The sequence below is a fragment of the Nomascus leucogenys genome, chromosome 1a (genome assembly GCF_006542625.1).
Source record: "Nomascus leucogenys isolate Asia chromosome 1a, Asia_NLE_v1, whole genome shotgun sequence".
NCBI lineage: Eukaryota > Metazoa > Chordata > Mammalia > Primates > Hylobatidae > Nomascus > Nomascus leucogenys.
This window is the reverse complement of record NC_044381.1, coordinates 72,645,547-72,717,635: the sequence shown is the minus strand read 5'-3', so window position 1 is coordinate 72,717,635 and position 72,089 is coordinate 72,645,547. Positions and strand designations below refer to the sequence as shown.

Genomic DNA, 72,089 nt, shown 5'->3' with positions numbered 1-72,089 from the left:
TCAGAATTGGACTCACTGCTTCACTTGTGAAACCGCTACTTGGCACTGTCACAGTGACAAACCAATGGCCTAAAATGCAATTAGCTATTATGCATCCTTTTTAAGCAACAGCCTGGTTGCCCCTGGCACTACATGGGAGCTGCAGTTAATGTGGCATGCCTAGCTAACAGGCAGGTCCCAGTTTGAATGAGATAAAGAACTCACTTCAAACAAGGCATTTCTTTGCAGACTCCAAAAACTATTTTTTAAAAAAACACACTTTCTGCCAAATTAAAGAGAATTTTTACGACATAATACAAATGCAGTGTTGAAGAGGTTCTGGGATCCCTCTGGAATTGTGTAATATTTTAGTAATATTTATCATTTATCTCCTATAGTTAGGAAGATAGAGAGGGTCAGAAAAACACAGCATATAAATTAGTTTATGTGGCCTTTGATAAAAAAACTGTTTGCATTACATCATTTTAGTGGCTCTTGAATTGTGATTGAGGACATTATTGTCTCTCCAAGACTGACCACATCTCCTTAGGGAGTAAAGCCATTATATGGAAAACCTTGTACCCCTTGCATTTTCCTTCTAAATTTAAATCCTACCAAGAGGAAAAACCTCAGTTTTACCATCTATCTACAAATGCATGACCAATACCATGATAATGACAGTGACCAAGTCCTCATTGCTCAACAAGATTGCTCTAGTAATTCAAAGCAGCCAGAGTCTCAAACCCAAATGAAAGAAGGGTCCAGTGGTCCCACTCCTACCTCACCCAGCTGGTGTCCAATCATCCACAGTAAAAGCTTAGTAATTTCCCAAATGTGCAGCAACAGAACACAAAATTTCCTCCCAAAATAAATGCCTCTGAGATAGTGGGTCCTGATCATTGGAAGCTTTGGTTGTCAGTGTGGGATGTGCGTGTTTGCGGCCTGTTGTGGATTGAGTGCATGAACAGCCCTAATTAATGGCCTCCTTAAATTCAGGCTTTTCATCCTGCAACTGTGCAGGCCCCACCCACTCTGACTCTGGGCTGGGCCATGTGACTTCCTTTGGCCAATGGGACAGTAGCAAATCTGACACATAAAAAGTTCTTCAAATTGTGTGAGTCTTCCTGTTTCCTCCGTTGTTTCTCTGTGACTGTCATGAGAACCCAGGCAAGCTAGCCTGCCAGAGGGATGTGTGGGCATGAGACATGGGCATGTGACAGGTCCATGGAGGAGATCAAAGCAATCCTAGCTGTGGCCCTCAATGAGGCAGCCTTTGATACGGACATAAGGCAGGGAAATACTAGGTAGAAAAGGGTGGGGTCCCTGGCAAACCTGGATTCCTGGCCCTAAATGAGAACTTCACATCCCTGTTTTCCCATCAGAATGTTGCTTTTCCAAAACCACTCTTGCCCGCCCCGCCCCCACCCTGTACTCTTTAAAAACCCCAAGTTCCACTAGCAGGAGACCAGAGCAGGGCAGCAGAGAAGGAGAGAAGAAAAGCAGCAGCTGGATTTTGGATAAAAGCAGCTTCACTTCAGAGGAATGGCTTGACAGCAGGATTTTGGAGAAGAGTTCAGCCAAGGACGGCAGAACTCCAGGGGAAGATTATCTTCCCACTCCAACCCCCTTCCAGCTCCCCTTCCCACTGAGAGCCACTTCCACTGCTCAATAAAATCCTCTGCATACACCACCCTTCAATTCATTCATGTGACCTGATTCTTCCTGGAAGCTGGACAAGAACTCAGGTACCAAGAGGGCAGGGTGTAAAAGGCTGGCCCCCTGACCCTCCACTCAGTTGGTTGACACTTAACCATTTGTGGATAGCAAATGCTGAAACAGCACTGATTGTAACACATGCCCTCTGAAGCTCCAGGGGTCACAGACACCCTCTTCCAGACAGCAGAGCTAAAAGAGCATTGTAACAGACTTGGATGCTGCCATAGGATCCACAGAGAGCCTGCTTCCACCAGAGAGGAGCGACCAGCCAGTTCCAGTGTTCGTTCGTCCCAGCTCCTGTACCTACTCACCTGTGTGTTCCGCCCCCCTCCCCTCGCCATGAGGGGTTCAGAGCTGCAAGCTGAGTAAACGAACCACCCCTTCACAAGTCCTGCAAAGGAGTCAAGGGAAATATCCTGTCTCACCTTCATCTGACCCACGAGCTGAACAGATGCATGAATGAGCCCAGCTGGGAGAGGCCAAGACTGGCCAGACGAGCAGAGCTGGCTGGTGAACCCACAGACCCATGGGAAATCATACATGGCTATTGTTTTGGTTTTGTTATTGTTGTTTTGAGACAGAGTCTCGCTCTGTCGCCCAGGCTGGAGTGCAGTGGCACGATCTCGGCTCACTGCAAACTCTGCCTCCTGGGTTCATGCCATTCTCCTGCCTCAGCCTCCCCAGTAGCTGGGACTACAGACGCCTGCCAACACGTGTGGCTGATTTTTTGTATTTTTAGTAGAAACGGGGTTTCACCACGTTAGCCAGGATGGTCTCGATCTCCTGACCTCGTGATCCGCCCACCTCAGCCTCCCAAAGTGCTGGGATTACAGGTGTGAGCCACCGCGCCCGGCCCTTACATGGCTACTGTTTTAAACCACAATGTTGGATTGGTTTGTTACACAGTATTATGTTGGTAACTGATATAGAGTCAGAGCTATTTTTTTAGGGCAGCAGAGGAGAGCTTTTGTGCTACCAACAGTAATCAAGCATCACAATTCTTCCTCAAGCAGCCTCTTTTTAAAATAAATGTTGAACAAAAATGTAAATAATCAGTTTGAAAGAACACTGAATTTTAATGTTGAGTCTGTCTTAAGTACTCACAGTTTTGGGAGGCATCACAGACAAGAGGTGAAGTAAGAGCTCAGGAACTGAGTGCTTGTGAACAGGTCTGGATGGATGGGACTCAAGAGCTTAAGATATGGAGGCTTCATAAAGATGAGTACCCAGCTGTTTACAGGCCCTGGGTCTCAGGAGGATGTCGGCAAACTTAAAGGGACAGGATTTATTTTGTCGCCATCTTCCTTGAAAGAAACTTTAAAGAATCTCAGAAGGATTCTAAAGGTCATCTGTCTGTGTACTCTTGATATTGATCACTGAGTTGTCAACCTGCCCGGTTTGTTATAAACTGAACAAATGACAGTTTTGGAGTGGTGTTAAACGACTGAGGATCACTGAAGACATTTAGACAGGTCTGAGAATTAGAAAAGGCCTCAGTGAGTTCAGGCTTCCTGCCTAGAAACTCCTCCCTTGGCTCTGCCAACAAGGAACACTAAACAGTATAGAGTTTTAGATGTCTCTGAAGCTCCTCAATTTACAAGTTAAGTCCAGATCCTGAAGAAAACATAAACTAGATTTAATTAAACAAGATTTTACAAAATCTCAAATCAAAACATCAAATAAAAATGTATTAAGGATCTGGTTTTGTGCCCTCTGCTGGACATGGTTTTACAAAATAAAAAAAGGAGAACACGGTCCCCTACCTTTAAGATTTTTATAATTTGATAAAATTAGATAAACATACCTGAAATACTAGCAGACTAATAAGATCTATACAATTGTGGTAATCATTCATATGTTCATAAATATTCAGATTCTCTTCCATCCACATATAAGAAAAAATTGTACTTCACACACCCGGAAGTAAGGTGTGGTCATGGGACTTGTTTTGAACAAGAAAATAAGAAGTGATGGGTGTCATTTTTCAGGGAAAATATCTAACCGCTTAGTTAATCCGAACCCCAACCTCCTTTCCTCGTGGCAGTGATCATGGAAGCACATGTCAAGACAGAGCCTCTGTCAGCTGGGACCCTGCTGAATGACTACAATAAACGGAAGCCACCTTTTTACCTACATGGCAGATGTGGTATAAGTGAGAAATACATCTTGTTTTGTAAAACCACAGAAATTCGAGGTTGTTTCCCCAGTGTAACCTAACCCTATTGCGACTGAGATAACCATCAACTTCTCAAATATTGTCACCTTAACTATGAGCATAAAAAGGTCATAGGGGAGAAATCATTGTGTGCTACAGTAGTCTGAAGGCATAGTTAGGTCATAAAAGATAATACAAGAGATATAAAGGAGTAGGAAGAGAATTAGAGGCAGAAAAAACCCACAAAGGCATACAAACAAGAATGTATTTCTGCCTTTATTATAGGGTTTAACATAATATAATCACTAGTGTATTTGGTGGGCTCCTTTCTTCCCAAAGACCTGGGCTTGCCACCTTGGTCCCCGCAGGGCTGGCTATCATGGGTGCTCAGGGTGTATTTGTTGAATGAACTAGCAGAGTATATTGAAGACAATGGGGTGACCAAGCTGAGTTTGGCAAAAGGCACCACTTTAAATATCAGGGACAATACATGTACAGCAGGAGTGTCAATTTCAAGAAAGTGATAAGTTCAAACCAGGCCCAAATTTCTTCAATGCTTGTGTAATATACAATTTCGTTTTTGCTCAAAATTTTATTCTTAGTGAAGTTTTTGAGGTGTCATGAGAAAGCATGGGGAAGGAAGTAGAGAATGATCTCTATGTGGTAGTGGATGCAAATAATTAGCTCTATCTAAAATTTTTATAACTATGATTTATTCATGTATAACTTAGGTGTTAAAAAATAAAAATAAAAAATAGACCAGGCATGGTGGTTCATGCCTGTAATCCCAGCACTTTGGGGAGCCAAGGTGGGAGCATCACTTGAGCCCAGGCATTCAAAACCAGCCTGAGCAACATAGTGAGATCCCATCTCTACAAAAAAAAAAAAAAAATAGCCAGGTGTTGTGGCATACCTGTTGTCCCAGCTATTGGGGAGGCTGAGGCAGGAGTATTGCTTGAACCCAGAAGGTCAAGGCTGCAGTGAGGTATGTTGATGCCACTGCACTTCAGCCTGGGTGATAGAGCAAGATGCTGTCTCAAAAATAAAAATTAAAAATATGTGTATATATATATACTTTTTTCTCTAAAGTTTTCCAAAGTTGTATTTCAGAAATCCCTCTTCTATCTTTTTTTCTTTTCATAAATACATTTGGATTTCACTGCTGGTTTCTGGTTTGCTTCATTGCGTGACCCCTACCACACTTCACACCATTTTTAAAAATACATATACGGACTGAAGTCAAGAGCACTCTAACACTTACTCACACTTAGCACACCCAAGGCAGGGGCCAGGGCCCTAAGGAATGCCAGCCCTTGGGCCAACCGCTGAGTGCTTTCAGGCAAGAGCAGGCCCAGGGGAGTTGAGACACATACTTCATTCAACACTCTAACCCCAGGGGTGTCATCCTGCTCCAGGCCACCAGCCCTTCCAACAGAACTGTCTAAACTGTCTTTGACTAGGCCTGGGACAGCGTGCGTCCTAGGTAACTAATAAAGCTATTAAGCAATAGTGATAGAGACCATGCTTGTTAGAAGATAATTGCACACTCAGGATGATATTAGCAGCAAGGCCCACCCAGAGGGCCTTCAATCTCCCAGGAAGGAGATTAATTCATGATAAATACACTCACTGGGGCCTTCCTTGCTTTCGAAATTTAAAAAATAGTAATATTCTTTATTCTGGAGAAAGATGATAAGAGAGGGAGAGGGAAGAGGGCTTTTGAACAATAATATCAGATGTGATGTATTCAGATTAAGGGGTTCTGCTAGACTGTTCCACTGCCAGTCAGTGCCTCATTAATCCAACTATTTTTATAATAAAAGCAGAAGATACTCAAGACAAGTTTCTCCTGTTGTGGAAAAAAAAAATACATATATCTATTCCAAAAGCAAATCTTAGGGAGGCTCAATGAGGGAATTAGGAAGGCAGGGTATTCACCTAGTCTAATTACATGTGGTCAGTTTGAATGTTTTTCTTTTTATTTGTACTTTCTTAAGACTCTTTGGTACAAACATGACATAGATTTTTCTCTCTGGTTTCAACAAGCGTATTGACTCATCTCTGCCAATGCACATCAAAGCATATGCTGTCAGCCTCCTAGCAGGTATGCAGGGTGTGTGTGTGTGTGTGTGTGTGTGTGTGTGTGTGTGTGTGTGTGTGTTATACCCATCCAGGGCTGGATCAGTACTTCTGATACAGCTGTCCTCACTTCCAGGGAGGCATCTCAGACATGACATGATAATAGAAATGTGACCAATATACAAGCTCCCAGATACTTTCTCCCACAGGAAGCCTAAGATTCTCCACAATGGTATAGCTGCACAATGGCTGCAAATGTAACACATTTTACCATACGTGCACATACAAAAGCAAGGAGTTCTAAGCACATAAAGCAAAGAATTCATCTGGGAACACCCCTAGGAAAGAATTTCCCCCATTTCCCTTTTCCCCTTCATCTTGATACCACATTGGAGCCCATGTGATTTGAGGGTTTACTTTTGCAGGTGTACATCCTTAACAATTACCTCCAAATGTGTCTCAGATCTTCCACTCCTCTCTACCTCCATAGACATGACCCTAGTTCAAACTATTATAATTTCTCACTTGGGCCATTGCAATAGACTTGCAACCCACCCCTTCTAATCCATCCTCCACATTGCATTCAGAATAATCAAGTTTTCTTTTTGAGGTAAAATTCACATAACATAAAATTAAGCATTTCAAAGTTTACAATACATTGGTATTTGGTATATTCACAATGTTGTGTACACCTATGCCAACTTCCAAAACCTTTGAACCACCCCAAAAGAAAATCCATTAGGCAATCACTCCCATCCCGCCTCCAACCCATAGCAACCACCAATCTGATTTACTTATTCTGGATATTTCACAAAAATGAAACATGAGATATGTGATCTTTGGGCCTGGCTTCTTTCATTTAGTGTGCTGTTTTTGAGGTTCATCCACACTGTAACATTACCTCATTCGTTTGAATAATGAGTAACATTCCATTGGATGGGTATACCACTATTTGTTTATCTTTTCATCTGTTGATGGATGTTTATTTCCACTTTTGGCTATAGGCATAATGCTGCCATGAACATTCATATACAAAGTCAGAGTCATCTTCATACACACACACACACACACGCACACACACACACACCTGATCATGACCTCATTTCCTTAAGAGAGGACCAATAAAAACTCAAGAAGGCCAAAAAGACCTGAGCCTAAAACAATCTGACAATTCTGGTGGCAAGCAGAAGTCAATCAAAGCGGCTAGGTGGTATCATGAAAATAGTTTGAATTGAAAGTTCTTGTGAAGCTTGTAGAAGTCTGGCCAGCCTTGAGCTATTGACCCCTCGCCTTTCAAAGGGAAGGGAGGAGAGAGACTTAACTGGGAGCCTCCAGCCACGGCCATCATGGGCTGCCGCTTCCCAGATGTTGGGGATTTCCCCACCTCACTCTTCAGGGCTCTCACCGACCAAATGAAATTTAACCAATGAATAGAACAGGGTCAAAACATTGGTCTTTCATCAGACTCTGATTTCTGCTCTCAGGCCTGTCCACATTACTTATAAACTGCAATGGAGAGAACCCTTCATTTCGATGGATTTTTGCAGGCAAATTTACCGTCTAACTGTATGCCAAAGTGATTAACACTTTTATGCTAATATCAAGCCAGACCAGTTGCAGGCATTTTGTTCATTAGAAGGCATCATTTTTCAACTCTTATCAGTATGTAAATTAGATTTTGACTCTCGGGTTGCCTGCTCCAAAGGCACAACCCCCCAAAATTCAATTAATGTAATTTTCATTCTAGAGTGACACTTCAGATGGTGAGGGCTTGATAGAGACCAAGCTGAGGACAGGGCTGGGCTCTCAGGAAAGCTGCCACTTCATTCTACTCCTGGCAGAACCAAGGAATGCTAGGTCTTCCTAAGGGAGCAACCACCAAAAATCAAACCACAGGGATATGAACCAGAAGATGCCACTATTTTCTTGCTGAAAGTTCTTTAGAAATCACTAATACCAACCACCTTCCTTGACAAATCAGGAAACAGAGGCTTCCATTGCAGACAGGGGAAAGTTCCAATGTGGATGTTCACCATGGGCTATCTGAGCATTCCTAGAATGCCAGCTGCTGACCCAGGTCCAACTGAACATCAGAGAAACATGTTTTTCATCTATTTGCTGGAGCTCAGAACATAATACCCCAAAGTATACCACCTTGGCATGTGGAGTACTTTGAACTAATGGAGTTTGGAAGAACCTCAGAAACTGGATCTTTCTGACCTCCCATCCTCCCATCTCCTGCCCTTCTTTGTCTCTGAAAGCAAATTATAGAAACCAAAATTGTTCTCCTCCAGGGCAGGTCATAGAAACTAAAACTCCTCCCTCAAAAAGCAAACCATAAAACCTAGAAAGATCACTCTCTCCCTTCTCCCTTGAAGACCCCCATTCAGAGGGGTCCTGTCCCATACGCAGGAGGAAGGAATGCTACACAGAGAGTCTGAGAAGGATCTGAACAGATAGGCCTTAATGGATTTCCCTCTTAGTCTGTTCCCATTAGATCATCCCCTTTTTGTCCAATCACATTTCTACACAGCTGTCCATTCTTCATTGAAACTAAGCATAAAAATAGACAGTTTTCCCTGAGCCTTTGGGTCTTCATTTCTGAAGCCTCCTGTGTCACATAGATCCTAATTAAATAAATTTGTTATGCTTTTCTCCTGTTAATCTGCATTTGGTTGGAGTGTTGGCCATGACCCTTATGACAGGTGGGAAAAGGTTATCATGACTTTTCACCCCTATTCTTTTTCTATACTTTCCTACTTTTTTTCTGTACTTTTCCTTTCCCTGGTCCACCATCCTCCTGGTACCATCACCTTCCTGGTAACATCACTTCCCAGTACCATCACTTCCCGACACCATCACCTCCCTGGTGCCATCACCCCAGCTACTCAGCAGATTACATGTGGTATCCCATTTCTATCTGCCTTCTCAAACATTGCCTTAGATCTTAAATTTTTCCTTTTGTTCCTTCTCCCTTTTCTATCTCTTCTTGGTTATTTACTTTGATGACCTGTTGAATGCAGTGGATTCTCCCAGAAAAAAATGAATGCAAACACACAATTTCGTGTATGATTTTACAGAGTTCACAGACTTCCTGAAGCCTGATTCACCTATCCCAACTTAAGAACTCTTGCTTTCTGCCTTTCCCTCACTAAGCAAACATGGAAGAAAGTGGCATAGCATGTACATTTTGCACTGAAAGGGGTTAACAAACCCAGTGCCCTAGAAAGCAGAGCCTGAGACTAAGACTTAAAAGAGAACACTTTATTGGGAAGTGTGATTCTAGGGAGATGGACGGAGGGAGGATAAAACAAGGAGGGATGCATTGTGGAGTTTGCCAACATGAGAGGTGGGGTATTAACTGCTCTGAATGGTACAACCTGAAAGCCTAGTGGATACCCAAGGAATCCCACGCTGAGGCATCAAGAAAGAAGCTCTGGGGTGGGTGTTCAGAGATGTAGGGAGTGAGGGCCTGAGGTGAGTCATGGCTGGGCTTCTTGCACCTGCATGAAGCTGGTCTGACCTCTCCCTGATCTCTACTAATCCCCAGGACAGGGGACAAAATAAGGTACAGGTAAGGCTATAAGGATCTACAGCGCTGCCTGAGATGTATCTGATATAGGAATCTTGGAGATTGATTTATTGTCCTCATTAATCTAATAAACTCACTCACACTTACCTGTCAGTGACTGATAAGAATTCTGATTGCCCAGAGGTTTCCTAGGCAGAGTTACATCTTGTAAACAAACTATTCAAAAAATAAATATACTAAATTGGTTAAATAGACTAAGATGTGATTTTCAAAGTGTGGCCCCCAAGGGAAAATATCAGCAGCATTCAAGAACTTGTTAGAAATGCAAATTCTGAACAGGTGAGGTGGCTCACACCTATAATTCCAGCACATTAGGAGGCCGAGGCAGGCGGATCACCTAAGGCCAGGAATTTGAGACCAGCCTGGTCAACAGGGAGAAGCCCCATCTCTACTAAGAAAAATACAAAAATTAGCCATGTATGGTGGTGCACACCTGTAATCCCCTCTACTCAGTAGGCTGAGGAAGGAGAATCACTTGAACCTGGGAGGGGGAGGTTGTAGTGAGCCGAGATCACGCCATTGCATTCCAGCCTGGGTGACAGAGTGAGATTCCATCTCAAAAAAAAAGAAAAAAAAACGCAAATCCTTAGGAAGTGTCTCAGGTCTACTCAATCAGAAACTTCCAGCAATCTGCTTTAAAAAGCTTCCAAGTGATTCTAATGCAGATCGTAATTTGAGAAGCACTGCACTAAGGTATATCCATATATATTTTACAGAATACTTATGCAACTATTAAAATTGTTCTCACAGATGAATAATGATAGGGAAAGGTGTGCCTAGTACTATGACACTGACTTATAATAAGATATATATATATATATATATATATATATATATATATATATAGTGTGTGTATATACACACACATATATACTGGCACACAGCTTCTAAAACCCTTGGAATCTTCAGTGTAATAATAGTATCTTTTGTATGCTAAAGAGATGACTGGCACCTGGCAGCCCCTAGATAGCTTCAAGTTGGGAGCTGGTCATGGGAAAGACCAAGACAGGATTGGAGGGTTGGGACTTTCATCTCCACCCCACCAACCTCAAGGAAAGGGAGAGGGGTTGAAAGTTAAGTTGATCACCAATGTCAAATGATGTAATCAATCATGTCTATATAAGGAAGCCCCCATAAAAACCCAAAAAGACTAGGTTGGTGACTTCTAGATAACTGAACACATGGAAGTTCCTTGAGGGTAGCCTGCCATAGAGGGCATGGAAGCTCTGAATTCTATCCCGCATGCTTTGCCCTATGCATCTCTTCCATCTGGCTGTTCATCTGTATCCTTCAAAATATCCTTTGTAATAAATGGGTAAATGTTAAGTGTTTTCCTGATTTCTGTGAGCTGCTCTAATTAATTGAAACCAAGGAGGCAGTTGTGGAAACCCTGATATATGACCAGTAGGTCAAAAGAGTAGATGACAAGCTGTCAGAGGTGTCTGAAGCAGAGCAACTCCATCTTGAATAGGAGCTGTGTAAAATGAGGCTGAGACCTACTGAGCTGCATTCTCAGATGGTTAAGGCATTCTAAGTCACAGGATAAGATAGGAGGTCAGCACAAGATACAGGTCATAAAGACCTTGCTGATAAAACAGCTTGCAGCAAAGAAGCTGGCCAAAACCCACCAAAACCAAGATGGCGATGAGAGTGACCTCTGGTCATTCTCATTGCTACACTCCCACCAGTGCTGTGACAGTTTACAAATGCCATGGCAACATCAGGAAGTTAACCTGTATGTTCTAAAAGGGGGATGCATGAATAATCCATCCCTTTTTTAGCATATAATCAAGGAAAACCATAAAAATGGGCAACCAGCAACCCTCAGGACTGCTCTATGGAGTAGCCATTCTTTTATTCCTGTTTTCTTAATAAACTTGCTTTTGCTTTGCATTGTGAACTCTCACTGAATTCTTTCTTGCGTGAGATTCAAGAACCCTCTCTTGGGGTCTGGATTGGGACCCCTTTCCTATAACATCTTTCTGGAGACAATGAAGGGACTATAGTGTGGAAACCCCTGACCCAAAGGCTAGCTTTGGGTAAGTGGTGGGGTCTGATAACATCTTTCTGGTGAACTACAGAAGGGACAATACTGAAGAAAACTCCCAACCTGAAGGAAATAGACTGCAGCACTGATTGGCCAACTTTGGGTAAGTGGGCTGCATATACCCAGGTAAAGAATGGGATTGAGTTAGAGGCCCAACTTAGGTGAGTCAGAGTCTCTCCTAAGACAAAGTGTGTTAGAGGCCCCTCTTAATAAAAGGCAAGGATGCTTGACTGACTTTGGGTTAGAGGCCCTACTTAGGAGGGCTAGACTCTCTTCTAAGATTTAGGGGTTCGAGGCCCTTCTTTGTTAAGTCCATTTCAGCTAAGAGCAGGTTTGGCATTATGGGATGTTAACTGCTGTTCTCTTTGGATTAATCTGCCTTTCACTCTTTGCTGACAGCTGTGGGTGACAAGATTGGGCATGTACAGGATCGTGAGACATGGGATATCTTTTCCAGCAGTCCTAACAGCTCTCAAGTTTCCCCTTTTCCTCTTAGGAAAGGGAGTTGATCCAGTGTCAGCTGCAATGGGTGTGACTTTCTCTGGCCTCCCTGAGTGCCTCACCTTCCCCACCCTGCCTCAGGCAATGCTTTTCTCCCTTCCCTTTCCTTTCTCTCTTTGTGCAAGCCAGTTGAATGAATGGTAAAAATCACTGTTTATCTCCTGTAAAGTTTTGATTAATGGAAAAAAGGATTTGCAAGGCTAATCTTAAGCTGTAGTGAATCCAGTGTGCTTTACGTGTCTTTCTGTATTGTTACGTCATAATGAGGGGTACCTTAGGTTAGAACATGAGCTTAGAATACCTGTAAACCCATTTTTCAAGACAGCCCAGCAAACTGGTCAGTTACAAGCTTTGCTGCAGATCACTGACAAAAACTGGATGAGGTTTCCCTTTTGTATGTTTTGGGGAGCTTGACCTTGTAACCATGTGGCTATGCTTTCTCTTTTCACAATGGTGGCCCAGGTTCAGGGTTTGATTCCCAGCTTAGGGGATGAGTCCTTTATCTTCTGTCTGTGTGTTTATATGTGTTGTGTGTGTGATGTTTATATCTAAAAGAGCTTTGATTGGTTTAATAAGAGCTTAAATCAAATATTTTGTCAGAAAACTAAAAAATATAATTCCTTTTATTTAGTTCATGTGACTTTAATAATCTTTGGGACGTAAAGACAGTTTTAAAGATCTTTGGTAAAATAAAAATATTTTCAAAAATGTAAACATTTGATCTAAATTATGCAGGTCATATATTAGGTTTACCAAATGCTTTAAGGTCATAAACTGCTTCTTTGACTTTTAAAAATTGTTCAATTCACCCACCTTGGAGACATTAGATTCTAGATAATGCTTGGGGACATGCAAAATTAGCCATGCTTCCTAGATATGCAAAGAATTTATAAAGAAAAGAGATTTTATATAAGAAAGGATGTTGTACGGTAAATTCTTGTCCTAAAGTAAAATGACTGGTTGCTTAAAAAGAGGGATGTTTAGGGCAAGTCAGAAAGTCTGAGCATGTTGTAGATGGTCTGTGTAAGTGATGAAAGGTTTGTGAAAGGGAATTTATGCAAGAAATGTTGTATAATTTAAAGGTGAGTAGGCCTTCTAAATGCTTCATAAAATGCCATATCACTCTTAACTGTACAATTTGCCTGCTTTACAGCTAGGTAAGTCCTGGGACACATGGAGTTAGATGCTGGAAAGAGTCAAACCTTATCTGCATTTCTGCCTGGGTCCTAGGCTCCACATCTATAAATAATTAAAATCCTGAACTTACCAAGATTTTCACCAAAAGTAAAAGTCGCTAAGAGTTAACATTGTAACATGTAATTGAGACTACTGAACAAACAGTTTAACATGTAAGGTGTGTAAAGAAAGTGAAATGCATTTTTGGTAAAAGATTATTGGAAGTCATGGGAATGTGAATATTTTGCCTAGATTAAAAGGTGAAAAGATTGCTTTAAGTTAGACAGGATAAAGCTGAAGGTTTAAGAAAGTTGTAGAAAGGTTGTAAAATTGTGTTTTTGTTTTTCATTTTTTGCTTTTTTTTGAGACAGAGTCTTGCTCTGTCACCCAGGCTGGAGTGCAGTGGTGCAATCTCAACTCACTGCAACCTCTGCCTCCCAGGTTCAAGCGATTCTCCTGCCTCAGCCTCCTGAGTAGCTGGAATTACACGCTTCTGCCACCATGCCCAGCTAATTTTTGTATTTTTAGTAGAGAGGGGGTTTCACCATGTTGGCCAGGCTGGTCTCGAACTATGGACCTCAAGTGATCCGCCCATCTGGGCCTCCCAAAGTGCTGTGATTACAGGCATGAGCCACGATGCCTGGCCTAAAAAATTAATCTCATTAAAAAATTCTGTGTATGAACATATTGGCTAAAGTTAAAGAGGTATTAAGTTTTTCTGTAAACATTGTAATAAAAGCACAACAGGATTTTCTTAGAGCAAAAATCTTATAATCTACTATTTAACAAAAATTGTAAAAGGTTATAAAATGTTTATGAAACCCTTACCTTATGGTCAAACTAGTTGAGATTAAATACATTTGTCTATAAGGTTTTATTAAGAATTGGGTTTAGTATTAATAGTACACTAAATTTGGCTTATTTGGTACAAAATCATATGGGAAGCATTGTCAAATATGAAATGGTGTTTGGCTTTCTTTGGGATATATTTGTGTAAATGTGTTATTGGTATGCATTTCAAAATTATTTTTAAAATCCTATAATTCTGACATGGCTTAGTATATGTTAATAATTATAATTGTTACATAAAATCATTGTATGCTACAGAGGAAACTAAATTTGTCAATTGTGTTTTTGACTGTGGCTGTCCTAAGATGTTTGGTCATCCACAAACAATTGTTGTCTTGTTTTGGTCCTCTTTAGAAGATGGTTTATAATCAGCTATAGAACTCTAACAGATGTGCCTAAATGCAAGTTTCCAGTAACTTTGGAGATTGTGACATCAGAATAGAGGAAAAAAACTTTCAGGACTCTCATGGAGAGGTGAAATGTTCATGAATATCAAACAGAACAGGAGTTAACTGAGTTGACTGACCAATAGAAAACTGAAATAATCTTTTTAACTTTTTGCTTAAAATGTTGCTGATCCTTTGTTTCATTTTCCAGAGTCAAGAAAACTGTTCTTTTAAGCTATTTACAGCATTTAACAGTTGAGTAAAGTATACTCCTTTTAATAAAAGTTGGTGCATATTTCTCTCTACCTGATTTCTCCAGAATTTGGAAACTATTTATAAGTATTCTTAATTTATGGCAATATAGTTATTTGCCTAAGTACAATAAGAATCTGTTCTGGCCGGGCGCTGTGGCTCACGCTTGTAATCCCAGCACTTTGGGAGGCCGAGGCGGGCGGATCACAAGGTCAGGAGATCAAGACCACGGTGAAACCCCGTCTCTACTAAAAATACAAAAAATTAGCCGGGCGTGGTGGTGGGCGCCTGTAGTCCCAGCTACTCGGAGAGGCTGAGGCAGGAGAATGGCGTGAACCCGGGAGGCGGAGCTTGCAGTGAGCCGAGATTGTGCCACGGCACTCCAGCCTGGGTGACAGAGTGAGACTCCATCTCAAAAAAAAAAAAAAAAAAAAAAAAAGAATCTGTTCTTTTGCAACAGGACACAATGGGAGAAACTGGTTATTTTACCAAGGCTTTGGCTGTAATGGCATGCTTTCCTTTAAGGAATCAAATTTAACTTGTAGAGCCAATAAAAGCCTTTTGGGAAACTGGCCTCATACCTTGCCTACATCAGTCCCTCTACAAGGTTTCTGACCTGTGGTAAGTAAGGAATATCACTTTATGACAGGCCTAGAGCCCCCAAGTTATCTTGAAACCTCAAGAGGAGAGGAATTTACTCAACTCATAGGTATTTGAGGGTACAAACCTCTGGCAGGGCTCAGCTCTAAAAAAGTCTTATCTGAGATTCCTTCTATAGGACAGAGTTCCATCAAAGCCAATTGAAAAGCCTATGTAAAAAATAATTATCCTTGCTGCACTGTATACAAAAATTAGGCCAAGTATAATAAAGCAAAGCAGTCCCACCATGATTTGTCTTTAATAAAAATGGGAAACTGGAGAGAGTAACTGTTTCAAGAACTATGGTACACTTGTTAAGTCTCATCAGTTGTTTTTATGTTTGTTTCTGCAATTTAGGCTAACCCTGCTTATTCTTGTGAACCAACAAGTGATCTCTGGCTTCTACTCAGAAAAACAAGAGGGATGGGTAATGTAAAAACCTGAATCAGTATTCTAAATCTGAGCACATATTGCAATCAGCTAGCAACCCCATATCAGCTTGCTTCCAACGTTGCCCAGTTCATGGAAAGCCTAATTTAGTTGGGATAATTTTACTTATTTTACTTTACTGTTGTGGAATATATTGCTATTGTACTCTTTGTGTAAGAATGCAGGATAAGCTTACTGAATGTTTTCTTAAACTGAATACTTATTAATCTTCCAGATATCACCTTTTGTCAGAACTCAAGAGTTACGAATGACCCTTGCCATACCAACACTTTCTGACTGAGCTCCTCTCTACCCTGAATGCAAGAGAAACTCATACTTAGGCAGGAATATCATCACACCTATTCAGCTTGAAGAAGTTACAGAAGATGGATATTCTTCCCTCTGCAACCCTTAGGATTAAGGGTTCTCTTATAAAAGGGAGTGGGGGAAATGTCAGAGGTATTTGAACTAGAGCAACTCCATCTTGAATAGGTGCTTGGTAAAATGAGGCTGAGACCTACTCGGCTGCATTCTCAGATGGTTGAGACATTCTAAGTCACAGGGTGAGATAGGATGTCAGCACAAGATACAAGTCATAAAGACCTTGCTGATAAAACAAGTTGCAGTAAAGAAGCCAGCCAAAACCCACCCAAACCAAGATGACAAGACTGACCTCTGGTTGTCCTAATGACTACACTCCCACCAGCTCCATGACAGTTTACAAATGCCATAGCAACATCAGGAAGTTACCCTATATGTTCTAAAAAGTGGAGGCATGAATAATCCATGGTTTGTTTTTTTTTAGCATATAATCAAGAAATAACCCTAAAAATGGGCAAACAGCAGTCCTCAGGGCTTGTCTATGGAGTAGCCATTCTTTTATTCTTCTACTTTCTTAATAAACTTGCTTTCACTTTACTCTGTGGACTTGCCCTGAATTCTTTCTTGCACAAGATCCAAGAACCCTCTTGGAGTCTGAATCAGTACTCCTTTCCTGCAACACAGCTATTACTTATGAGTGGCATTTGAAGTGCAGGGCAGTCCTGTGGGATGGATCCCTCAACCTGCCACTCCGGATAGATAGATAGTGCCAGGTTTGAACTGAATTAGATGACACCCAGCTGGTGTCTGCTGAATTGGTTGGTGTTTGTGGAAAAATCTCACACATGTTGTATCAAAAGTATTGTGTTGAGTGGTGTGTGAGAGTAGGACAAATATTTTGGTTTTTCCTATCTCTTACAAGTACCTAGTGAGGTTTCTATAAATATTGGCTAAATTAGTCATAGTTAATGCCTACATAGTCCTTATTACATACCAGGCTCTATTTAAGAGCTTTATGTATATTAGCTCATTTAATCCACAGACCAACCCTGTGAGGTGGGAACTAATATTATTCCAATTTTATGGATGAGGAAATTACATGAAGAAGACATGCCCAAGATCATACAGCTATTAAGTAATGGAGGCAAAATTCACATCCAAAATTCTGAATTAGAGTCCATGACATTAGCCATGGTAGGTGGGTGGGTGAGTGGATGGATGGATGGATGGATGGATGGATGGATGGATGGATGGATTTTGGTTCTCCTTGGCAACTTACTTCATAATTTTTCTATAAAACCACATTACAACTGAGTGTTTTGGCCACAGGTATCTCATAAATATATAGAACTCCACAATCACTCAGTCTCTCTTCTAATGCAGAAATAGCTCTTTGGAAGGCAAAGTTTCCTCCCATGTGAAATGAATTTAATTTTCCAGGTATCTGTAAGCAACTGATTTTTTTCTTATTCTGTAAGAATCCCTTGATTTTAAAAGAGTAGCATTTTATTGCCAGAGAGGAATGGCTTTTTTATGATGTAACCATGTAATTAGCCAAGCATGAGGGGCAGTTTCAACCGTCATTTTAAAAATAGTATCACCTTAATAGTAGTATATTAACAAGAGCAGGCTCAGTCTGGGGCAGCCTATTCTGTTTCTTGCTATTCTTTAACTTTCCCTTCTTTCCCACTTCCTTCCTTTCTTCCTCCCTTTCTTCCTTCTGGAGGTAATACCCTCTGAAGGAACATCAAATTAGAGTTCAGATAATTGGCTATTTTTTATGAGGAACAAATTACATTCAGTACAAATGCCTTTTACTTTGACAAAGTTCTTTGTACTTTAAAGTACTGCTTTCCTGTATATTATCCCACTTGATTCTAGCAAAAAAAAAAAAAAATCCCCTTAAATAAAACAAAATACATCATTATTTTGCAGATTAGAAGACTAGAGTTGCCATTCTATACCTTTCACCAAATTATAATACCAATTTATTTAGAGATAGGATTATTTATTTGATTCATTCAACAAATCTTTATTCAGAATGTACTGTGTGCTGAACACTGTTCTAGGTGCTTGGGATATACCAGTAGACAAACAAATATTTCTGAGGCTAAGGAGCTTAATTCCAGAAGGAGAGATGCAAAATAAACATAATATAGTATATAGTATGAAGTATATAGTTAGAAGATGATAGAGGACATGGAAAAGCCCAGAAAAAGTGGGACAGGATGTGCAGTGATGAACATGTTGCAGAGACAAATGGGTGGTCAGGAAAGACCTCATTGAGATGGTGGCTTTTGATAAAGACTGTAAGAGAAGGAGGAAGCAATGTGAGCCAAGCTGTTACCTGAGGAAGACAGTTCCAGGCAGAAGTGCAGCTTGGATTGGAACCCTACCTTCCAGACACCTGGTACAAAGCCTTTGGTAGCTGACCCAATGAACCTGATATGGGGAGGGGCAATGGAACAAATGGGCTTTTTACATAAAGTCTACTAGGAAAACATAACCCAGGCCTCCTAGCTGTAATAAAGCAAACACACTCTATGGAAATGCTTATAATTCACTAGTAAATATTTAACAATCAGCATTCCAGAGAGACCTGTAATGTGTGTCAATTTGGGTGATGCAAATACTTTCACTATGGCCAATTTCAAGTTATCAAAATGACATTACTGAACTTGGAGTTGGAGCTGGCTTCAACAAGCTGATCCTTACCCTCTTCTAGGGAAAAAATTTCCAAAAACCACCCCCAGAATTCCAGGATTTCTCATCATCCATCCCTTATTTATTATTTCTTTATTCTGAGATAGGGCTTTCTTTCTCCCACCTTCATACTGTTGCTGGAAAGAGGTACCAATCCAGACCCCAAGAGAGGGTTCTTGAATCTCATGCAAGAGAGAATTCAGGTTGAATCCGTACAGTAAAGTGAAAGTAAGTTTATTAGGAAAGTAAAGGAATAAAAGAATGGCTACCCCATAGGCAGAGCAGCCCTGAGGGCTGCTGATTGGCTATTTGTATGGCTTTCCCTTGATTATATGTCAAACAGGGAGTGGATTATTCATGAGTTTTCTGGGAAAAGGTTGGGCAAATCCGAGAACTGAGGATTACTCCCATTTTAGACCATATAGGGTAAATTCCTGACATTGCCATGGCATTTGTAAACTGTCATGGCACTGGTGGGAGTGTCTTTTAGCATGCTAAGGCATTATAATTAGCATATAATGATCAATGAGGATGACCAGAGGTCACTTTCATCACCATCTTGGTTTTGGTGGATTTTGGCCAACTTCTTTACCCCACTGTTTTATCAGCAAGGTCTTTGTGACCTGTACCTTGTGCCAACATCCTATCTCATCCTGTGACAAAATGCCCAACCTCCTGGGAATACAGCCCAGTAGGTCTCAGACTCATTTTATACCCCTATTCAGGATGGAATCACTCTGGTTCAAATGTCTCTGACAATACCCCAGCACCAAAAGTCAAATCAGGAATTTATCTTTTTCTTTATGTTCTACAGGAAAATTTATGGAGAAAGGCCTGAATAGAGAAAGAAAAATCCAGACAGACAGAGATGCAAATGGAGGAGCCAAAGACAAATGTTGAGATGAGGGGAAAGGAAAACCTAACCCCTAACACGCACAGTCCAGCTGGGTGAAATATTCAAACTTATCTGAATTAGAATTCTATGAACTCCAGCACCAGGGGAAAAAAGGGAGAAAAAAGAGAAAATGCCCTGAAAGCAATGTGCTTTTTACTTGAGGAAATGATGTGAATCTATCCAAAATACAAATTTGAGTGCAGCTGTCCATCCTAAGTTTTACAAAAAAATAAATAAATAAAAATAAATAAATAAGTCTTACAAAAGATTTGGGATGGAGTTAGGAAAGTAGGATAGTTAGGCCTGAGTTTAAAACTAGGTGTGCAGAGCTGTCTTAATCATAGCTTTTAATAGTAACAATGATAACTACATGAAGCCACCTGCTTGCCTTGGTTTATTTAGCAAAATTAACCAGGACAAAGAATGAAATTAAAGGTCCAATTAAAACAGGCCAGAGGATTTTGAGTGTCCACATCTCACCAACGAAAGAAGTTCTAAGTGTGATGAACAAAGGTGCCAGGTAGAGAAACTCAGAAATGGCATGCTCTGCCATTCCACCCATGGCAAGGGGACTCTGCAATAAGCCCACATCCTTTGGCTAGACTGTCTCAATCCATTTAGTGGAATGATTCCTTTGAGTTTCATTCAAATTTGTAATCCACTGGGCAACACTGAATTAGATCTATGTTGGAAGGCTGTTGTGGAATAAAGACATTAAAGCTATTCTTAAGTCTTTGTCTCTGAAATTCCTTTCCAATTTGCTTCAAATAATACCAACTCTGCCTAGCCTTCTGGATGCAACACTCAAGGTGTTCTTTCTCTGTGCACTTAGTAGAGGGGAGAGACCAGGGAGATCCCACAAATATTTTAGAGGCTTTTTTCCAAAGAGGCTCCGATCTTCTTTATCTCCTGTATGAAATATTTTCTACCTATCTCACCGAGTTCCTATGAAAACTGAGCTTTAAGTAAAACTGAAAGCACCATGAGCCTTTGAATCAGAGGTTTTGATAACTATTATTATTATTTGCTATCACAAGAGACATCCACTGTTTTGTCTTCTGAGAAATGTACCTTTCGCTAAGTTCCAAACATGATTTTAAAGACAGCAGCTGTCATTTTATAGAACATGCCTCCCTGACCGCAGCGATTGTTCTAGAGATATCATGTGACTCAAGCAGGAACAATCATGGCAGCCTACCCTGTGGGCTGCGATGAAAAGAATATAAACTTTGGAGGAAATATACACTGAAAGGTCTTTAGAAATAAAAGAATTCTCAGCTGCACAGGATGTTCTGTCTGGAACCAGCCAGATTTGCATTCTAGTTCAAATATATAGAATATTTCTTGTACACAACTCCTAATCTTCCCTGCCTCACCTCTTATCCATCCTCAGTAACCAGTTCTGTCTAGGTTTTGACCAGCTCAAGCAGGCATGACCTGATAGCACCTCTCCTCTACAAGCTTTTCATATCCCACCCTGGGACTAGCCAGGAAGGATGGATTCAGATAAGAGCAACCCAGAAGCGCAGGGGAATTAACACTTTGCAGAGCAACACTTGACCATGGGGCAAATAAACCAACAGATAAATGTTCCCTTTTTTCTTTCCCCAGAAGGGCAGTTCTGAGAGGTATTTCAGATGGTCCTGTGAGATAGACCACGCAGGTTCTATCTGGCTCAGAGTGGCCAATTATAGCTCTGTGACCTTGAGCAAGTTACTTTCAAAGGGTATACTATCACTTTCCTTGAAGGTCTACTTTAAGCCACCTTCCTGACACCATGGTTACCTATTGTAAATATCAGCTGTGACCCTTTATAACCCACTTTACTGACAATCAAAAAATACATCCTTCTCTCCAATTTTTCTTTATAATCTATCAGAATCCTTAACAGTCCCATCCCTATTTTAATTACAGTTACCTCAGACTTTAATAAAGATCATGATCATTCATACTTTGTCTTTCTCTTTTCCACATAATTTCTTCTTTTTTCTTCCCTGATAGCGCTTACCTTCTAACCTCTGTGTCACCATGATAAGTGAAATCTCTCCAAATTCTTCACACTCTTCTAAGAAGCCAAGATGGTGTTTTGTGAAAGAGCAGAAAAAGCTCTGGACAAAGAATCAGGATTCCTGGGTTCCGGGTCCGACTTGCCAGTGATGGCCTCAGGGGCCTACGGCAAGAGCCGTCTCCTCTCAGTTCAGTGTCTTCAAACATAAAGAGATGGCCAGCAATGTCATTTCCAAAGCTCCTTCTTGTCCCAACTTATAGGGTCTATGCCAAATGTTATAGAATTGTGAGGTGGCCTTGGGTCAATCATTTGACTTTGATGCCGCCATTTGCCTCCTCGATTGTCCCAGCTCCCTCATTCCTAAACCACAAGAGGCCACAACAAGACAGTGACTGAAGAGTGTCTACCTGACTGCCATGAACACATGCAAAATGGTGTGGAGCAAGGCTGTTCAATAACCATGAAATGTATATATCCAAATGTATTCACAGTAAGAACACTCTTTCCTTGAGGAAAAGGGGGGATAGAAAAACATGTTTTAAAGTTTATACATTACAGCCAGATTATGAGTGATTTTTTCCTTGTGATTGCTGAATTATCTAAGTTTGCTAAAATAAGCATGTATTGTTCATTGTAATAATGTTTAAATAAGATTATGAACTGAAACTTCTCTGCCCATAGGCCAGGCAGGCAGCCTCAAATGCTGTGGCCTGAGCCTCCTGCATCCTGAAACATCTGCCTGAGCAGCAGCTCCCACGAGGTCTTTCCTTCTCGGCCTTATTTCCCACCATTCATCTCACCCACTCTGTGCTGAACAACAAACAAGGAAGTGTCTCCAGGGGGCCCCTGTTAAAGGATTATGTGTTTTTTGGAGGAAAGCAGGAGACCCATGAGCCTTGTCTGGCCCTCCCCATTGGTACACAGAAGCAGATTTGCTTCTCACATCAGTTCGTTCTCACCTTGGACAGCAGTAATAGGTGACCCCTCAATGGCCTGAGGGTGCTGGGAACAACCTGGGGGTCATGAGCCAGAGAACATAGGCCCTCGAACCAGCTTCTGGGTAAAGAGATAAGGAGGGAAGAGAAAAAGAGCTGTCAAGGATGGTGAGAAACAGATGTGATCCAAAAAAATCATTATTAATAGCAACCTGTTTAATCTCAGGTGTCCCAGGTTTGACAATGTTGGGAGGGAAAAGTTGTCTCCAAGTGAACTTAGAAAGGGAGAAAAGAGTGGATTCTGGGGTCAAACAGAACTGGTTCCAATCCCACTTACTAGCTATTGCTCCTTTAAAAAAGCTACTCAATCTCCTTCAACCTGTATTGTTTACTCCTTAACAGTAAAACGGGTAAGGAAAAAAAAAAAACAAAACCCTCTCTTGTCAGGCTATTTTGAAGACTAAAAGAGACAATATCTATGAAGGGCCTAAAATAATACCTAAAGTAGATCCTCCTATATAACTCCTACTATTAATAATTTGTATTTATTATAATAAGGTTGCCCTTGGATATTGCTCTTGATAATGTAATGGTTTGTGACTACCTAATGGAATTCACGGGTAGTCACAAACCATTCACATGATCATTTGTACGTTTATTTAACAAAAATCTATCAAGCGCTCAAATACCATGCTCTGGGGAAACACATCTATGCCCTTAATGAGCAGCCAGTTTGGTACATGAGGGAGACATCTAACAGACAGGGTGGTCATAGTGTAATGGGTGGGTGGAAGGTAGGAAGAGGAGTTTCAGGAGTGCTAGAAAGAGAGATCGCTGCCTGGGAGAATTGGGGAAAGCTTCACAAAGAAGGCAAGGTTTTATCTTTTTGAGGAGGTTTGTTTTGGTAGAGAAGAACAGGGAGGGCATTTTAGTGAGCTCAGCTTGTGCAGAAACAGAACTGTGGAAGGGATAGGGTGTATTTGGGCAATGGGATGACTTTCAGTGTTAGCAAAGTACATTTGGGTCAGGAAATGTGAGAACTGAAATTGGAGGCCGGAACCAGATTGTGATGATCTTACACACCATAACAAGGAATTTGGCAAGGTGGAGCCAGCACAAATCTTTAAGCAGGTGAGTGACTCGATCACATTTACGTTTTCACTCGGATAGGAGACTGAACTGAAGTGAGAGAAGCCTCAAGCGAGAAGACCAGAAAGGAAGCTGTTGTAATGATCCAGAGAGGAGATAATGAGACCCTAGTAAGGCAAGGACAATGCTAAGAAGTGGGGGTGGCTTCAGAAGCTATTTCAGTGATAGAATTGAAAGGATTTGGAGACCGGCAGGGGCAACGAGAGAGATGGATGAGTTCCAGGTTCTGGCAAGGTATCCAGCTCTAAAGACAGGATGGCTGAGTTCACTGAGAGACAGGAAGGGAGCCCACTTTGAAAGGATGCTGAATTGCTGAATCCAACTTGAGTTTGAGGTGGCTGAGGGGCATGTGGGTGAGATACTTGGCATAATGTTGGAAATATGGGATCAGGAGCTCAAGAGAAAAGTCGGATGCAAACTTTAGAATAATTAGCACATGGGTTGTCATTGATGCCGTGGCAATGGTTAGGATCACAAAGGAAAAGAATTGTACATTGGAACGGGGCCAGTGACTGGTGGGAGCATACATCCAGGTTTGCCTGGGATAGTCCTAGTTTACACCTGTTGTCCCAGCATCATTATTAATAGCAACCTGTTTAATCTCAGGTGTCGCAGGTTTGGCCATAAATTATATAGTCCTCTTACCAATGACCTAACTCTGGGGACCATCAACGAGTGAAAGAGACAGGGCTGGGAAATCAAAAGGTTGGAGGAAACCAGGAAGGAGAGCATCTTTAACCATGCAGGGAATAGTCTAATTAAATGTATAAATTCTACACTATCAAACAAAAACCCCAACAAAACTTTTATTGAAATTTGATCATTTAAACTAAAGTCATCCTTTTAAAAAAAAAAATAAGCATAAGAGATAAGCCATGAAAATTCCCAGATAGAAGCAAAAGGAGCAAGAACTAACTTCACCGTGTTTTAAATTGATTATAAGCCTGCAGCAATAAAAGAGTTTGGTACTGATGGAGGAATTGACAGAAACATCAATGAAATAGAATAAAGGGTATAAACATAGAACCGAACACATATGGGAGTTTAATACATGGTAGACATGACATTTCTGATGGATGAAGCTAAGATATATTAATTATTAAATTATGTTGGGACAGCTGGCCAACCATCTGGAAAAAAAATAGGCTAGATTTCTACACATTACTACCATTCCAGATGGATAAAGCATTAAACATTTTAAAAAGAAACCATAAATGTACTAGAAGAAAGCATGGATTTTTTTTAATCACCCTGAGGCTGATGCTGGGGTTAAGAAGACCTTAATAACCATGATGCAAACCCCTAAATACATAAAGAAAAATTTGATGAATTTACCTCAGTAAAAATTGGTATTTTCTCCTGGGCAAATAGAACATGAATAAAGCAAAAAAAAAAAAAAATCAAATGGCAACATAGGAAAATATTTGTAACATATGTGGTAGACCAATCTTGAGCTCTTATGAATCAGTAAGTAAAAGGCCAACAACTCAAGTTTTTTGAGGGAATAAAAGATATGTAAGGAAAAAAATTACCATTAAACATAAGAAAAGATGCTTAATCTTATTCATAATTTTAATCACTTCCAATTCAGATTGGAAAAAATACACCACTTAACAGTTTTCTTGACATACAATTCATATACCATAAAATTCCCCCATTTAAAGTATAGAATACAGTGGGTTTTCATATATTCACAGAGTTACGTAACCATCGTAGTATTCCCTCTGAGCCTCAGTAAGCCTGGGGTGATTATGGAGCTGCTCTCATGGAAGTGTTGTGAGAAATGATTGGAAATATGCATGTAGAAGACTTGGCACAGTGCCTGACCTATAGGAAGCCCTCAGCCAATAGGAATAGTTATGGTTATTACCTAGGGTCACATAGTAAATCGGGGGTGAAGCTGATGGTGGCACAAGACTCATCTTACCCGCAGGGTTTTCTCCCCTTCCTCTGTCCTCTGGCTGCTTCTGTGCAGTGATGTGAGGAGGTGTAGGTGGGGAAAAGGCAATGACATCAATTGTTTGAAAAACCCTGAGATGGCTAATAATTGAGTCAGCCACAACCACTTCCATCAGCTAATCCAGTGATTCTCAAAGTTAAGACTGAACACACTTTCACACACTTTTAGGAAGTTTTCCTATATGTATATTTCATAAATATCTCAAAAACTTCATAAATAGCTCATAAAATTAAAATGAAAAGTTGGGCAGAGAAAACAAGATTCAAGAAGATGCTGCTTTCTGAAATAAGATACTAAACAAGAGACAACAATTTTCAAGATAGGTGGCTGATAAAAAGTTAATCAATTCAGAAATCCTTCATGTACATTGAGACTATAAAAGGGATATAAAATTGAAAATCTCAAAGTATTTCAGAAAATAGCCTTTGATATGCTGAGGTTCATGTCCTATTAAGGTTTGAGGTGGACACCACTTGCCCCTTACATCAGAGAACTCAATTTGCATACCCTGCAGCTGGGGATCAAAGTGGACTGGTTTCTGGCACAACTCACCTACTTACCCAACACCGAAAATCAGCCATCCCATTCAAGAATCTGTTGGGAAAACCTTCCTACAGAAGAAACCTACTTCAGCCCTCTGTACCAGTCAGCCTAAGTTCTTCATTCATAAATAAAAGGAATCTCAAAGAAGCTAGATTTTTGAAGGAAATCAGAAATATGAAAGGGAAAGACCAAATAAAACAACTGAACCCTCCCAGGAACCAGAAAATTCAATAAATAGAAGAAATTTAAAAATTCTAAATGAGCGTCCTCAGAAAGATTCAAGAGGATTTTGCTTTCACAAAATATGAATGCTCCTATGAACAGAAAGCATCAGGAAAAAGGAAGAATACATGGATACTTAAAATATAATTGACAAAATGAAATTATTCAACAGAGAGGTGGAATATTAATATAGACATGGCCAAGGCTGAATTGGTGGTCTGCCAAACAAAGCCAAGGAAATCTCAAAGAACTTCAAACTAAGTGACAAAGAGAAAGTTTTGTAATTGAAATGTGGGTCAGTTGCTCACTGCATACAGAGTCCAATTAAAAAGAGCGAGGTCTGATATGAAGCAAGTATATTTATTCTGAAGCTAGCTTGGGGAAGAGGCACAGATGTCCTGCCTTAGTGCTCCACTTTTGGAACAGAAAGTAGACACTTTTATAAGGTAGGGGAGAAAATGAGCAAGGGCAGGGGCCCCTTATCTACTGGGCAGTTGAGTTGGTGCTTTCCAAGTTGTAAAGTGGCCAAATGGGCATGCTTTCAACATACCTTCCTGAGGCAAGCCCCTGGAGGTGAGAGTCCTGTGGGAGCATGCATTGGTCTGCAAATCAAAACTGTCAACTCTCAAGGAGAGGTCTATCTTGGTGCACACAGATGAACTTGCCCTGTAGGGAATGTCTGGTGAGGGGGAGGTGAAGGTTGTATTTGCATTTCTAAAGGGCTAAGAGGTGAGAACCGGGGGGAAAAAAGAAGAAATAAAAGAAGAGAGAGTGGGAAAAATTAATTAAACCACCTCTTAGAAAAATGGGAGTACTTGGTTACAGTTCGAAAAGAAAGTTGAAAAAGACAAAGAAGACCAATCCAGGGGGTCCAACATCTGCTTAGTAGAGGTTCAAAAGAGAGACAAGAGAGACAAGAGACAAGCTGGTTCAAAAGAGAGAGAAGAGAAATTTGCATGAGGAAATAATAATAGGATAAACAAACATAAGAATTTTCTGAGCTAAAGACTCAAGTCTTTAGATTGGGATAGGTCTACAGGCTCCCAAGCAGGTGAACTGTGGGAAAAGTGACATTTATACATCTTCTGAGATTTCAGAATTCCAAAGATGAATATTCTAACACCTCTCAGAGAGGGAAGAACAAGTCACCCATGAAGAAGTAGTGGCATCAGACTTCTCATCTGCATTACAAGCTATCAGAAGACAATCGAGCAAATTCTTTAACATTCTAATGACATGAGTCATTCTGTACCTACACATGCCAGTTATTGATTTATGGCCTCTTGGCTCCAAATTCTCCCTTTTTGCTTGCTCTGTGAAAATGGATCTGGATCCTTTAAGTATTTTCCCTTGCCTGGTATCACTGAAACACAGCCAGTAGAGAGCCTGAAGAGACATCCCTGGGGAAAAGAGATTTATTTGCTTGCTGGTTCTGGAATGCTCCCTTGGTGGGCTCCTATAGCACAGGCAGCTTCTTCAGCACCAAGCTGAAACTGCCTTTGCAAAAATTATAACTGAGGAAATTATGACAGTGAGAGAGATCTGACCTAACTGACTCCTTCTTGTTTCTAACCTCCAGTCTACCCTTGTTCATTCCTGGGCATAGGCTGAACTAACTTTAAGAGAAACTTATTTTATAGTTTGAAACAAAGACGTTAACAGTCCTTTCCCAAAACAAACTCCCTTTCTGCCTGGGGACTAGACTGTCTTTGCAGGACTAACAAATTAGTCACAAGATTAGAAATTATGGCTTAGGAGTTATGCAGCTAGAGGCTGCAAGATTCCGCTCCTGGGGATATCATCACTATTATAAAACCTAAGATGACTGCTTGAGATATTTTACAGACCCTAATTGATCTGCTGGCACCACCCTAGATAGATAAACTGGTTCATCTGGTCTTATGGCTCACAACTCAAAAACTGACTCAGCATAAGAGGACAGCTTCAACTCCCTATGATTTCATCTCTGACACAACAAATCAGCATTCCTGATTCACTGGGTCCCCTATCCCCCCAAATTATCCTTTAAAATCCACGATACCTGGTCTCCCATATAGCATGCTCTGTGTGAATTAAACTTTTTCTCTATTGCAATTCTCCTGTCTTGATAAATTGGCTCTGTTTAGGCAGTGAGCAAAATGAACTGGTTGGGCAGTTACAAAGCTTCTCCAGTAGCCAAGTCCTGTAGTACAAGGCTGGCAGCAGCAGGCTGGAAGTCTGTTCCCCTGGAATCACCCCCTGAGCAGTTTTGTAGTGCAGTGCATCTGGTAAGACCAGTCTTCCATAGCACCTTAGAAGATCAATTTCCAGCTGGCGTGGTACCACAATGACTCCCCTGCTATGCAGTGAGCTATGGCTATGTCCTTTCCAACAAGACCTGGATCTCAGCTCTGGGAAAAGGAGGAGAGGAGGAGGGGAGCTCTTTCTGGGTGCTCTGTCTCAGCCCAGGGGTAGAATGGCTCCTTGTATCTGTCATTCCTATATTTTTTAGAGTTCTCTTTCCTTTTTACTTAGCAATTCCTCATTACTCCAATTCTCTGTTAAAGTTTATAATTCTTTATATTACTTTTCCTGTTCAAATTACTCTGTAATTTCTGTCTCCTGATTGGACCAGACTGATCACTAGACTTTAGGGGTCCAGATAAATATGAATCATGTATGACAGCCAAATAAAGGCATTTTCAGAAATCTAACAATGCAAAAAATTATTCTATAATTTCCAGTAATTATTTGACCATAGAAAATATGTATGTCATGAACTAGGAAATTGTGGAGGTTGCTTATACTGGTCTTGCGTCATTTGGGCTACTTAAAAAAGATGACAAAGACCCCGTCAGTCTCCAGAAAGGAAAAAGTAACTCTTCTTGCATTAGTGGAAATTGCAACCCATTAGAACTAATAATTGCTAACCCACTAGATCCCCGCTGGAAAACAGGGGAATATGTAACCCTAGGAATTGATGGGACCAGTCTTGATCCCAGAGTCCATATCTCGATATGAGGAGATGTCCAAAAATGCTCTCCCCAACCAGTGTTTCAAACTTTTTATAATGAACTAAATGGGCCGGTACCAGAAATTCCAGGAAAAACTAGAAACTTGTTTTTGCAATTAGCTGAGCACGTAGCTCAGTCTCTTAATGTCAATTCATGTTATGTTTGTGGAGGAACTATAATGGCAGATCAGTGGCCATGGGAAGCCTGAGAATTACTGCCTACAGATCCAGTTCCCGGTGAATTCCCGGCCCAAAAGAATCATCCTGATAACTTCTGGGTCCTAAAATCCTCAATTACTGGGCAGTATTGCATAGCGAGAGAAGGAAAAGAATTTACCCACCCTGTAGGATGGCTCAGTTGTCGTGGACAACTACAAAAACAGCCATTTGGTGGAGTTCAAACTACACTGAAAAGAATCCATTTAGTAAATTTCCAAAGTTGCTGACCGTGTGGACCCACCTGGAGTCCCATCGGGATTGGAAGGCTCCCTGGATTATACTGGATATGTGGGCATAGAGCCTATGCTAAGCTGCCTGACCAATGGACAGGTAGTTGTGTTACTGGCACTATTAAACCACCTTTCTTCCTACTGCCCATAAAAACAGGCGAACAAACCTGACAAAAACAAGCAATGGGGAAAGGATTCCCTATTTAATAAATGGTGCTGGGAAAACTGGCTAGCCATATGTAGAAAGCTGAAACTGGATCCCTTCCTTACACCTTATACAAAAATTAATTCAAGATGGATTAAAGACTTAAATGTTAGACCTAAAACCATAAAACCCCTAGAAGAAAACCTAGGCAATACCATTCAGGACATAGGCATGGGCAAGGACTTCATGACTAAAACACCAAAAGCAATGGCAACAAAAGCCAAAATTAACAAATGGGATCTAATTAAACTAAAGAGCTTCTACACAGCAAAAGAAACTACCATCACAGTGAACAGGCAACCTACAGAATGGGAGAAAATTTTTACAATCTACCCATCTGACAAAGGGCTAATATCCAGAATCTACAAAGAACTTAAACAAATTTACAAGAAAAAAATCAAACAACCCCATCAAAAAGTGGGCGAAGGATATGAACAGATACTTCTCAAAAGAAGACATTTATGCAGCCAACAGACACATGAAAAAATGCTCATCATCACTGGCCATCAGAGAAATGCAAATCAAAACCACAATGAGATACCATCTCACACCAGTTAGAATGGCCATCATTAAAAAGTCAGGAAACAACAGGTGCTGGAGAGGATGTGGAGAAATAGGAACACTTTTACACTGTTGGTGGGACTGTAAACTAGTTCAACCATTGTGGAAGTCAGTGTGGCGATTCCTCAAGGATCTAGAACTGGAAATACCATTTGACCCAGCCATCCCATTACTGGGTATATACCCAATGGACTATAAATCATGCTGCTATAAAGACTCATGCACACGTATGTTTATTGTGGCACTATTCACCAACCCAAATGTCCATCAATGATAGACTGGATTAAGAAAATATGGCACATATACACCATGGAATACTATGCAGTCATAAAAAGGATGAGTTTATGTCCTTTGTAGGGACATGGGTGAAGCTGAAACCATCATTCTGAGCAAACTGTCACAAGGACAGAAAAGCAAACACCACATGTTCTCACTCATAGGTGGGAATTGAACAATGAGAACACATGGACATAGGAAGGGGAACATCACACACTGGGTCCTGTTGTGGGGTAGGGGGAGGGGGGAGGGATAGCATTAGGAGATATACCTAATGTAAATGACAAGTTATTGGGTGCAGCACACCAACATGGCACATGTATACATAGGTAACAAACCTGCACATTGTGCACACGTACCCTAGAACTTAAAGTATAATAATTTAAAAAAAAAACTGGTGGGGAGCGAAGGAAGAGATTCATATCATAGAAAAATGGTATGGAAAGTGCTTTTCTTCATGAAAAGAATTCATACAATATCATCTTTGTGGGAATTAAAAACAGTATCCTGCTAGAAGAACCAGTTTTTAAAATGTGTCCCTTCCTTGGACTGACAGACCCATACCAGAGCAAATAACTTCGCCAAGGATGCTGGCTAGGGGTTTCAGCCCCACTTACATCCCCTTGGCCAAACATCTTTGTGCAGGGAACAGCACACACCATTGTGCACAGAGGCCCTACTTGATCCCATGCGAATCTGTGACACATTCATTGTTCTTGCCATCACCAAACACAAGGAAACTAGGAGAGTCCATCCCAGTGAAACCCTCACCTCTGCCCAGATTGCAATTATTTTACCAGAACATCTTAAGACTTAGGCGTTAAGGAAATCCAGGCTTACACTGGAACTGGTGTGAACATGAAAATTTCCTGACCTGCTTTTAAAGCACCTAACATAGATGATGTTTGCTTAACAGCTCTTCACCGTCCTCAGCCCTCACATGTATCCCCCTTTTCTCGGGCATTTGTTTTTCAGGGCATTTGTTTTTCAAAGCAACTCACACAACTCTGTGTTTGGAAGAGCTGTTCCATTCAAGCACCTTGGGATATTGCTGGCGTAGTGTGCCACATACTCCACCCTCCATAGCACAGAATTCTAGCTCAGGACCTAGATGGCAAGCTTTGCCTTGGCCATGTGGTCTATACATGCCCTCAGGAGTATCTTTTTTAATGTGTGAAATGTGTTGTTTGTGGGTGGCTGCACATCCCCTTTTGCCAGCTGCTTTCCTCTTTGAGACTGGTATCTCAGCGGTTCAGACGGGCTTGTCCCATAAATCACAGAGAGGAGGAGGGTTAGAAGACAGAAAGAAACAAGACATGTGGCATATGGAATTTGTCCAGAACCACATAGATGCCTGCTAGTTACAGTGTTGGAGCTCGCTCACTCTCTCTCATATCTACGAGACTAATTTACCCTTCTGTTATTGTTATTATTTGTTCTGGGAAGTTTTTGTTTTACTAGAACATCTGGCACTATAGTTTCACACCCGAGGGTTTCCTGGAAACACTCTCGGGGAGGAGTTCGAACCTTTGCTACTGGAACTCGCCTGGGCCTGAAATGTGGTGAGCTATAATCTCAGCCCACGTCACGTTCTCTCCCTTGTTTCCTTTGCAAAACATCATTACAATCAGTCCCACTGTTTTTCAATGAGAGATGCTGGCACCAAGCCTAGAGACGGCTACACAGGCCTTGTCCTGCCAAGAGTGGAGATAACGTGGGCCTGATACAAAGCCCTCTGACCACACCTCTGGGTAGCTCCTGCTCCTACCCTGAAGCACAGCCTGGCCTCCCGGATGAGGTCAGAGCGCCAAGCCCAGGAGCAGGCTGGGTGTGCACCAGGTCCCACCCTGGGAGCCCTGGTTCTCGTCACATTGTTAACCACGAGACCTACCCGCCTGTCCTAATTTCTACAGGAGAGCCTCAGGGCCCCTTTCAGTTTTGAAAGGCCCTGATGAAATGAAGAATGTGACTCGTGAGTCTCTGGAAGGGCCCCGTCTCCCTTCCCTCTTCCCATGGAGTCTCTCCCTCTCCTTTCTGTCCTTGCCTCAGCTGCGTTGTCTGCAGCAGCTGTTCGCAGAAATTCTCTTCCCCAGCATCCTCAGAGGCTGGTTCCTTGACCTAAGACTGCAGTGTCAATGTCACCTTTCCTAAAAAGTCTTCCTTCTCTGATCCCCCAGGTGAAAAGGGCCACTGAGCGGCTCCAACACTTCAGTCTTTTAATTATCTGCATGGAACTAACCACTATCTTAGAGTTTGCTCCTAGGCTTGCCTCTTGGATTTTTACCTGACCTTACCTGCTAGAGGGGGAGCCTGTCTTGTTCACCTAGAATAAATGCCTTGCACTGTGAAAGGAAAATAAATCTTGGGATCCCAAAATCACTAAGCCAAAGGGAAAAGTCAAGCTGGGAACTGCTTAGGGAAAACCTACCTCACGTTCTATTCCTAAAAAAGCTACTAAATTTAAAAATAAAATAAAATAAAATAAAACAAAATAAAATAATTTTTTAAAAAAGCTACATTCCTTCCTCACAAGGAATTTCTTTGTGGACAAAGGACAGACGGAACTCAAAGTCATTCCTCTTCTCACCAAGATAAATGCAAATCTGACTGCCTCCTTTGGAGAGGCTAATCAGAACCTCAAAAGAATGCAACCATTTGTCTCTTACCTACATATGACCTGGACGCCCCCTCCCCGCTTTGAGTTGTCTCACCTTTCTGGACAGAACCAATGTACTTCTTACATATATTGACTGATGTCTTATATCTCCCTAAAATGTGTAAAACCAAGCTGTGCCCCCAACCACCTTGAGCACATGTCATTAGGACCTCCTGAGGCTGTGTCATGGGCATGCGTCCTTTGGCAAAATAAACTTCCTAAATTGACTGAGACCTCTCTCTGATATTTGGGGTTCACACCACATAGAAGGTACTGAATTAACATTTGTCAAAAACATACTGTCCCGACTCCTTACTAGTGTGATCTTGGGAAAGTTAACATTTGTGTCTCAGCTTATCTTAAAAATAGAACTAATTATAGTGCCTAATTCCTGGGATTGTTGAGATAATTGGACAAAGTAATTATTGTGCCGTCCTTAGCAGAGTGCCTGCACAAAGTGAGCGCTCAGCAAGTATTAGCTATTATCATTAGCAACATGTTAACCCATTTGCACTTGGTCATTTCCCAGTCCTCACTAGTTTCCAGCTTAGCTGGTCCTGAAGGAGTGGAGGGGAGCCCAGAGGGAAGGTCAGGCCTTTGAAGGCACCACAGGGAAGTGCGGAAGAAAGAAATGCACCACAAAGGAATGCCTCCTATTTCTCAAATAAGGACTACTCCTTTCCAAAGGGTTCTTTCTTTCCCCCTTTTCCTTCTCCCCCATCCCTACCAATACCACACAACTGAACCTGGCCCTACACTTGTTACAAGCAGCAGGAGCCAAAGGTCAGTGACACTCTATAGACACGTGGCTCAGCCCTCCAGCTGGGCTGAGGACAAGTGACTGTTCTTCCTAGCTGTGTCACCTAAAAGTAGGGCAGACAAAGATGTCTGATAAGTCACGATTCAACCTCAGCCATGACAGGAAGAGGAGGAAGGTCAGTTGGCTTCGGTTGTAACCATGGTCCAATATGGGCTCAAACCCATGACATGGCTAAAGTGTCCTGCACCAGGCACACGAGGCCATTTTGCCTGAGGATTTGGCATTTACTAGGAGATGGTTTACGTAGCTACCCAGAGGAAATAAAGAGACTGATTTTCACAAGGAAAAGAGACCTTGTGCTCTTCTAGAGCAGAGACTATCTCTTGATCATACCTTCCCTCTGCCCACAGTCCCCAACAGAGTGGGCACTGCCAGCTACTCGTCTTCCCAAACCAGCCAGTTGCTTTTAGCCCCCCACCCCCCATCAGGGTCACGTGGATGTTCTTAAACGCTGATCCACAGTCACCACCTGGTGTGTCAATGACCAGGTGGGGGTCATCTCATGGCCACTGACACTGAGTTCTCCCTCTTTATTACCACCCAGGCAGGTGCTGGGCTTAGTAATGATGCAGTCTCTCTGGGTCAGTCTGGTATCTCCATCAAGTTGTGAATCTTACTTTGTCCACATTGTGATGCCTCCTGCCCTGGAAAAGACAAATCCCTGCTGGGCAAACCTCTATCTACCTAACAACAGAGAGAGGAGAAGACTGCAGACCTCAAGAAGTTCTTGGCAGCGTGGCCCTGCAGAAGACACAGAGGTTTGTCAGGTCTCAGTTTAGGTTCCTCCATAAACCAACCCTGAGACCAGGATTTAGGGGCAAGTGTTTCTGTGGAGGTGACCAGAATGCACAATGACTGAGCTGGAAGTTGAGATAGGGAAGGGAAAAAAGCCAATTAAGGGGTATAAATGAGAAACTTACAATTGCAGACAGCCAGGACTCAGTCCTACTGGGACCCTCTTAGGGACTGTGCAGCACACACCTCAGAATTGATCACTGTGTCCCTTACTGGCTGAGCGAGGCTCCTGGAGTATTGATTCCCCAGCACTTCAAGTCTGTTCCCAGGAAACACAGCCAGAGAATATTCTCATCCAGGGGGCTGAGGAAGCCATTGTGCCTGTACAGGAGCTGTCTGTGAATGATGTCCACGATAGACTAAGGGGACTTGGGCTGGGCCCCAACAACTCCTGCTACATGTAATGACAGATATGAGCTTGTTAGAACAGTGCCCCATGGGTAGAGGTGTTTTAGAATATCTCAGATTTTTGTTAACTTCCTAGAAACTCTCTCAAAAAATCCTTAAGTAGACACAGTTGCATAAATGAGCCTTTTTATGATTTCTTTGAAAGAATGATTCATGTGCATGAAACAAAGCCTTCCCCACTTGTGGCTTGGGTTTTGCCCTTCCTGGAATCTTAATCCAGGGCCTCCAAAGCTTTGAGTAGGAAGTTCGGACACTGGGAGGAGGTCAGATCTCACCATTTTTCCATGGAGACCAAGCAGGAAAAGAGACAGAGTAGTCTGTTTTGCAGTGCTTTGAAGTTCAGATGAAAAGCCCAGCAGGGAGGCACACACACCCTTCCCCAAAGTATGGGTGTGCAGTGGGGAACTCAGGAACTGGTGGAATAAACTGGATTCTACTGAGAAAATATAATCTCTCCCCCCAGGTGCCCTTCCACCACCCATCTAGACGTGGCTACTTTCAAAAGCCCTGGGCCAAACAGGCTTATTTTGAACAACAGAACCATATCAGGGAAAATTTCCTGGAATTCAGACATGGAAAAACTCACCCAACTACCATGTGATACCTTGATCCATGGAGCTCCCACTCCCCGCAGGCACTGTTAACCCCTATAGGGCCTTTGGATAATATCCTCATTCAACTAAATGTCACATTGGTCTTTGCCAACAAAGAGGAATTTTCCACATGCTTTGCTGCCTCTCTTACATTCTTGAAAATGGCAGGTGATTCTGCATAGAAGGTTCCAAGAAGGAAGAAACGTCTCCTTATTCCCGGGCTACAGCCCACATTGAAGGTCCACCATTGACCAAAAAGATGGGAGTAGGTCAAGAAGTTTTCTGCAACTACAGCTTTAGAATAAAAATTGCTGATAAACAGTTCACCCAGGTGATGGTGAGAGGGTCACAAGGTAGACAAGAAGGAAGTCAGAGTCCTGTGTTCCTGTTGACTCTTACTGATTTTGTGGCCTTGGATGAATCATTTGACCTATCAAGACCTGTAAATTGATGGGTCACTTAGGAATAGTAAATACAGTCAGCTCTTAGAACACTGCCCTCTACCTAGAACAGAACCTCAGCAACTACAACTGTGCCATAGCCCCTAGAAGAGTCCCTTGCATACAATATAGGCACTCAATATTTGGTGACTGAATGAATGAGTGAATGTGGTAAACGTGTCTACTGCTCTGACTCCTGCACCCAGGGCAGATATTACTAATCAACTGTGACTGTTTTTCATGTAAAAAGTAGATGCAGTGTCAGAATTCTGCTTAGCATAACTCTCCAGACAGGCACAACCAATTAGAGATCACATGTGAAATGTTATCTATTTGCCATTCCTGAATGAGCTCTAGTATTTTTCCACATTAAACTTTCCTAGTAAGAGAAATACTAAAAGATAGATGGATTGTCACTCAGAGAAAATAAACACAATTGAATATTTTGATCTTGTTTTTCTGCGTAAGAATCGGTATTTTTTCATCCTGACTAGTGCAGGAAATGCATTTGTTCAGTGAAGACTCCGTAATATCAGGCTACTTGGAGTTCTTGTGGCCGAACCCACATTCCTAGAGCCCTGTGGGAGCCATTCAATTTCTCATCCCAATCATGTAGAAGAAAACTGGCTCCAAGGCATATCCCCATCCTGGCAATTAGACACCTCTGGTCAGTGTTAACTCTAGGAGGGTCTAATGTCTGGGACCTGGTTTGTCATCCGAGGGCCATACTCCCTACCAAGTTCACATTGGTGAAATATCAAGGACAACAATAAAAGGAAAAAGAAGCTACAGAGAGGCAACAGAGAGTGAGATAGGAAGAGGGGATTTTCAACACAGAAATCTTCAATGTTTTTAGCCCTCACTGGCTGAGCTGCCTAGAAATAGTTGGTAGCATTAATCTATTGTCTTTTGTGGAAGGCTGTGTAACAGCTTGATGGGTTCATCTTGCTCTCTGATAAGACAGAGTGAATTTATCAAGACAGGGGAATTGCTACAGAGAAAGAGTTTAATTCATACAGAGCTGGCTGAACAGAAGATTGCAGTTTTATTCAGCCTCCCTGAAAATTTAGAGGCTAGGATTTTTTTAAAGATAGTTTGGCAGGCAGGGGCCTAGGGAATGGGGAATACTGATTGGTCAGGTCAGGGATGGAATTACAGGGAGTCAAATCTGTCCTCTTGCACTGAGTTTGTTCCCAGGTGGGGACCATGAGATGAGATGAGCCAGTTTACTGGTCTGGGTGGCACCAGCTGATCCATCAGAATACAGAGTCTGAAAAATATCTCGAACACCAATCTTTATGATAGTGATGTCATCTATAGGAGCAACTGGAGTGATTAGTGATCTTGTGGCCTGCAGCTACATGACTCCTGAACCATAATCTTTAATCTTGTCACTAATTTTTGGTTTTACAAAGGCAACCTGGTCCCTAAGTGATATGGTTAGGCTTTGAGTCCCCATCCAAATGTCATCTTGAATTGTAATCCCCAGGTGTGGAGGGAGAGACCTGGTGGGGGGTAAATGGATCATGGGGGTGGTTTCCTCTATGCTGTTCTCATGACAGGGAGTTCTCACAAGATATCGTGGTTTTATAAATTGCAGTTTCCCCTGGGCTTTTCACTCTCTCACCTGCCGCCGTGTAAAACGTGCCTGCTTTCCCCTTTTGCCATGATTGTAAGTTTCCTAAGGCCTCTCCAGCCATGCAGAACTGTGAGTCAATTAAACTGCTTTCCTTTATAAATTACCCAGTCTCAGGTAGTATCTTTATAGCATTGTGAAAACGAACTAATACACCAAGCAAGGAGAGAGTTTGTTTGCAGAGAGGCTGTTATCATCTTTGTTTCAAAGTTAAACTATAAACTGAATTCCCTCCAAAGTTAGCTTGGTCTACCCCAGGAATAAACAAAGGCAGCTTGGAGTTTAAAGGCAAGATGGAGTCAGTTAGGTCAGATCTCTTTCACTGTCTTAATTTTCTCACTGTTACAATCTTTGCAAAGGAGGTTTCATCTGAATGACTATCTTGGGCACAAATATTAAAGCCCACCAAATGGCTTTTGGAACATCATCAAAAGAAAAGTATGAAGTTGCCAATCTTCACATTTGAACAGAGCTGTGAATATCTTGGGGATAGCTGATGACTCATGCTCCTCTGCACGGTGCTCACCTAAGCAAGCTATAACCACCTGATGGGTCCTTCCTGCCTGCTGCACAAACAAAATCAAACTTACCAAGACCATGGCATTGCAGTAAAGAGTTCAGTTGATATGAGGAAACAGATATTACTCAAATCAATCTCCCCAAATGCTCATAGGTTAGGGTTTTTTCCAAAGATAATTTGGTGTGCAAGGGGCTAGGGTAGGGGGCATGCTGATTGGCTGGGTCAGAGAGGAAATCATAGGAACTGAAGCTGTCCTATTGTGGCTGAGTCAGTTCCTGGGTGGGGGCCACAGGACTGGTTGGCAGGTCCAGGTGGGGCCATCCCATTGTTACAAATGCAAAAACCTGAAAAGACATCTCAAAAGGCCAGTCCTAGGTTCTACAATAGTGATGTTATCTGCAAGAGTAATTGGGGAAGTTGCAAATCTTACAAGCTGCAGAATAATTGCTGGTAATTCTAGCCCTTCTCATCCCCCTAACTTGATGGCCCTTTCGTTAGTTTTACAAGAACAGTTTAGTTTTGGGGAAGGGCTATTATCATTTAAACTATAAATTTCTCCCAAAGTCAGCTTGGCCCACACCCAGGAATGAGCAAAGACAACCAACCTGTAAGGCTAGAAACAAGATGGAATGAGCCATGTCAGATTTCTCTCACTGTCATAATTTTGCAAAGGCAGTTTCAAAGCCATGGCCAGGGCTCTTCTCTCCCATTGTTTGTTGCAGTCAGCACCACGGCCTTGCCTGGTCACTTGCCTGACATCTACACTGATTGACATAAGCTAAATTAACTGTCTGCTTTTCTGTATGAGGAGAACAAATGAAGTGGATCACTGTGCCCCCACATATGCAAAACACTGAGGAACAGATATTTTCTCTGGCCAAAACATCAGTTTTCAGTATGTTAATCTACTGTTCATTGTCTTCCAGGCTTGAATCTGAGGAAATAAATCTAGAAATCTCTGGGCATGAAAAGAAATGGAATAGGTTTGAATCCTTAGCAAGTGGCTTTAGTTGGGGGTAAAGGACGATACTTTATTTGCCCCAATAATTGCCAGAGCATGTTACTCATACTGGTCTCAATTAAAATCCCAAGGGCGGTGAGTTAGTAAATTAGTGGATTTAACAAGAGCCTCAGGAACTAAGAGGAGTTGTTGTGGAAGGAAGGGCAGGGGGCCTTCAGTTAATAGCTCCCCCAGTGCTGAAAGGCCACACCCTCAAGAACCGCCCTGCTGGGGAGAGACCCAGGGCAATTCACCATGCCCTATCAGTTTAACATAGAACCACACTGTCTTGACTAACGTAGTTTCCTCTGAAAGGAAACATATGAGATAAAACGCTAACTTGTCCAGCTTGTTTAAGTACAGATAGTCTTAACAAAAGAAAGCTCTTGGTTAGCACCATTTTGAGCACATTTTGCTCCTATCTATGGCAGACGGAGCTTACTGCCCACCAAAGATTTTGTTCCCCTCTGTAATGCAGGTCTTTTCCTGGGAAGCGGCTGCCCAGCCAGAGTCTACTCAATGATTGAAAAGTCACAGAACTTGTCATAAAGGCATGGGGTCTTCAATTAATGCTCACTCAGAGCATTTATTGCTCCTGTTGCCAAAGGGAGCCCATAGAGAAATGTGAATGGAACAGATGTGGTTAAAACATAGATATGAGGCCAGGCGTGGTGGCACCCAGTGCTGTGGGAGGCTGAGATGGGAGGCTGAGGTGGGAGGATTGCTTGAAGCCAGGAGTTTGAAACCAGCCTCAGCAACATAGGGAGACCCAGTTTCTACAAAACATAAAATAAAACAATGAGCCAAGCTAGGTGGTACACACCTGTTGCCCTGGCTGCTCAGGAAGCTAAGGCAAAAGGATTGCTTGAGCCCAGGAATTCAAGACTGCAGTGAGCCATGATTGCACCATTGCACTCCAGCCTGGGCAACAAAGCAAGACTCTGTCTCTAAAAATTAATAAATAATGAATTAAATACTTTTTAAAAGTAGGTATGCCTTCTTTCCTTCCTTGCCGCTCCCCTATTTGCTGGCTGGTATTGTTGACAGGGAAATATTGAAAGTCATATGTTGAAGACAGCACTGTCAACATGGATCTCTGAATGATTACCTGAAGTAGAGCTGCCTCACTTCCAGCCAAACAAGAACCTCCTGGATTTGACAGTTATGTGAGAAAGACAGTGTTTGTATGAAATCACTGGGGTTCGTTTGTTACAGAAGGTAGGTTGCTCTAACCAACCCACTGTCCTTATCCAGATTATTCTCACAGCAAACAACAGCACACGTCCACCTCCACATTCCATCCTACAGTCTCTAAACAGCCTCAGCATTCAAAATCATTTCCATAATCACCTCAATCAATATTTGTTTTTGCTCTCAGAAACTCATTCCATCTTTAACCTGCCACCCCAAAGGGGATGGGCCAGCCCACCAGAGGACTGGGGGCTTCCTTAATTTGGGTTTACGTAGCTTCTGTGTACGAGGCTGCCAACTTACCAAACACCTTTGCTTTCCTCTTTATCATGCGTCCTGTAATCCTTAGACCTTAGTTATGTGATTCTAACCTTGTCAAATATGCATAAACTCAGTTCTTCCAGGCTGCAAGTCATAATGTCTGATGCTTTCTGAATGACCTGAATGTGCTGTCTCCAATACTAGTGCACATATGGTAAAAATACATACATATAGCTCCAAAACAGGCTTACTGTGGGATCTTAACCACCTCTTCACCTCCTCTCTAAATCCCTGTGCTGATTTTCAACCCTAGCTTCAAGCTCATAATTTTGTGTGTTACATGCTGAGCTCTCAGAAGTCAGAAGCCCCAGCAGAGGTGCCATGCTGTGAAAATTCATGTGAGGAAACCCCTTTCTTTCTAAGCAGTTGTGTCTAGTAGCTGCCTACAAGCTCTGCTAAGCAGTGATGGTTTAATTATCCCACAAAGGCAGCGGTATGCTGGGGCACATTTGTACATCTTGAGAGAGAGCTGGCTGTGCCCATCTCCTCCCAACTCTGTGTTCAGTAATATCACATTGGTAGCTTGAAATTAGCCATGGTGGGAGTATTTACACCATGAAAATTGGCACATGCTACAAATCAGGAATATATATATCCCCCAGAGAACTGACTGTGAAGCATCTGCCAGCACACTGCTGTGTGTGAGGGAAAGGCTGCAGAGCCACCCAGCCAACAGGAAGTCGTGGAAGAGTCTGTCTGCACTCAGTAATAGTCGAAGAGCCTGTGCTCTGGATTTATGAGAACGAAGAGCAAGTGACAAGGACTTTCTGTGACAACTAATGAACATAAGCATGCTGAACTGCTGCAGAAAAACAGGCTGCAAGAGGTGATGTGTTATTTCAGATGCCAGGAAATGGATCCTACCTCGGTGATCAGATTCTAATAACTTGCTTTGCCACTGGCCCAGGCGCTTTACAGGTCTTCTAAGGTAGGAGGAGGAAAGGATGGGGACTGAGCTCATTGTCCATCTGTTAAGCTCAGTGGTAGGCTTCACGCATGGGCCAATGCATTTGACCTCCCACATGGCCCTTAGTTGTAGGTATTAGTGTGCTAATTATTCAAAGGAGAGTAATAAGGCCCCAGGAGTCAAGCCAGTAACTTGCCTAATGTCACCTGATGGTAAGGAGTTAAAAATCAGGTGGCCAACAAGCTACCTGATATATCTGCAGAAAGATATTATTAGATTTTATCTGTGGAAAGAAACAACCACCTTTACCTTGTGGGAAATTAGTGACAAATCTGTGGGTCATCAGTAACAATCTTATTGAGATATAATTCACATACCACAAATTCATCCTTTTAAAGTACACAATTCAGTGGCATCAGGATTCAGGACATGTTACTGCAAAATACGATGCCTCAGAAATTGGGAAGAAAACAGAAACAAGAAGGCCATTTTCAGACCTTCTCCTTCCTTTCTGTGTAACAGCTGGCCATAACAGAATTCTTTGACCTGCTTTTCCTGAAAGTAGGTCATAAGACCCTCATGTAGCAGGTGTCCTGCCCTATGCCCAGAGGAAAGAACAAACAGGCCTTGCTATGTTCCCCTCAGTTTATTACCATTAGGCCACACCTTCTTTTTGACCAATTATACTTCTACATGACTATCCATTCTTCATCAAACCTAAGCACAAAAATAGACACTTTTCCCTGAGTCTTGGGTTCTTCATTTCTGAAGTCTTTCCTGTCCTATAAAACTTTGGTTGAATAAATGCTGATATGGTTTGGCTGTATTCCCACCCAAATCTCATCTTGAATTGTAGCTTCCATAATCTCCACATGTCATGGGAGGGACTGAATGGAAAGGAACTGAATCATGGGGCAAGTTTTTCCCATGCTGTTCTTGTGATAGTGAATAAGTCTCATGAGATCTGATGGTTTTATAAAGGGCAGTTCCCCCGCACAAGCTCTCTTGCCTGCTGACGTGTAAGACATGACTGTGCTCCTCCTTCACCCTTCTGCCATGATTGTGAGGCCTCCACAGCCATATGGAACTGTGAGTCCATTAGACCTCTTTTTCTTTATAAATTACCCAGTCTTGGGTATATCTTTATTAGCAGCATGAGAACTTACTAATACGAATGTGTTACCCTTTTCTCTTGTTAATCTGTCTTTTGTTATAGGAGTGTCGGTCATGAACCTTGCAATAGATGAGGAAAGTATATTACTTTTCTCTCCTACAGTGGGTTTTAGTATAGCTACAGAGTGGTGCACCATTATCACTATCTAATTCTAGAACATTTTTATTAGCCCAGAAAAGAAACCCATACCCATTAGCAGTCACTCTCTACTCCCTCTGCCCCGCAGACCTGGCAACCACTAATCTACTTTCTATCTCTATGAATTGGTGTATTCTGGACATCTCATATAAACGGAATCATACAATATGTGGCCTTTTGTGTCTAGCTTCTTTTACTTATAATATTGACAAATCTGTTTTAAAGTTCATGGAGCTCTACAGATGAATTTACAAAGTTAAAAGGCAAACACATGCAGTTTTATTTAAATACCAATAAGCAACAGAGCAAGGCAATGAATGTGAAGTACTAGCATATGTGTTTTTTAATTCAATTTTACAATGTTTGTTGAGTGCCTGTTTATACAACAGACACAAAACAGACAAAATCCCTGTCTCATAGAACTTATATTAAGATGGAGAGAAAAGACAAAAAACAAACATAATAAAATAATAATAGCACATTAGAAGGTTTTAATGACTGTGGCGGAGAAAGATGAAGCAAGTGTGGGGTGTTGTGGATGCTAGAGGAGACCTTCTGAATGCATTGCTCTTCTCCTTCCCTGCCCCCCGCCTCTCTCTCATAAAATGTCCATGATTCTGATGCCTGACAGCAGGGGTACTCCTGAGTCCCTGTGCCATTGTCTACCTCTGAAGTTTAGTGGGCATCTTTGCTACCATGAACACTAGACCAGCAGGCAACAGCTCTCAGTCATTATATGATAGGTTCATCTTCCTCTCCCAGGCCAGAGTCCCATCCTCTCTGAAATTCTGAGCTGAAAAGCAGAGAGGTAAGAGGTACCTCATCCTTCTCTCCCAGATCTCATCTTTCCCCTTCAGAGCAGCAGTGAAATTGCTACCCTGCCACTAGCCCCCTACCCACAGCACAGGGTATAAGTGCCCTGCTCCATCCTTCACCCTCCACACACCTCCTCATTCTGTCTCCCTGCAGCTGTCCCCACATTGACATACATTAAACAATGACCTGCAGGGTTTCTTGACAAACATCTCAAGGCACAATATTTGCCTTGGTCTGAAGCTTCCTGGAGCCTGGTGAGTTTCCCTTAGCCTCCACATCCTGCCATTTCACAAATTATTGTCAACTTCAGCTCCTCTACCACTGCTGCTGCTGTTAAAAACACCAAACTTTGTTTAAATCCAGCACTTATCCTTATAACTAGAAAACATTCCAATATTTCCTCATAGGTAACTTCACCAACTCTAACACCATCAAGAATTATTACACCATAAAAATCCACATCTATGTGTGTAGACAGTGCCAACAGGAAGCCCAATTTTCTTCCACCAAAGTTGTGTACATAATTATGTTTTTATGGCTTTTTCTTACTATAAAAGTACGACATATAATTAGAGAGAAAAACAGAAAATACAAATGAGAAAAAGTAAAATCACCCCATGTAATGGGTAGTCACTAAGACAGCCCCCAGTGACACTTCTTTCCTAGCATTTATGTCCTTCTGTAAGCTCCTCCCCTTGCCTGGGGCTGGACCTAGTGACTCACTTCTAATGAACACAATACACAAAATGCAATGGGTGTCATTTCTAAGATTAGGTGTGCAGAAAAGAGTTAACATAGCAGGCCTGAGACTGTTCTCCTTAGATAGTCCTGCTTATAAGACTGGCCTTTGCATTTCATGAGAAAGGGTTCCCCCCATGCCCTGATAAGAAGGACTCACTTTCTGCCTAAGCTGTTTGTGCCAACAATAGTTATGTCGAACATCAGCCTTCCTTCTGGAAATCTAGAATATGGGTATGTGCTAGACATCAGGTGTCAATGTGACTAACCCACAGTAAAAACCCTGGGAATTGGGTCTTCCATGAGGTTGTCTAGTGACAAACATCTCATACGTGTTTCAGGTCACTGCTAGGGGAGTGAAGTTTGTCCTGTATGACTGCACTGTCAGAGGACTTGGAAGCCGGTGCCTGCTTCCCTCTGGTCTTTACCTCATGCACCTTTTTCCTTTGCTGATTTTGCTTCATCTTTTCTCGGTAATAAATCACAGCCATGAGTATGACTATGTGCTGAGTCCTGTGAGTCCTCCTACTGAGTCATCAAAGCTAGGGGGTGAGTTTTGTGGACCCCCAACACATTAGACTACTAAAAAGCCTATGGCCTTTCCCTCTCTCTCTCCCCACCACTTTCTCTCTCACATACACACACAGAACTTGCTGCCACATTGGAAGTAGCCTTATTGAGAGGCTTACATGGCAAGGAACTAACATCTCTTGCCCATAGCCAACAGCCAGTACCTGAGCCACCTGAGTAAGTGTAGAAGCACAGGCTTTCCCAGTTGAGCCTTGAACTAAGACCCAGATCAAGGGTCTTGACCACCTTGACTGCAGCCTTGTGAGAGGCCCCAAGACAACTAGCCACACTCACATTGCTGCCCCACAGAAACTGTGAAATAATAAATGTTTGTTGTGTTAAGCTGCTAAATTCTAGGATAATTTCTTACACAGGAATAGATAACTAATAAACCCTTCACCTAGAGGTCATTATTGCTTATATTTTAGGGCACATCTCAAGGGTTTTCTACACCCATATATAGGTAGAATAAGTGTTCTAGTTGACACTGAATTTCTTTTTTGTTGTTATTAACACTATTGGTAAAAAGCAAAAGCATAGGGGAACGATATAGTATTTTCCTTTGTTATCACAAGAAGTTTTGCATTCCAGAATGATAGCTGATATTTCTTTTTGAGTCAGGTTGTCCTTTTGTTTGGGGGAGTAAGAGGTGTGGCAAGAAAAAGATCTCTTTCATGGCCTTTTCTGAACTCCCATTCTGAAATGGGGAGGTTTCACACACTAGGTTAAATCACTTAGCACAATTAATGTGAATGTAACTATCCTTCATGTGGGTGGAATTAATTTCTACAAATTATGTTTCCTTTTAGGGAAGCTGTTTTTCCCTCTTTGGGGGTCTCAGGGAGATTGGTGGCAAGGACTCCTGGGAAAAGAAAAGCTGAAGGACACTCTGGCAAGAGGTAATAAGCTAGTCCTTGCAAAATGGCCATGGGCTGGATGAAAAGGAAAGAAACAGCCAGTACAGGACACAGTGGGTGAAACTGACACAAGCTTAAGTTTTCTAGGAGCAAATGTATCTCATAATCAATTTTAAGTTTTTCTTTTTTGTTTGGAACTTCCACATACTATACCCAAGCACTCAGCAAAGTTGCATTATACATCACAGCTCAGTCTAACCTGCATTTGGAGAATTAATCCATTGTCCGTGTTTCTGCAAAGCCTCATGAAGAGAGATATTAAGGGAACAAGAGGTGCCCTGCAAAGAAATGAAGCTCCAGGCTAAGGTAATGAGATACAGGGAAGGGGAATCTTCTAGAAGAATATCGTGCAATCAAACTAGATGGGGAATAGAACCACAGGATATGAATACTAAAAAACAAGTGTAGCCTCTTGTTGCTAGAATAAGCTGGAAAATCAAAGTTGCACACACTTTTTTTTTGTAACAAATTACAATCAGGCTGAATGTACTATTTATGGCCTGCTAAATTGACTTAACAATATATTGTATCATTAAAAATTCTGCTACAGCTCAGTTTGTACTGGCTGCTAATTATTCTGTTGTATGGAAAAACTATAATTTATTTTACCAATATTCTATTATTGGACATGTAAGTCATTTCTAATTTTCATTGTTATTATAAACGATGCTACAGTGAACATCCTTATAGCTAAACCTCTGTTCAAAACTGTAATTATATCTTTAGAATACATTGCTAGAAATGGCATTGTTACATCAAAAAATATGCACTTCTAGTGTTTAAAGAATTTTTCCAAATTTTCTTTCAGAAAAATTACACCAATTCAAACTCCTGCCAACAGGAGACAAGAAGTGCTTTGCCCCACCACTTGGCCAAAACTAGATATTGTCTTTTTATCATTCTTACAACATATGCTTGTTCTTATACTTGCTTAAACACACTATAAGAGATTTATAATTGAAAATTACTTTTTTATTTGGTTTGTATGTGTTGTCAAGTCCAAAACTCATACCACTCACTGCACAATAGCTAGTAACTCCAGAGACAAGGTGTTGGGGCAAGCAAAACGACTATTTCAATGGCCAACAAACCAAGAAGATGGTAGACTAGTGCTGTAAAGAACCATCTTTGAAGGCATGAATCTCGGCCAGGCACAGTGGCTCATGCCTGTAAACCCAGCACTTTGGGAGACCAAGGCGGGCGGATCATGAGGTCAGGAGTTTGAGAGCAGCCTGGTCAACATGGTGAAACCCCATCTCTACTAAAAATACAAAAATTAGCTGGGCGTGGTGGCACATGCCTGCAATCCCAGCTACTCAGGAGGCTGAGGCAGGAGAATCACTTAAACCTGGGAGGTGGAGGTTGTAGTGAGCCGAGGTCTTGCCACTGCACTCCAGCCTGGGCAACAGAGCAAGACTCCATCTTGAAAAAATAAAAATAAAGGCACGAATCTCAAGCTTGTTTTTATATTGCGGAAAGGGAAACAAGGAGGAGGTTAGGGGTTGAGGTCAGGCAGTGACAAGTGACCACAGACATCTGGGCATCAGCAGGAGTCCAAAAGGTTGCAAATCATCTTGTCCTTGGTCAGGTCACAAGGCTCCTGTACATTTTTAACATAACACGGTTATTAGTGTGTATACCCTCCTTATCTCCTCAGGCGTTAGTTTTGGGAAGGGACTGTTATCACCTTTGCTTTAAATTAAACTAGAAACTAAATTTCTACCATAGTTACCTTGGCCTGCATGCAGAAATGAGAAAAGGCAGTTAGCTTGTGAGGTTAGAAGCAAGATGGAGTCAATTATGTTAGATTTCTCTTCACTGTTACATGTGCAGCTCAAACATAAACAATAAAGGTCATTCTAGGCAGCTCTCCAAAGTCATGCAGCAGGCAAACAAGAAAGCCACAGAACTGGCAGCATCTTGCCACATACGGCTCCCTTCAGTAGCCCTTTCTGAGGTTAGTACCAACATAGGTAATACTGACTATAAAAGCTCCCTTCTTTTGCATTTAACATTTATAACTTGTTCATACCCAGGTTTTAAAAAAAATAAAAAAGTTTTTGTTTTGCCTAAAAATGGATACAATGTAAGTTTTAGAGAATTGAAAAAGGAAAAGAAAATGCTTTTCTAGCCAAGAAGTGCCTTCTGCTATTGGCAGGTAGATAAATTTGTTTTTAAAACAAGGCTTTTGTAACAAAAGAACCAGAAGGAAAATCTTCCATTTTTATCTCATTGTCCTTCTGAGATTTGTCCTCTGCTCTTTCGCCATGTTTGATCACTGTAAACACTTCCCTAATAAGCAGCTTTGGGGAGAAAGCAAGAGATCCTAGATAAGGAACAGTGTCAGAATGGCTGGATTTCATCATTTCCTCAATTACTAATGATCCTCATTCTTTGTACAGGAAATGTAGACTGTGCTCAAGTATAAAAGGTCATTAATATGAGAATATTTAAAAAAAAAAGGTCAGTTCTGTAAAAAATGCATTGAATGGGTAAGTGCCTTGTTGGAGTAGAGAAGGGAAGAGGAGGGGTGACAAAGAATGAGGAATAGTCAGGCTCCTCCTCAGGGAGCTTCCAGTCACCCAGCACAGGGTCAGCACACACGCACACGTGTGCACGCGCGCACACACACACACACACACACACAAAGCCAGCAGCACCTGCCCAAGCATAGAAGCTGAACAGAGGTGTGAGAAACCACATGAGCAAGAGCAGACAGGAATAAAAGAGTGACTGAGAATAAGGACAGACTCAGGAGAGGTGGCGTTTGATCCCACCTTGGAGAGGAGAGAAAGGTTACAAGAGGAGGAGACTGGGCAAGGAGAATGAGCTTTGACAGGCAGAGAAAAAAACCGAAGCCAAGGAACCCAGTGTGCAAATTGGCTTTAGTCTGTTTGTGCTGTTATAGCAGACTGCCACAGACCGGGTAATTCATAATAAACAGAAATTTATTTCTCACAATGCTAGAGGCTGGGAAGTCCAAGAACAAGGGGCTGCCCTCTGGCAGGGGCCTTCTTTCTGCCTCAAAACATGGTAGAAGTTATCAGGAAAAGGAGCCAAACTCCTTGTTTTATTACAAACCCACTCCCACAGTAATGAATCCACTCCTGTGACAATGGCATTCACACCACATTCACTCTGCCCTCATGGCCGAATCACATCTCATTAGGCCCCACCACCCAACACTGCTGCATCGGCAGTTAAGTTTCCAACACGCGCTTTTTGGGGAATACAGTCAAACCACAGCAGGACACATAAGCCATAGATTTCACCCATGGAGAGAGATAGAGCGGAGGCGAGGTTAAAAAGAAGGTTAGGTGCTGTGACTACCGGCCTGACATGCAGTGCTAAGGAGCATGAACCTGACTCTGTAGGCCACTGTTTTCCAAACTTGTGATCACACACTCCATTCATTAAAAAAACTCTAAGCACATAACCCTAATATAGGTATTTCTGTTTATTTACTTAGAAATTATATATCTGATTCACTACATTAATGTGTCATACTATCTTATGAAAGACAAAAATATATATTAACTTAAAAGGAGGATTTTAAGTTTAAATGCCTTGCTGATTGCGATGGCCTCATACTGGCAGAGGCACATCCTCAAAGCACAATGTACATTTACCTAGCAAAACTTTTATTTAACATTTGCATTTCAAACAGTCTTCTTGACAACTTTGGATTTGTTTAGCCAACTGCTTGCATAGATTGTCATTGCTGTCACCTCATAAAGCAGCTGACCAAGGGCTTGAACCAGACTTAACTTCTTGTTTGTTTGCACTTCAACACTAGTATCTTCTTCAGTCCTTGGAGCAATTTTTAAGCACCTTGTCCATTTTACTAGAGCTTAGTTAAAACTAGATACTAAAAGCTTGTCCCTGGGCTCAAGTCCATTGCAGTATTAGGATGAATTCCACTGGCACCCTCTTTGCACTTTGGTGAAGCTTTGGCTCCTCTGTAGGCTGTGCTCTGTCACCTAAGCTGCAGTGCAATAGCTCACTGCAGGCTTGACCTTCTAGGCTCAAGCAATCCTCTCCCCTCAGCCTGCAAAGTAGCTGGGACTGCAGGCATAGGCCACCATGCCCAGCTGATTTCTTTTATCTTTAGTAGAGATGAGGTCTCCCTATGTTGCCCAGGCTGGTCTGGAACTCCTGAGCTCGAACGACCTTTCTGCCTCAGCCTCCCAAACTGCTGGGACTGCAGGTGTGAGTCACTGCAACCGGCCTCCATCTTTTTTAACATCAGAATATACATAGTTCCAAAATTTCCCTCCTGTCCACCTCTTGCACACTGCCTAATGTGTGTGTCTGCATACTGGAAGCCAGTCACCAGCACAGAGAATGGAAAGCCCTGGTACAATTTAATAGAGAAAATAGCAGCTTCCAATCTGTATTTCAGGAAAGTCTCTCTGTCATGGATGGACTGGGGCTACCATGGGTAATGTATTTAAGAAATGATCACTTTAGGCCGGGCGCGGTGGCTCACGCCTGTAATCCCAGCATTTTGGGAGGCCGAGGCAGGCGGATCATGAGGTCAGGAGATCGAGACCATCCTGACTAACACGGTGAGACCCCATCTCTACTAAAAACAAATACAAAAAATTAGCCAGGCGTGGCAGCATGCGCCCGTAATCCCAGCTACTCAGGAGGCTGAGACAGGAGAATCACTTGAACCAGGGAGACAGAAGTTGCAGTGAGCTGAGATCGCGCCATTGCACTCCAGCCTGGGTGACAGAGCAAGACTCCGTCTTAAAAAAAAAAAGAAAAAAGAAAGAAATTATCACTTTAACCCAGGCTGGAGACAACAAGGAGTGGAACCTGAGTTGCACACAGGAAGACTGAGAGCTCCAACAGAGTTTTGGAGGAGGAGGAGGAGGTGGAATTAGATTTGAATACTTCCAAAGGAGGCCAGCTTCTCAGCCCACCAGAGTCCATGTCCCTCCCTACTGTGTCACAACCCCTTTTCATCATTTACATTTGTTCTCTGGCCTCTCCAAGCATCAGAGTCAAAGCTCTACACAAGGACAGTGACTGTGATGGTTCAAGGAAGGGCTGGATGTGAAAATAGCTGACGGAGGAGTCAGAGAGCCTGGCAAGTGATTGTTGAGACGAAAAGAAAGAAAAATGCCAAGATCCCTAGCCTGTTACTGGAAGGAAAGTGACTCCATTAATCCCTTCAGAAGGAGCAGGTTCTGCTTAGAGGATTGGTGTGAAAATAAGGTTATTATCTGACATATTGAGTTGAAAACATCTGTGGAACATGAACAAAGAAATGTCTTAAAGCCTGTAATCCCAGCACTTTGGGAGGCCGAGGCAGGAGGATCACGAGGTCAGGAGATCAAGACCATCCTGGCCAACACGGTGAAACCCCGTCTCTACTAAAAATACAAAAAAAAAAAAAAAAGTAATTAACCAGGCATGGTGGTGGGCACCTGTAGTCCCAGCTACTCAGGAGGCTGAGGCAGGAGAATGGCGTGAACCTGGGAGGCGGAGCTTGCAGTGAGCCAAGATCATGCCACTGCACTCCAGCCTGGGCAACAGAGTGAGACTCCATCTCAAAAAAAAAAAAAAAAAAGAAAGAAAGAAATGTCTAAAAAGAAAGTGGTAATATAACATACAGCAGTGTACTCGGTTGAATAAGGTCCCCCCAAAATGGATGTGTATCTGGCACCTCCAAATGTGATCTTACTTGGAAATGGACTTATCAGACTTATACATCTGATAAGAAGCATTTGCAATCTATTCTCCCTGAAGCCTGCTACCTGGAGGCCTTACTTGCATGATAAAACCTTGGTCTCACAACCTATCATCTTAACCCAGACATTCCTAAGTCTTTAGACAATAACTTAACTCTTTCGACCAATCATCAATCAGAAAATCTTTGAATCTACCTATGACCTGGAAGCTTCCAGTTGTCCCCCCTTTCTGGACAAAACCAATGTACATCTTACGTGTATTTGATGTCTCATGTCTCCCTAAAATGTATAAAACCAAACTGTACCTTGACCACCTTGGACACATGTTCTCAGGATCTCCTGAGGGCTGTGTTATGAGCCATTTGTCTCTTGTATTTGGCTCAGAATACATCTCTTCTACCATTTTACAGTTTGACTCTTTTTGTCAACAGAGTGATGCATTTACAAACAAAAGAGTGCCAAGAATCGCAGGCAACCAGCAGAAGCTAGAACTTTAGGCAAGGAAAGGTCTTCCCCTAGAGCCCTCACAGGGACCATAGCCAGCCAACACCTTGATTTCAGACTTCTAGCATTCAGAACGGTAGAGAAAACATTTCTGTTGTTGTGAGCCTCCCAGTTTGTGGTACTCTGTTACAGCAGCCTTAGGAAACAAATACAGATTCCCAGTTAGGGTCCCGCTTAAGAGCTGAAGCTGTAGGAGGTACGCAGTCACCCTGGAGGAAGACCCGTGGGGCGGGGGGATCCAAGCCAGAGTTGGGGGAGAAAGAGCCATGTGTGAGAAACAAGATGAGAAACCAGTCTGGACACTGGACAAGGGATCAGGAAACGGCAATGAGCCCTTGGTTTGAGGAGAGCAGGGAGGAAGGAGAGGGTGGTGGGATGGGAAGCAGTGTCGTGAAGTCAATGCAGGAGAATTTTGAACAGAGATGAGGTAGCCAGTGGAGACAGATGCCCCCAAAATATAGAATAAGAAATGAGAGAAACTCTTAAGAGGCAGGTGATCAATTCACATTTCATACCACCGTATTCCAAAGAAAAGAAACTTTGAATGCCAAAAAGGTCAAGTGACCCCCTCTACATCCATCAGAAAGGTATTAGGCCTAAGGTACATTATGTGAAAAAACTAAGCTCCAAGACCGTATAGAGAAAATCACGTAACATACATCGAACTATTTAAATGATTATCACTAGGGGAGATTTTCATATTCTGCATCATATGTTTGGATTAAACATATGATCTAAAATGTTTGATTTTTTTTTCTTTACAATACGCAGTTGTTACTTTTAAGCAGAAAAAGAGGAGGACTAAAAAGAGAGCAGGATAGAAACCAGCATGTGTAGTCTCATTATAAGATGGCAAACCTCTCTGTGGGTATATGGATAAAAAGAGATCTTAAAGGATGCCAAAATGTTTAAGCGTTTGATCCAGGAAATGTTTTTCTGTGTATTTTCTTGTTTCTGTGTATTTTGTCCTTTTCTCTTTTGTTTTCCTCTTTTAGGTTGAGTACAATATGATTTTCTCCAAAAATAAGGTCATTGGCATTAAACTCTACAAATAAAGCCCGCTTCTTCTCTGGTTATTTTTTTCTTGACCTCGGCCAACATCATCAAATGGATGAACAATTATAAAATTGAAGTTCATCTTTGGTGCTCTTAATACTTTTCCTATGATAAAGCTTTTAATCTATTCCTAAAGGACCCAAGCGAGGCAAACGATCCATCCATGCAACACAAGCATATTCTGGATGCTGTCACTCTGGCCAAGTTTATCCTAAAATTATGTGACCTCTAACTGTGCAGGGCAGGCAAAAATGTCCTGGCTCTTAACTTTCTCATTCACAGTTCCATTCAGCTCCTCTCTTTCTATACTATTTTGAATTATTTCACTCCTATCCACTTGAAACATGAGCTAATTTTGTACTAACGACTATATTTTCTGCAGTTTAAGTTTTTCCCTTATTGGCAAATCTTGCACACACACAGATGCATAAATGTCTTTGTTTCTTCAACCAAATTCAACTTTTATTATATCCAATTTTCTTTCCAAAAAAAAATGTGCTTAAATAGAAGCAGTCACTACATTTTTATTACTCTTTGGCTTCTTTTCATGAGCAATTGTACAAATCTTTCCCAAAGTACTTCGCCCCTCTAAGAGGAGTCCTTACATTCTAGGCAGACATGCTTAGCGAAGGAAGCATGTGGAAAGAAAGGCCGAGCACTAAGGTTAAGACGTGGTGCAGGAGGGCAGAGAAGGAGAGCTTATAGAGCAGGTTCGGGATGCAGCTTCACCTGTTCTTCATTATTGCTAAAAACTGTATTCATTGTAAAAATAAGTATATGCCCTTCTAAGATGTTCTTCTAAAAATGCAAACATTTAATCTTGTGCCACCTCCTGTAATGCCCTTAGTAGGGAACAACATCATCTCTTGTGGTATTCCTGCCAAAAATGAATAACCTAAATTGAATCAAGAGGAGAAATCAGACAAACCCAAACTGGCGTTCATCCTACAAAACAGCCAGTTAGTACTCTTCAAAAGCATCAGTCATTAAAAAAACACAGAGGGACTGTTCTAGGTTAAAGGATGCTGGGAAAAAAATATGGCAACTAAATGTAATATGGGATCCTGGATGGGATCCTGGACCAGAAAAAAGGATATTTGTAGGATAACTCATGAAATCTGAATGATTTAATTTGAAATCAAATTTTAATTGAATTCTACAGAATTAATCTGTAATTCGTTTCATGTTAATGTTAATTTTCTGGTTTTGATCACTGAGCTGGGTTTTTTAATTTTAGGTTCAGGGGTACATGTGCAGGTTTGTTATATAGGTAAACTCGTATCACAGATGTTTGTTATACAGATTATTTCACCACTTTTGTACTAAGCCTAGTACCCAATAGTTATTTTTTCTGCTCCTCTCCAACCTTAAGTAGAGCCCAGTGTGTTGTTCCCTTCTTTGTGTTCATAAGTTCTCATCATTTAGCTCCCACTTATAAATGAGAACACATGGTATTTGGTTTACTGTTCCTGCATTAGTTTGCTAAGGAGCCTCCAGCTCCATCCATGTTCCCGTGAAAGACATGACCTCATTTTTTCTGGCTGCGTAGTATTGCATGGTGTATATGTGCCATATTTTCTTTACCCAATCTATCATTGATGGGCATTTATGTTGATTCCATGTCTTTGCTATTGTGAATAGTGCTGCAGTGAACATATGCATGCACATGTCTTTATGGTGGAAAGATTTATATTTCTCTGGGTGTATACCCAGTAATGAGATTGCTGGGTCAAATGGTAGTTCTGTTTTTAGCTTTTTGAGGAATCATCATACTGCTTTCCACAATGGTTGAACTAATTTACACTCCTGCCAAGTGTCTAAGTGTTCCCTTTTCTCTGCAACTTTGCCAGCATCTGTTATTTTTTTACTTTTTCATAGCCATTCTGATTGGTGTGAGATGGTATCTCTTTTTGATTTTGATTTGCATTTTTCTAATGATCAGTGATAGTGAGTTTTTTCATATGCTTGTTGGCTGCATATGTGTCTTCTTTGGAAAAGTATCTATTCTTGTCCTTTGCCCACTTTTTAGTGGGGTTGTTTTTCTCTTTAAGTTTTTAAGTTCCTTATAGTTTCTGGATATTAGAACTTTGTCAGATATATAATTTGCAAACATTTTCTCCCATTCTGTAGGCTGTTTACTCTGTTGATAGTTTCATTCGCTGTGCAGCTTTTAAGTTTAGTTAGATCCCATTTGTCAATTTTTGCTTTTGATGTTGTTATGAAATCTTTGTCCATTCCTATGTCCAGGATGGTATTGCTTAGGTCGACTTCCAGGATTTTTATAGTTTGCGGTTTTACATTTAAGTATTTAATTCATCTTGAGTAGATTTTTGTATATGGTGTAAGGAAGGGATCCAGTTTTGATCTTCTACATATGGCTAGCCAGTTATCCTTGCACCATTTATTGAATAGACAGCCTTTTCCCCATTGCTTGTTTTTGTCAGCTTTGTCAAAGATCAGATGATCATAGATGTGTGGCATTATTTCTCGGCTCTCTGTTCTGTTCCATTGGTCTATGTACCTGTTTTGGTACCAGTATCATGCTGTTTTGGTTACTGTAGCCCTGTAGTATAGTTTGAAGTTGGGTAATGTGATGTCTCCAGCTTTGTTTTTTCACTTAGGATTGCCTAGCCTATTCGAGTTTCTTGGTTCCATATGAATTTTAAAATAGTTTTCTTACTAGTTCTGTGAAGAATGTCATTAGTAGTTTGATAGGAATAGCACTGAATCTGTAAATTGCTTTGGGAAGTATGGCCACTTTAATATTGACTCTTCCTATCCATGAGCATGGGATGTTTTTCCTTTCGTTTGAATCATCTCTGATTTCTTTGAGCAATGGTTTGTAATTCTCATTGTAAAGTTCTTTCCTATCAATGTTAGTTTTCTGGTTTTGATCATAGAATTGGTTTCTGAGAGGTTAATATTTGAAGAAGCTGAGCAACATATATAAGAAAGTCCTTGTACTATTTTTATAACTTTATATGCCAGAAATGTTTTTAATCTATTTACTTTACAGAATGAAATTATTTCTAAATAAAAAGTGAAAAAATTATTCATGATACAAAGCCTAATTAAATGAGAGAGACTGGCTTCCTTTTCTATTCCCCTTTCTTCCCTCTTCAAGGTACCACCTCTCACTGGCTGCCCAAGCAAGATTCTATGGCTTGGAATAATTCTCACCCACTTGCTCATCAAAAGGCGTCTATTTAGAAGCCCTACTCCTTCAGGGACATCTGAGGTTGATGAGCTGATCCAATAAGCCATCAGAGCTGGAATATTAGTAGTTAACAATGGCTCTCTGCACTCTTTTTAAATAACTTTGCTTTTCAGGCCAAGGTGAAAGCCTCGTGGGAATTTCACACATTTTATAAAAGCAGAGGAGTGCTATTTGAGCAAGGGGTAGATAACACCTACACTCCACTCAGGATTGCCAAGCATAGCCCGAGGCAGAAGTACTCATACTTCACTATAGAATCATCTGGGGAGCTTTTAACCTTCTGATTCTAGTGTTCCCCTCTGGCAGATGGAGACAGAAACAACTTGAGTGGGCTCAGGAATTTTTGCAATACAAGTAAGAAGACAGGACTACAATTCACAAGAACAGTATATCCTGGGGATTCCTGAGAACAGAACGCACTCAAAAAAAAAAAAAAAAAAAAAAGAAGACGACAAAAACAAAGATAACATGAAACCAGATTCCACAACCATGTTTCAAGTGACCCATGTGAGTCAAGCCCATGAGACACATACTATACCAATTTCAGCGAAGCCTCACAAAACTTAGGGGGGTGGAGGAGAGGGTCTTATGCCCATTTCATAGATGAACAAACTAAGGACTTAATAGATTTCAACAATTTGTTCAAAGTCTCTACCTTAAAGGATTTTGGGGTTCTGGTTTTTGTTTTTACCTGCCCTGTTAACTCTTCTAAGAATGAGCCCAGAAGAAGACAACCTTCTGAGATACTTTCCCTGCCCTCCAAGGGCTGTGGAGAACGTGATAGGGTTGGAGCTGCCCTCTCCTCTTCCCAGAGACACTGCTCCACAATCCCATCAAGTCTGACTGGTACCAACGACTCCAGGGGACCTCTGCCTTCAGAACTCCATAGGCCTGTGTGGACACCAGTCTTTACGTCCATGTTCCCTCGCCCTCCAGGGGCCCAGATTGACCTGTCCAAAGCTCTCTCATCATGCTGAATTCTGGTGACAGCATAGGGTGAGCCTGTGGGTTCTACAGCTCAGCAAACCTCCAGCCAACTAGTTTCCCTTCATATGGTTCCCCAGTCTTTACTGTGGCATCCAAGAAGGGAAAGCATCCCCTCTCCCTTGATGAGATGTCAGCCCCTTAGCACACACGGCCTGGGTGCTAGGAGGACCCATACAGGCTAGGGTGGGGCCACTGGGAGGGGAATGCGTAGGGGGTAGACCCCATCTAGCTGCTTCTTGATGAGCCTGGCATGGAGTGTTTGATCCAAATCTTGACAGCACATTGGTGGCTGTCATCACTGTGTGGCAGGACTTGCAGTTGAGCTTCTTGTGACTTGGACCTCAGCCTCCATTGAAGACCACAACACAAGTCCCACCTTACAAACAAATGAGGGAATGAATGAGCTTTGGCATTGGATAAACCTGGGTTCAAATCCTGGCTACTCTATTTCCTGTGTCAGTTGCTTCACTTTTCTAAATATAAATTGTGTTCCTTCTGTTTTGGCTTCTAGGAAACCCCGAGCCAAATGTATGGCCACCTCTGACCACTCGACCAGCCCAGCACGGTGTACATTTCTGGGTAGCTTATCACGCCTTCCAAGCATTGCCTTTATCTTTCCTCTCCCCATCAAGCTTGTATTGTTTTCCTTTTGAATCATAAGCACTTTTGTTAAATACCTCAAATCTTTCGAGAACAGCAAGGAGCAAAATAAATAAACTTAACTTCTCTGAGACCATGTTTCTTCATCTGGAATATAATCATTTGTACTTTACAGGGAGTATACATCAAGTCAGCCTGCATAATGTGCCCAGCCAAGGGCCTGGAGCAGACAGGGAGAGACTCCCAGGGGCTGGGGCTGTCCCACCTCCCCTGTCTCCTTTCATGCCAAACCTAAGGACCTCAAGCCTCAGGTCCCATTTCACAGAGAAACATTCCTCACTGATTGCATTTATCCAGAATAGACCATAGAGGTGTGAGCGTTTTGGACAATATTGGGGGGGCTGTTCCCAGGAGACAGGCACGTGGCAGGAAAGAGTAGGAGGAGAGGGCAGTGTGAGCACCGAGGACCCAGGGTGAGCCCCCATATGGGTGCAGAATTTCCCCTGATAAAACTCCCTATTTAATCAGGCTGCAGAAGCAGTCCCAAATCTTACTTCCTCTTATTTATTGATGGGGTTCTCCACCCTGTTTTTAATACTAGTTAATCTTCGTGGCATCAGCCTGCTGGAACAAGGCCCAAATTCTTTCCACTGCAGGTCACGAAGCGGATTACCCTAGAATTCTCAGAGCTGGCCTTTGTGTTCTTTCTGGAAGGTGCTTGTGTAATGACGTGGAGGGAGATGGTAAGGGAGAACTTCTGCTTGGTCTTGCTTATAACTAAATTGAGACAGTGCTGACAGGGGAGGGTCAGGCAGGAGGGAGTGGAGGAGAGAGAGTGCCACCATTGGTCCTGTGCCTGCAGCATAATTTGGGTGTTGGAAGCTTTCTGTAGATTCCTTTTCTCATGAAGCTGCACCAAGCCTTGTAATGAAAACATTCCTCCCTGTCCACAGCTCTGATCTAATGAACATCATCCTAAAACACAGTGGCCCAGATGTCATTCATGGGTCTCCAGGAGGCCCTTCCATCACACGCAACCTGTCAGTCACCCCAACTCCAGGAAAAGCCTGAATAAACAGGTGAATCAAGCCTCACAGTGACAGGAAAACTTTATGGGTTTTTGTTTCTAACTCATTAGGCACACATTCATGGAGAGGGCTAGGATAAATTTTTCTTTCATCCAGAATAGAACTGAAATCTTTGGCTTTGTGATGTGATCCTCTCACTCTTGTAATTTAAAAGTACAAACTAAAGGAGGCATCAGTGGTGTGGGCTACAAGGGCCCAGCAAGGCCCCCCAACATGCTATGCAGCTAGAAGTGGTTTCCCCATATGTCATAAGGCCCCACCTGGGCTTCATGGTAGAGAACACTCTGCACATTTAAAAAGCTGTTGGCCAGGCACAGTGGCTCACGCCTGTAACCCCAGAACTTTGGGAGGTCGAGGCGGGCGTATCACTTGAGGTCAGGAGTTCGAGACCAGCCTGGCCAACATGGCAAAACCCCTTCTCTACCAAAAATACAAAAAAAAAAAAAAAAATTAGCCAGGTGTGGGCACACCTGTAATCCCAGCTACTCTGGAGGCTGAAGCAGTAGAATCACTTGAACCTGGGAGGTGGAAGTTCCAGTGAGCCGAGATCGTTCCACTGCACTCTAGCCTAGGTGACAGAGTAAGACTCCATATATTAAAAAAATAATAAAAATAAAAATAAAGAGCTATCGCTTAATCATGCCAGCAGACTGGGGATTTTACAAGTGTAGAGTCACCTCTGGGTGAACCTAAACTGTCTCAATGAGGAAAGTAAGCCAAAACCAGCTCTAGCCCTAGGACTGGAGGTGCATGGTAGAGCTTATAGGGACACACTTGATACAACTGACAGAGGAGAATTCTTGGGCAGCTGTGGGCTTTAATACCAATGGGCACCCTGGTAACATTATAAAACTGAAGATGGACCTGGAATGACTTGTGGAGTGAGCAGAGCCCCAAGTGAGAATTATGGCCTGTCCTTCAAAGCCCACCTGGGCAGCAGTGTTATTGCCATTAGCCATGAGGAGCCCGATAGCTGAGGTTTTTTAAAATCACGCTCACCTAGGCCTTCCATTAAGCACATAATGTTTTTAGCACTTGGCATTTCTGAAACTGCAAGGCAACTTAACATTTCCATAGGCCCCACATTCAAGTGGGGAAAACACGAACACTGAAAAGAGCTAGCCACTTGCTGGGTTTATATCACAACCTCCAAGCCCTACCTCTGTGCTTGGAGTATGAGAAGTTATGAGTCTTTGGAGAAATGTGAGAGCAATAAATATAAGCAAAAAGCAAGCTTATGAGACAGGAAAGACAACCTGCAAGAGTGATGCTGAGTTCCCAGGAAAGGAAGACAAAAGCAGCTCTTTCCATGGAAAGTGCAAGTGCTACTCATTTGAGGAAGAACACGCATGCAGGAAGAGCTGTTAGTCCCAAGCTGGTGGCTGATCAAGTCAGAAAGTCCTTTCAGAAAGAGAGAGACAAACACTTTCTGGAATGGTAAAGCTCAGTCCCCCAGAGTCTACACACTGTGTATGTCACTTTTTCAAGATGCCCATGAGTCCATGGTCAACAATTTTAGCCTAGGGTTCTCTGCCCAAAAAAGGAAGTAAACAAAGAAAACAGAGGGCATAGCAATAGCAATAAACCCAAACATTCATCAAGAATGGATAGACAAGAAATAGTATATCCATGCAATGGAATATTATTCATCCATGAAAATGAATGAAGTCCTGACACATGGTATGACATGGATGAACCTTGAAAAAATCCTGGCAACTGTAACAAGCCAAACATTGAAAGCCATAAATTGTATGATTCCACTTATATGAAATATCCAGAATAAGTAAAACCATAGAGACAGAAACTGCATCACTGGTTGCCAGGAGCTAGGGCAGGTGGGGGGAAAGGGGGAGGGACTGTTTAATGGGTGTGGAGTTCATGTTTGGGTTGATGAAAATGTTTTGCAAGTAGGTAAAGGTGACATTTGCAAAACATTGTGAATGTATAAATGCCTCTGAATTATAAACTTAAAAATGGTTAATGATATGTTATGTGAATTTCACTTAAAGACATAGCAACACTCCAGTGGGTGCCCCATGTTTGTGTGGCTGGTAGAGGAGACAAGAGAGGCATAAATAAAGCAGGAGCAAATAAAACAGCCGGTGAAATCGAAGTTTATCAAAGGGCAGGGCTGCTGGGAAGGAACAAGCTTGGTAAAAATTTTCCAGGCTCTGCGGTTCAGAAGAGGACCCTGGGTGTATCCCATGAAAAGAGCCCTAGCTGGTCTGCCCTTGCTGTGTGAGGGCGTGAGGAAAACATTTTTTCCAAGGCCCAGACCCTTTCTTGGCATAGATACTTCTTCCATGGCCCAGCCAAAGAAGTAGTGGCCCTGGCATGGCAATTACCTAGGACATCTTCTCTAGACAGAGACCTTTTTTGCATAACATCATGGGAGAAAGAGAAAGACCATGCAGGACCAGGCATGGTGGCTCACACTTGTAATCCCAGCACTTTGGGAGACTGAGGTGGCTGGATCACCTGAGGTCAAGAGTTCGAGACCAGCCTGGCCAACATGGTGAAACTGCATCCTACTAAAAACAAAAAATTAGCCAGGCATGGTGGCACACACCTGTAATCTCACCTACTTGGGAGGCTGAGGCAGCAGAATCACTTGAACCTGGGAGGTAGAGTTTGCAGCAAGCCGAGATCATGCCATTGCACTCCAGCCTGGGTGACAAGAGTGAAACTTGAAAGAGAAGAGAAGAGAGAAAGAGAAAGAAAAGAAGGAAAAAAGGAAAAGGAAGGTAGGACATGCACAGGATGGAGCAGCTTCAGATGAATCTCAGCCCCTTCCAAATTCATGATTTGGGGGGCACAGCCATTCCTGGGTAGGGTCTTTTCCTTTACACATAGCACATGACTCAGTGAAGCCAGCCTCCTCCGAGCCCACACCACACCTTTGAGACAGAGTCTCACTCTGGAGGGCAGTAGCACTCCAGCTCACTGCAGCCTCCACCTCCCAAGCTCAAGTCATCCTCCTGCCTCAGCCTCCCAAGTAGCAGGGACAACAGGTGTGTGCCACCACACCTGGCTAATTATGGGTTTTTTGTTGTTTTTTTTTTTTTAATAGAGGCAGGGTTTTACCATGGCATCCAGGCTGGCCTCAAACTCCTGGACTCAAGCAATTTGCCCTCTTTAACCTCCCAAATTGCCAGGATGGCATGCATGAGCCACCATGCCCAGCCCACATCTTCTCTTACTGGGTCAGCCACGGTCCACGAGTCAGGTGCCTCCTTCCTACAAATTGCCAACATAGATTGGCACCTGTCTGCCCCACTGATGAGTACTCATCAGAAAGTTCCAGGGAACAGCAGCAAGGACTGAAAAATTATTTTTAAAAGTTAAAAATAATTCTGTTTCAAGGTTCTTTATTGTCTTTATTTGATGCCTCTTAATGAGCTTTATAAAAAAAGATTTTAAGTAGAAAGTATCATGCTCTTATTTTCTTGGAACTGTGCTTTCCATTAAAAGAAAAAGTTGGAGTAAATAGATTCAGCTACTTTAAGAGAATGTTACATAATAACTTTAGAGCTCTAAAAGGTATTTAAAATATTTATAAATTTTGACATATACATAGTCCCAAAATGTCTGAAATGAATAAACTGACTTTTCTATGTGTTCTCTATGGCCGAGTCTGGGAATGAGTGTTTAAATAATGAATATAAATGTTTGAAAAATCAATTTTATGACTCCAGTAGACTAAATTTCATAAATGATTAGAGTTGCTTAACAATTCTCATGAGTGTGGAGTTTAGTAACTACACAGTGTTATTGCTTCTTAGATTTCTATCTGAGGGCTTTAATATTATTTGCCAGTCGAGTGGCTGTGGGGTTTTTTTATGGCTATTACAGCAAGGAAGTAGGTAGATGCAAAAATGGATGGATTGATGATGATAATGACAGTAATAATATTTTTAATTTTTTATGTTCTCTGAAGCTCCTAGACCTTATCCTTTTCCAATTGATTTTATCATTATTATTATCATCTAACATTTAAAGAGCACAAGTTTTCTTTAGACTGAATTAAACAATACATGCAAATAAGAAAGTAGAACAGCTGAGATTGTCATGGTAAAGTTAACCGTGTTGCTTTACCTCATGTGGCAGACACTGTTGACTGCTGTTATAGGTTGACACTGTTATGGGTTGAATCGTGTCCCTCAAAAACTCATATGTTGAAGTTGGGCCAGATGCAGTGGCTCGCACCTGTAATCCCACCACATTGGGAGGCTGAGATGGGAGGATCGCTTGAGACCAGGAGTTCGAGACCAGCCTGGTCAACCTAGCGATATCCCATCTCTACATAAATAAATAGACAAACAAGCAAGCAAGCAAGCAAACTCATATGTTGAAGTCCTAGCCCTCAGCTCCTCAAAATGTGCCCTTATTTGGAAACAAGGTCATGGCAGATGTAATTATTTAAGATGAGGTCATACTGGAGTAGGGAGGCCCTCTAATCCACTATAACTGGTATCCTTATAATAGGGGGAAATTTGGACACAGCTATGCACACGGGGAAAATACTATGTGACGATAAAAGGCAGAGATCAAGGTGACATTCCCAGATGCCAAAGACTGCCAGCAAACCGCCAGAAGACGGGGGCGGGCATGGAACAGACTTTTTTTTTTTTGAGACAGAATCCCACTCTGTTGGCCAGGCTGGAGTGCAGTGGCATGATCTTGGCTCACTGCAACCTCCGACTCTCGGGTTCAAGTGATTCTCTTGCCTCAGCCTCCCAAGTAGCTGGGATTTCAGGTGTGCCCAAACACACCCAGTTCATTTTTTTGTATTTTAGTACGGACGGGGTTTCGCCATGTTGGCCAGGCTGGTCTTGGACTCCTGATCTCAGGTGATCCATCCATCTCAGCCTCCCAAAGTGCTGGGATTACAGGCGTGAGCCACCACACCTAGCTGGAACAGACTCACAACCCTCAGAAGGAACCAACCATGCTGACACCTTGATTCAAATTTCCACCCTCCAGCACTGCAAGACAATAAGTTCCTATCGTGTGAGCCACCTAGCTTGTGGTACTTTGTTACAGCAGCCCTCGCAAACTAATACAGCTTCTTAACAGATAGCCATTCCTCTGTTAGCTACTGCACACATTAATGCTATTATAGAAGTACAACTCTTATTTAATGCAGACACAACAAGATCTGCCTGCTCCAAAATGTTTTGTCTGCTCCTTCAGCAGTGGGGAGAGGATGGGGAAGGGTGGTGTTAAGTATTCCCAGCTTCTGAATGTGAAGACGTTTTCCTGCCATGTGCTACTGACCAGGTCTGCTCAGAAGGCCTTGTGCATAGTTACCTCCTATATCACTTTGTCAACATCTCCTTCTGTGTTTAGCTGTTGCTAAAAACTGCCCACCTGATGCATCCCTGGGGTTTTGCTATTTAGTTATTTTATTTGCTATTTAGTTTATTTTGTGAGTATATTAGACTGATAGCTAATGTTCAGGTGAATGCCAGCTCTAGCTCCAGTGCTCGGGAGGCCTTATATTAGTCAAGATTCTCCAGAGAAACACAACCAGTGAGATGTAAACAGAATTATTATAAGGTATTGGCTCATGTAATGATAGAGGCGAAGAAGTCTCACTATCTGTCATTCTTAAGCTGGAGACCTAGTAAAGCCAGTGATGTAATTCTGGTCCAAGTCCAAAGGCCTGAGAGCCAGACAGCCAATGATATAAGTCCTGGAATGAGGACAAGAAAAGACAGGCATCCCCACTTAAGCAGACAGAGGTGAAGTCTCCCTTCCTCCACCTTGTTGTTCTATTTAGGCCCTCAGTGGATTATATAAGGGCCACTCATACGGGGGAGAGCAAGCTATCCTATCATACATTCTATTCCCTTCTGGAAACACTCTCACAGACACATCCAGGATAATGTTTCACCAAACACCTGGGCTCCCAGTGAACCAATGTTACGTGTCAAGTTGACAGGTAAAATTAACTATCCCAGGTCTAGTTTAGTTCAGGAGCTCTTCCAAATCAGACCTAGTTCTAGCCTTCAAGGGGTTTCCACCCACTGAGGGAGAAACATCTATATCATAGACAGCCTATGTTCTGAATCCTGCACTGTGCCAAGTTTAGATATATCATCTCACTCATACACCTAAGCTCACATAATGAACATCACTCAGTGTCTTGTGTCAAACACACAGCACAGCTGCCTGGAAAGGTCACCTAAACCAGGCACCCTGGTCACTCAGTAACTGTGTGCAACTCCAGAGCAAAACCAGAGGGTCTCATCCAGTCATGCTAGTCTCAGGTGGCTCCAGAGGAACAGCAGGAATCTGGATCGGGAGCAAAGTAGACTCCACAGTGGTCTGAAAGCAGAAGGTGGATGGGGGGTGGCACCTGGAGACATTTCCCAAGCAACAACGCAAGGAGGAAGGAGTCATCATGGGGGATCCTCAGAGAAGAACCTGGGCATGAACCAAAATGGGAAGGAGCCTAAGCCGGGTGGGAGAAACTTTTCCTCTGAAGTTCTAAAATGCCATCTTCCCCAGAGCAGTTTTCCCCACAGTGTGTGCGGCCCAAAGGGCATGTGTATCCAAATGCAACAGGGCATTTTTTAACAAGACAGATTCCTGGACCCTCCCCCTGATCTACTGAATCCTAACTCAGGATGCTGGAGCCTAGAATGACTCTTAACAATCCACCTCGGTAAACCTCATACAAGCTACATGGGGAACCCCTTCCCCAGATGATGGCCCAAGCACTGGGCCAAACATTCATTGAATAAACGTTGACTATACACCCCCATGTGCTAGAACCAGTGCTGGGAAATGAATAAGACAAACCACCCCCATTACCATGTGCAATAAGAGAATCATGAATACATCTATTTCTAGAATATCTTATATTTCCAAGATCACCAAAGTATCTAAGAAGAACTATTCTGCTAATTATGGCTTAATTGAGAGAAGGAGGAACTGGGAGCCTCACAGGCTCATGTTTGAACATTGTAGAGGTCTGGGTAAATGGTTCTGGAGGGCTATTCTGAGCTTCATTAAAAAGATGCCCCTACTGCAAAGAGTTCTGTCTCTTTTTGTCTTCTGTAAAAGAAAGAAAACAAAGAAATATCAAAGAAATACAATTGGGAAAATAAGACTGTTTTAAAAAGTCATTTGCAGAAATTGACAAAAACAAAAGAAATTCTGTGACTGAGTCTGCCCTTGTATTCTAAATCCCTACCCATTTTTCTTCTCATTTCTTCCTCAAAAGTATTATTGTGAGGACAGAGTCAGCCTCGCTGTAAATGGTTCTGGTGTCAGCGCTGGATAACACACTCCGGCAAACAAGAAGCATTCAGGCAAGCACAAATGAATCCCATGAGGCGGCCTGCACAGCTGGGAACAAATCTGACTAATCTAGTAAAAAGAAATGTCTAACCCAAAACATATGCATTTAGATATAACTCCATAAAGCCAACACTAATTAATCCTCCTGCTCATATAAAATGGCAAAGGAATTAACAATATTGCCGACTCTCAGAAAGTCTTTTAATTGCCCTGCAATGCTTTCCAAACAGCAGGTATCTGCCCATACGTGGTTGCACATCACACACCAACACAGATCTGCCCTTCACACAAAGCACTTGGTGCTCAGCCTCACAATGGTGTTTTGTTGAAGCCTGGTACACATACCCCCACAAATTGCTCAAAACCCAGCAAGGTAAAAGTATCATTTACCTTTGGAAACAATCAACTACTGAGTGTCTAAAGTACCCCCAGAGCCTTTCAGGTCCCCCTCTGGCATTCCCCTTCCTCCGAAGTTATTGTTGTTTTTCATGCTAGGAAAGGAATTCAGACTAACATTGTGGGCTATGGGCATCTTGCCTTCCATTTGGGAAAGGTCATTAAGTATGTTCTTCATTTAGAATGACTTTCCTTTTGACTCAAAGCCAAAAATGAAAAGCACTGGAAAGTAGGGTTTCCATCTGAATACAAATTCTAGGATAGAATCCTGGCATCCTGGATGGTAAAGCAGGTGAGATGCTCAGCCTTCTGCCCTGAGTACAAAGAGGAGTCTCAAGAAGCCCCCATTCTGGTCCACAACCCCAGCTCAGGCAGAGACCTTCAAGACCTCACTGGAATGTGAGTTCTGAGGGCATTCTGTCTTTAAGCCTAGCCCGATTTCGATGCTGGATTTTCCATCTTCCCCACTGGGAGCCTCCACTCCAGATGGTTCCCAACTCCCAGGGATGGAATTATTCTGCTGGAGGACCAGGAGCCAAGCCTTTCTGGGAGGCCCCAGCTGAAAAAGCTCAGACTCATGATACATAAGCTCTGCAAATTGCCAGATTCATTGATAGAATAAACAGTCATAGAGTACCTGCTATCTGTAAGGCAGTGCTGTTCCAAGAGCTCCGGGAGGCATAAATGAATCGAAGATTCTCTTCTCAGGGAGCTTAGAGTGAGAGAAGAGGGGGAAGTGGGCAAAGGGCATGTGAATAAATACATATTATCACCAGGTTGGAAGAAGGAGAGTGGCTCTGATGATCTGTGAGCACTCCAAGTTGTTCATTGTTTTGGAAGTTTTCTCAACAGCATGAAATTTCCAGACTTCTTTCCTGGAACAAAGAACTAATTAAGAGGCCCTCAAGACTTTTGGATTCCAAGTTCTGCATTGCTGACTCTGTTTGGAAACATACAGGGCTAAAGTTCACAAAACTTGAATGTCCTGATGCTCCCTCTCTCCAGACCACCAGTGTGGAGTTTCACTGCTTCTCAGGCCATTCTTGGCTATGGTCTCCATGAATTGGACCATGCCAAGTTGGTGAAGCTCCCAGCAACTTAGGGCATCTTAACCTGAGGGATCAGACAGAAGAGTAGCTCAAGGGTCACCTCAAATGTCCAAATCTGAGTTGTCCTTGGGGTCTGGAGCTGAACAAGGCCTGTTGAAATTTTCTCAGATTATCTTTAGTTAAATTCTTTGAATTACTCTATTCTTCTGAGAATTCTGCCTTGACCACCTTATCTAAAGTAGCTCTCCCCTGTTTTTCACTAGTTTACACAACCCTTGTTTTATTTCCTTTATAATACCACAATTTCTAAACAATCTATTTGATTTTTTTGTTTTTTTGGAGACAAAGTCTCACTCTGTCACCTCAGCTGTAGTGCGATGGCATGATCTCGGCTCACTGCAACCTCCGCCTCCCGGGTTCAAGCAATTCTCCCACTTCAGCCTCCCTAGCAGCTAGGATTACAGGCACACACCACCACGCCCAGCTAATTTTTGTATTTTTAGTAGAGATGAGGTTTCACCATGTTGGCCAGACTGGTCTTGAACTCCTAACCTCAGGTAACCCACCTGTCCTGGCCTCCCAAAGTGCTGAGATTACAGGCATGAGCAGCCGCACCCAACCTATTTGACCATTTTCTATTTCTTCCCTCTAGACCCTAATGGCAAGATCTGTGTCTGTCTAGTTCACTGCTGTATTCTCAGCTGAAAACAGTTTCAGATATGTGATAGATACTCAGTGAGTATTTTTCTAATCGATGAATGACTAACAGGAACAGACAAAGGGTATATACCATAAGAGTCTAGTTTCCCTTCCTTCAGACATAAACCCAGCAGAAATAGTAATTATGAGCACAATGGCCATATAATATGCATAGAGGTTAAATAAGTCTTCAAATATATATGTAATTTTGTGTCTAGAACTCTAAGCTTTTCCTCTCCTCATCTAATTGAGGAATTGGACTGAATACCCTCTGAGATCCCTTCCAGCCCCAGCACAGCATGACCTGTGATGCAGCATTTGGTGAGACCAGCCCATCTTCCATCTCTGAACTCTTCTCTAAACCAGAAGCAGGACTAGTACTGCCTTCAATCTGAGAGAGGAATGGCTGGTTCCTAACATGACTGAAAAAGGGTCCACACGAGCATTATTTTTTAGAAGCTTCTGTGCTTTGGTAGGACTAGCTCTGACTTAGACACACACATTATCATTTCCTTATAACACCTAAAGGCGGGATGGGGTTCAACTTAAGTGTGTGTCCTCAGAGATGCTTATCTGTAAATGAGCTCAGAATAGATTATCTACATCATGTTCTCCCAATAATTATCCTTGGGTGGGTCATTGTTCATGCACCACATATGTTCCCAAGTGCTTTTCTGTCTACCCATCTCCTGAGCATGCTCGTCCCTCATAGAATGGGTATTTTCCATTTGGACCACTCAGCATGCATTTTCTCTAGCTCTTTAAAAAGGAAGTTTAATTTTCCTTCATATGTCTACCTCCACTGTGTGCACTGGGAAAAACTGACCCTACTCTCAGTTCCATGGGTGAATCTTGACTGGCTTAAGCCACAGACCCATAGATTACCCTTAGACTGGCTGAGGTCACTGCTGGGTATGTCATCCTGCAGTTCCAATAAGAGGAAGGAGGTGTCTTCTTTGGTGAGTTACTATAACTCTGCCCCTGATAGCTAGATCTCTGCTGCACGTTCCACAGATGACCGTGCAGAGCTCAAGGCAAAGAGCCAGAGCCCATCCTGGTGACCAGGGAGCTCTGTTTTGGGGGGTCAGTTTGGTAGTAATGCCTGAATGTAGTATCAAGATCAGTGGACCAGTATCAGGCAATGACCATTCCAAGAAGGGAACTAAAATGAAAACTCACAAAATCAGAAAGACAACAGAAACTAGAAGATAAAGGGAGTGCAGTAAAGCTCTCCTAGCCACACTCCACCTCATGCTCATGTTAGCTGCCTTAGCTGATACACCCATTATTCTTACTTCTAGCGGTATTTGTCCTGGTGTATTGCAAATGCAAAATGTTTCCTCTATTCCCTCAGTTCCTAAGGACTTTGGGATCATCTTTGGCTCCTTTCTTTTCCTCATCCCACAAAAATAATCCTTTAGTAAATCTTGTGGGCTTTATTTTCTGTTGCGTTTATTGCAAATTGACAAATTATAATTGTACACATTTATGGGGTATAAAGTGATGCTATATGTTTACATGTTGAATTGTTAAATCAAGCTAATTGTCATATCCATCACCTCAAATACTTTTGTGGTAAGAACATTTGAAATTCCATGTCTTAGTAAGTTTGAAATATGTAATACATTATTATTATTATTATTTTGAGATGGAGTCTTACTCTGTCGCCCAGGCTACAGTGCAGTGGCGCAATCTTGGCTCACTGCAACTTCCACCTCCCAGGTTCAAGCAATTCTCCTGCCTCAGCCTCCTGAGTAGCTAGGATTACAGACACCTGCCACGACACCCAGCTAATGTTTGTATTTTTAGTAGAGACTGGGTTTTATCATGTTGACCATGCTGGTCTCAAACTCCTGATCTCAAATGACCCACCTGCCTTGGCCTCCCAAAGTGCTGGAATTACAGGCGTGAGCCACTGCACCAGCCTTTTTTTTTCTTTTCTTCATTATTTTTTAATAGAGATGGGGTCTCACTATGTTGACCAGGCTGGTCTCCAACTCCTGGCCTCAAGCAATCCTCCCATAGCAACATATTATTCTTAATCACAGTCACCATGCTGTGCAATAAATTCCAAAAAAAAATATTTCTCCTAACTGAAACTTTATACCCTTTGACCAACATCTCCCTATTTCCCCCACCCTTAAGTCTCTGATAACCACCATTCTTCTCTTTGTTCAATTGTTTTAGAGTCTACATATAAGTGAGATCACGTGGTATTTGTCCTTCTGTGCTTGGCTTCGTTCATTTAGCATAATGTCCGTACTGTCCCACATGACAGAATTTCCTTCTTTTTAAAGACTGAATAGCATTCCATTGGGTATATATGCTACATTTGCTTTATTTGTCTGTCAGTAGAAACTTAGGTTGATTCCCTATTTTGGCTATTGTGAATAATGCCACAATAAACATGGGAGTGCAGATATCTCTCTGACATACTGTTTTCAAATTCTTTGGACACATACGCATGTATTAGTCCATCTTCATACTCCTATAAACAACTGCCCGAGACTAGGTAATTCACAAAGGAAAGAGGTTTAATTGACTCACAGTTCAGCATGGCTGGGGAGGCTTCAGGAAACTTCCATTCATGGCAGAAGGTGAAGGGGAAGCAAGGCACCTTCGTCACAAGGGAGCAAGAAGGAGAAATGCCTAGCGAAGGGGGAAGAGCCCCTTATAAAACCATCAGATCTCGTGAGAACTCACTCACCATCACGAGAACAGCATGGGGAAAACCACCTCCATGATTCAAGTACCTTCACCTGGTATCTCCCTTGACACACAGGAATTATGGAGATGACAATTCAAAATGAGATGTAGGTGGGGACAC

General features: G+C 42.2%; 1 long non-coding RNA gene across 1 annotated transcript; it reads left to right on the top strand.

The window, feature by feature from the left end:
• Positions 1-43,324: 43,324 nt before the first annotated feature.
• LOC101176592 lies at positions 43,325-58,855 on the top strand. The gene is made up of 4 exons (XR_177792.2): positions 43,325-43,395; positions 45,660-45,721; positions 46,552-46,641; positions 57,043-58,855. It is a non-coding gene; the product is annotated as an uncharacterized LOC101176592 (long non-coding RNA).
• Positions 58,856-72,089: the final 13,234 nt, after the last annotated feature.